The sequence below is a fragment of the Haemaphysalis longicornis genome, unplaced genomic scaffold (assembly GCF_048455015.1).
Source record: "Haemaphysalis longicornis isolate Haplotype H1 unplaced genomic scaffold, Haemaphysalis longicornis Haplotype H1 scaffold_53, whole genome shotgun sequence".
NCBI classification, from domain to species: domain Eukaryota; kingdom Metazoa; phylum Arthropoda; class Arachnida; order Ixodida; family Ixodidae; genus Haemaphysalis; species Haemaphysalis longicornis.
In genome coordinates this window covers 7,045-79,133 of record NW_027526389.1, presented here as the reverse complement: position 1 = coordinate 79,133, position 72,089 = coordinate 7,045, and the positions used below count along the sequence as shown (strand labels likewise).

The window sequence follows — 72,089 nt, the reverse complement described above, 5'->3', positions numbered from 1 at the left end:
CTGATAGCAGTTTTAACGCAAACTTTACTCAAATAGACTGTGTAATTAAGAGAGCTGAGAATGGTCATGCGGCGGCACCCTAGCTACTTTTCGGCACTGAGCCAACGACCTACTGTGGGCACTTTATTGCGATTGGCTGATGCCGACAAATTCCAACGCAAACAAAACAGAAATTATAAGCTTGCAGAACGAGCTTTTAAGAATTAAATTTAGTGCGCATTATTTTTATAGAAGAATATTGGGCTAAGCAATGTTATTTACGAACGAACACGCGAACATGAGCGTAAGTGTGTACGGCGCCCACTATGCCTGCTGAAGCTGCGCAGCCGTCGAGAACGTTGGCGTTGTCTGCCAGGACACCGCGCAACTGGCATAAGCGACACGGCCACTTACGTGACCCTCCCTGTCGAGTCGTACACAATATTTTATTTTATGACACGATTACCTTCAACCGTAACAATAGGCCAGGTACAAGTCCAGTTTTAACAAACGTGTTCGGAAAGGGGTCGCTCAGCGGCGGTACGGTTGCGCCATCTATGAATGCAGACGGTAACAAAGCTAATAAAAAATACGTTTTTGCAGTGGGCAGCACTTAAGTGCAACTAAGATTGATTCCAGCCTCATCTGAAAGCCGCCGAGGAATGGGAAACTCATTGTGTGTCTGCCAGGTTGAAACTGACCATAAAGTTTTCATACACAAAGTTAGTGAGAAGTGTGACTTATCAACCAATTTCATTTCATTTTTATACCCTTAAAAGCCCGAAGGCATCACAAAGGAGAAAGGGTCATGAATCAGTGTTTACAGAAATGCAAATGAACCTACATATGGTTGAAAACACAAAAAAACACGCAATAACACAAAAGCACTAAAGCACCAGAGTTCGAAACATTGGCTAAGGCAGCAACATCGCACAATAAGTGTTACATAAATTTACAGAGTTAACTGTGATACGCTGATGCGGTCGAAGCAGCACACAGTTATTAAGTTGAACAATACATCTTGCACAACATATGTGTTGCAGCAGTAGAACTTCAAAGTTAATCTTGAGTGAGAATATTTTTTTCTAGTTTATCTCTAAAACGTTTGCCGTTTGCTATCAGCGCACGTGGCGATGTCGTCGGGCAACGAGTTCCATAGTGTTACAGCGTTAGGAAAAAAGGATGATCTAAGTGCTGGTGTACTGCCGGTAATGGGGGATATTGGAAAACTGTGATTTAAACAGGATGAAATTCTGTAAGGTGGCCTCCGTAAAGAGTGCCTAGATTGTGGCCAGGGAAAGAATTTGTGGATGAGCCATAAGCGGCCAATGACGCGGCGTGGAGGAAGAGTCTGGAGGGAGAGGTATAGCTTGAGCGCGGTGACACCGGTGACACTGATATGGCTGAAATACTGCGAGGTCATAAAACGTGCGGCGCGATTTTAAATGGCTTAAATCTGGAGGGTTAGATATGTTTGTGATAGATGAGGCGTATTCCACATGGCAGAGGCGTATTCCAGTTTCGGTCGCACGAAGGTTACGTAAGCAAGTTTTTTTTAATTTCAGGAGAAGCAAGTTTTAGATTCCGCCAAAGGTACCCGAGCGTGCGAGAGGCTTCGGAGCAAATGGTATCGAGATGCGTTGCCCAAGTTAGAGATGAGGTCAAGAGCACGCCGACGTATTTGTATGAAGTGAGTGAGCTGATTGGAACAGAGTTGATGTGATACGTGGGCTGAGATGTGACATGTTTTCGTGTGAATGACAGTGATTTACACATTAAGTTTAATGGCTTGTGCCATTTGTTACACCAGAGGGAGATGTTGTCTAAGTCAGCTTGCAGAGTGTTATGACCGTTAGGGGCGGCAATAGTTGTGTACAAAACGCAATTGTCTGCAAAAAGTCGGAGTTTTGATGGGATGTTTAAAGGCAAGTCATTTATATAAATTAGGAAAAGTGGGGGCGATAGACTTGCCCACTGTGGGGCCCCAGGTCTTACGTTAGTTACATCGGACTCATGATGATTAGCAGAAGTGAATTGTGTGCGTCCCCTCAAAAAGTGTTCTATCCATGAGAGTAAGTTAAAAGGAATGTTTAAGGTAGATAGTTTAGCGAGTAAATTGTTATGGCTAACACGGTCGAATGCCTTTGAGAAGTTTAAAAAGACAGCGCCTACTTGAAGGTTATTGCCCATTTGTTGTAGTAAGTCGTTGGCGAATTCCGCAAGCTGTGTTTGACTTGAGTAGTGTTTGCGAAAGCCATGCTGGTGCGGGTAAAAATAATTAACAGATTCCAGATAAGCCATTAGATTATAAGTTAAGATGTGCTCAAATAGCTTGGAAGGAATACTCGTTAGGAAAATAGGGCGGCAGTTGGTTGCTAGTGAGTGATTACCAGCTTTGAAGATATGCACAATCTGGGCAATTTTCCAATCGTCTGGTACGACTCCTGATTGCAATGACTGTGTAAATATTATATAGAGGATTAGGCTTGAGAAGTATGCGGTGTTTTTTAACAGTTTGCTGTTAATCTTGTCCCAGCCTGCCGATGATGACAGCTTCAGATTACGAATTAAGCTGGTTATTCCCTCACGGCTGATCAGTATATCTGGGAAAGTGTCGCATGAAGGAGGTTCTGGTTGTGGGATGGTGTCGGAGCTAGACGTAAACACGGAGGTAAAATAATTGTTCAGGACGGTTGCACATTAATTGCTGTGTATGGGTTCACCATCAGCACTTGTTAGTTGGAGTTGTTCGCACATAGACTTGGGTGATAGAATGCGCCAAAATTTCTTAGTATTTGTTTTAAGAATTGATAGCAGATCAGAAGAAAAATTTTTGCTTCTGTAAGTGATGTGATGTACTGTTTGACGCCCGTGTAGTAATTTTCCCATGTGACCGGGTTTTTTTGGATTCGCTATTCTGTAGACACGTTTTTTTCCGGTTTAGAATGGATTTCAGTTGCCTATATACTGAACCACTGATTGTTCGAGTCGCCGGTTACGGTTAGCGTTGGTATGAATTTGTTCTGTAATTTAAGAAGATTGTTTTTATACAACTCCAAATTTGCGTTCACGGAGCGGGCTAAATATGAGGCACAAAAGTCGCCGTAAAACCTACCAAGCTCATCATTAATGGCATCATAGTTCCCTTTGTTAAAATTCGTTATTACTTTTTTTGTTGGGAGTTTCTTTCCTGATGGCAGTGCTATGCCTATATGGAGTAAATCTTGGTCACTAAAACCGGACAATGATGTCCCGCTTGTAACGTCGTCGGGCGCGTTGTTAGCAGCAAATCTAGCGTATTATTACCTGTAGTCGGACAGGTTATTACTTGTTGAAGGTTGAAATCAAGTGACAGGTTGACAATATGGTTAGCTTCGTTCGAAGGGGATCTGTTCGGCACGGAGAGCTGAGGCCAATTAAGGTGAGGAAAATTAGTCTCCAAAAAGGAAGATAGGAGCATCGGGATATATCTTACAGATATCCGTTAGGGAGTAGCTTAGCAGGTCACAAAATGTCGGTTCACTGCATGTCAGGTGTTCTGAAAGGTACGCCGATAATGGTTTTTACTCCGTGGGAATGAATTCGTACCCAGGTTAGTTCAATTGTGTCGTCGTGACATATAAGGGACGAGTCTATGGTTTTTTTACAGCCGTCAGAATGCCTCCCCCTCTACGACCGATTCGGTCGCGGCGACAGAGTGAAGTCTGGATTATGCAGAACGATTTTGTGGTCAAGAATGTCGTCATGTAGCCACGTTTCGGTTAGGATGACTATGTCTGCATTAGTGTCACGTGTGAAACTGTCTAGATGGTCGCGCTTTGTTATTAGGCTACGTATATTAGTGAATGCAATGCTAAAGTTCAAGTATGACAAATGCCGAGGGGTGCCGTTAGGGTTGGGGCGGGGCGAATCACGTCATTTACTGTTTCCAGTCGGATTACTGGTTGAATCGTCGATTTATGTTTGATTTTCCAGTGGTCTCGCACATTCTAGGACGGAATCGGAAGCGGCATTGTAATAATAGCATTTTTTTCCAACATGCAGCCTGTCAAGACGAAGTTTAAATGCACATTGCGGGGGCCTAATGAATTTGAGAAGCTTTGAGCGAGCAAGACGGGTGGCAGAGACAAAGTCCTCTCCTATCGCAAAGTTTCTGTTTTTTAGTTTGGGGCCGGAATACAGTATTTCCTTTTTGGTCTCAAAGTTCGTGAATTTAGCTATTACTGGCCGCTTGGTTTCAAGGGAAGGTAATCCGATGCTGCGCTCATTCGATACTGTTCGAAAAGATTTCAAGGACAGTTTTTCTTTGCAGAACGCCAAAATGTTATCTTCCAAGGCTTTCCACGTTTCCTTGTCATTATCGTCGATTCCAATGAAAAGTACATTGTTTCTGCGCAGTCGGTTGCTCAAATCAACACTTGCAGACTCGAGAGCTGCAAAGTCTTTTTTTAAATTGCTTGATTTTACAGGGATGGGTGCGGCATTAAGATGTTTGTCAAAGGCCTCTGGCTTAGGCACCCTGCAAGACAGCGTTGATATTATACCTTCCTGCGTTTCATGGGCTTCCTTCAGTTTTTGGAATTCTTCGTGGGTGGCACTCTGTTGTTCCTGAAGCTCCTTAATCGCGTTTAAAATGGCTGTGATTTCCTTAGTGGGGCCGGGGTTTAGCTCTACGTCTCCACTAAGTAGCAACAGTGGCTGGCTGAGTAAAATTAACGAGATCATGCGATAACAGTACAGTCGATGCAGTTGAAGTACAGGGCGATGGGGCACGACACCGCAATAATACAGCGATTACTATAGCGATATTCTTTAGTACGGTTGAGGTAACTATCCTGGAATGTTAGAAGGGGGAACATAGTGCGACTGACGATGTCGTGCCACGAGTTGTAGGTGTTGTCGCACAGATTATTTACGCCGTGCTGAGGCCACGTGACTTCAGACGTTGTTGACGACGGCTGTTGCCAGGTGAAGGTTCCAGTGCGAGGCAGATGTGGGGGTTCTGGGTGCTCCGCTTCAACGAGATAAAGGCTTTTGATGTCGCAGGGTCCAGTCAGCGAAACAATCATTACAATCGAGCACCATATGTTTCTACACTAAATGTACTGCGCCAGTAAAATACAGTTTTGTGTGGCGCATTCGCTACGCTTCGCTGTCAAACCCTGTTCACAATGTGGATTGCGGGTAATTTTTGTCTGTTCGTGAACCACAGAGCATTCGCACGAAAGTTGGCTTTGCTGGAAAGCTTTCAAGCCATAGGTCGAGGGTGTAGTAGTACACTCCTTCGCTTTGCAAACATGGGATACGTGTGCTATTCTCATAAAATGGTATCTTCAACACTCGGTGAAAAGCTCTTGATTTTTGCAAACACGTCACCTCTTGTACGCAGTGCGCCACCGTCGCTCGTCGTGCATCATCATCCCGATATGCAACACACTCGGTGGAGAATGGCAGGGACGTATGTATCCTCATCCGAAGAAACATCACATCAATTCAACATACACTGTCGACAAATACACATGACTACATTCTCACTCAGCTAGTCCCATAGAAAACTAAGGATAAGAGTATATCAAATCAAATCGTTTATTTTCCTTTGTTTTACAAAAGGAGGGCACAACCGCAAAAAGCCACTGTTACAAGCGGCTTGACGAGGCGGCTGCCCCGGTTTCTGGCAACAGCAGATATCACGATCGTATGCGATATGATTTCATTACACATCTTGTGGATTAAGAAAAAAAAAGACACACACACACACACACACACGCACGAGAAATAAAAGGAAGACATAATAATCAAATCAAATCACAGTCATGGCCATATACTTAGCGGAAACGGGAATGTTAATAAGTATACAATTGCTATAATATGGGTATAAGAAGCACTATATACAATAACTTTTTTTTTAACAAGTGGAATCATTTTTTTTTCAAACAAAGGCTGTATACATAAAACATCGGAAAACAGTGACCAATAGGTACTTTATACAATTGCTAATTTCTCAAAAAAAGAGAAAAACTGACACACAAGGCTTTTTCAGGAAACAAAGAGTGTTTTTAGTTTTTTCGGAGAAAGGCGGTATATATCAATGGAAATGGTGTCGTATCTATTTAGCAACACCGGGAGGTTATACGTTAATGACTGGAGACTGTAATTGTTGCGGGGTGTCGGCGTGTACCATAAGGACGGAAAACGCGTTTGGTACGTCACAGCGTTTTTTGTTAGGTTAGATATGTCACTAAAGAATGAGTTGCGGCTTTTAACAGCTACACGAAAGGAGTTTAGCAATCTGAAGTTGTAAAGACTTAGTACATTAACGACACGGAATTGAGTGAAAAGCTCTTTTGTGTGGTAGTGATAGGGGACATTTGCAATAATTCTTAAGGCCTTTTCTGTAGGATCAATAACCTGGTCATATTTGTTTGTGTTGTGGTACCCCATACTAAATGGGAGTAGGAGAAGTGCGGCAAGATAAGGGAATTATACAACAAAAGTTTAATGCGTTCCGGAAGTGTATATCGATTTCTATTAATTACGCCCACAGTTCTGCACAATTTCCGATGCACTTCGTTGATATGTTGATCCCAGGTTAAGTTGCAATGGAAGTGGACTCCCAACACCTTCATAGTTGTTACCAATTCTATGTTGTTTGTATCGATAGTAAGTGTTAGTGGTGAAACATTTTTGTTTTTTTGCCTAAAAAGAATACCCTTTGTTTTGTCTGTATTTATTAGTAGAGAATTTTGGCTGGCCCAGGTTGCAAGACGGGGAAGAATATCATTACTAGTTTCCTGTACATCCTCAGTTGTCGTACCAGTTATTAACAAGGTTGTGTCATCTGCATAGCAGACAAGCGAAGCGTTTGGGTGACACAAAGCGTTTGGAAGGTCGTTGATGTATATGCAGAAAAGAAGTGGTCCTAGAATGCTCCCCTGGGGAACACCTGAGCCGATGCGTTTAAGTTCGGACGAAAATTCTCCCAGACAGACATATTGTTTTCGATATTTCAAGTAGGAGGACATAAGAGTGTGAGCAACCCCCCGTACGCCATACGACCGAAGTTTATCCAGCAATGTTTGTCGGTTTAAGGAATCAAAAGCCTTTGAAAAATCTATGTATATACCTAATGTCAGTTTGTTTTGCGAAAAGTTGTGCAGGATTATTTCTTTCTGTTTCAGTAAAGCCGTTTCTGTGGAGCAGTGCTTGCGAAATCCATGTTGGAAACAATGTAGCGATAGGTTTTTACTAAGGAAATCGGATAACCTGGCGTGTATAAGCTTTTCAATTACTTTAGAGAATACCGGTAAGATAGATATTGGACGATAGTTCCTAGGTAAAATTTTTATCCCCACCTTTAAATATAAGGACCACCTTCGCCATCTGCGTTTTTTTAGGAAACAAGCCTGATGAAAAAATCATGTTAAAAATTTGGGTTAGACAAGGTGCAACGACGTCCGCAACATGCTTCACCGGTTTAATTTGCATGTCGTCTATGTCACACGCGCTGCTGTTTTTTCAAGTTCATAATGGTAGATATAACTTCCTGTTCACTTGTAGGACATAAAAATAGTGAGTTTGGGTTGGGTTGTAGCAATGATGAATCATGTTGCGCGCGAGATTCCGAGAACTGACCAACAAAGTGATCATTAAAGAAATTGGCCAAACGGTTTCCTCTCATCATTTCCCCATTATGAAAAATGGTTTCAATCGGCATTATTGGTTGGGAACGGTTAAGAACAGTGTTAACTGCCTTCCATGTAAGGTCAGGCCGGTCAGAATTTTGGGAAAATACGGCATTTGTCCTTAATATCTACTGCCACCCGAAAAACATGGCTCCAGGCTTAGCCGACATTCCCCGGCAAGCAAAGCGTTTAGCAGGCTCAAACCAAGTGTTCATAGTTGGGGACTTTAATGCAGCACATCAAGCATGGGACTACAAATATCAACACAAACGTAGTAGGGAGCTTCAGAAATGATGGACGAAGAGAACTTTACCCTTGTTACCGATTTCAGCGTACCAACGCGAATTGGTACCAGCGTAACAGGATACATGGCCGGACCTCACTTTCACAAGTATTTCCCCACACACTTGATGGCGGAATCGCGAGGATAACTTGGGAAGCAATCACATGATCAGTGAGATGACAGTCCAGGGGCACCACTATAGAAGACAGCTGGGAGAAGCGAAGCTAAGAAACTGGGATGCAGTGCGAAAAAAACAAAGCTTGGACCCACACGCCCCTATAGTTGATATACAAAAATGTGCACAAGACCTTGCTAGCGATGTGATCCAGCAGAGAAAATAATCGAAACGTCCGACCAAATCCCAGCAGTAGATAACCACCGGAGCAAGGCGCAGCTTACTCCGAAGATGGAAGTGACAGCAACACAACAGAAAACCCAGAATCCGCATAGCCAATCTAAACGTGGAGGCAGCTAACTATGCTGCGCATCTCAGTCGGCAAAACCGGTTCCATCTGTGTGACAGTCTAAATGGAAGGCTTACCACCTCAAAAACTTGGAATTTACTCGGGTACCTCATAGAACTTACCGAAAGCACGGGGGGGGGGAGAAACAAGCAAGTTCATGCAAACCATCTTCCACCAATACCCAGGCTCTAAAAAGGACCTCATGGAAACTCTTAAAACGAAGTACTTTCCTGAAGAACACCACCCGTAATACACGGGTCCACCCAATCCAACCCTCGACTAGCCAATAACCAATGCTGAGTTGCGGCCGGCCCTGGTCAACGTCAGTCGAAATAAATCACCAAGCATGGATAAAGTTACCAAAAAAGCACTCGCAAATCTAGCAGAAAGCTCTATCTTGCCCCTCACAGATTTTATGAATGAGTGCTGAACCTCTGGTACTGTCCCAATCACATAGAAGGTGGCTCAGGTGGGACTGCTACCCAAGCCGGGCAAGGCGCTAAGCGTCGAAAGCCTTCGACTGATTTCCCTAACATCAGGCAAAGGGAAAGTAATTTCACACACCGTATTAATCCGACTACAAACGTACCTAGAAACATCGTAAAAATTTCCACACACAATGTTCGGTTTCCGCCCGCACATCTCGATGCACGACATCCTCCTGCAACTAAAGAATGACATATTCGAGGCTGCCAGCAAGGCCATTCCTAAAGGTATACTTGCCCTCGACCTGCAAGGAGCATTTGACAATGTGCTTCACTCTTCTATTCGCAAGAACCTCGGCGATCTTGTTATCGTTCCGACATGATTTCGTGTGGAAGCAGGGGAACTCCACAAGGAGTGGTCTAGTCCCCCATATTGTTCAGCATAGTCCTGATTAATCTCCCCAAAAGCTGTCTGAAATCCCGGATATTCGTCAAGGAATATATGCCCACGACATCACAATACGCATCAACAAAGGATCGGCAGGAACAATGCAAGCCCGCTTGCAACAAGCCGCCAGCGTAGTTCAGGCCTATGCAAAAGGTTGCGGAGTAACCTGCACCGCAAAAAAATCCGGGCTCTTACAAGTGCAAAAGAGGCGACGGGACACAGTCATGGACATAAAGATATCACTGGGCGGACATAGTATGTTTCCTTCTTCAACAATTAAGATATTGGGCATCACCTATCAAGAAAATTGTAAAAATAACCGGCTAATCCAAAAATTCACCCGCATTTCCCCGAAGGGGAGCATGGGGAAGTGCGAATGCACGGGTGATGCAAAGGAACTCTTCTTGGCCAATCGCCCTAAGTGGGTATGTGGTGGGGTCGCTTTCGCACTTAAAAACTCTTCTTGGCCAATCGCCCTAAGTGGACGTGGTGGACGGCGGTGGACGCGTGATTCACTCCACATTACACCCGCAGCGTCAGGTCCTGATCATGCTTGCTGCCTAACCACAGGGAAATATTTCCTCCAGGAAAACCATGATACTTCATCATAAATAGCCTTCCTCTCGGACTACTTCAGCCATTTCGGTACGAACAATGTGGGCCACACCAAGTTTGTATTTGGAGATTTTCTTGGTCAATCGCCCTAAGTGGGTATGTGGTGGGGTCGCTTTCGCACTTAAAAACTCTTCTTGGCCAATCGCCCTAAGTGGGTATGTGGTGCGGACGGACGGACGGACGGCGGCGGACGCGTGTTTCAGGGTCGCTTAAGAAGTGCATTCGCACTTAAAAGCTCCAATCCATGCTGTGAAGGTGGTTGGAAAGCAAAGCTTTAAACCACACTCCCAACAATTGCCCAAGCGACGTCACTTGAATTCACACACGTGGCTCTACAAAGATGGACACCAGACATTCTGCCAGCCATGACCTGGAATTCGCGGTGGCGGTATCCCGAACGCAGCTGAGTCGGGCACGGTCGGGCAAGAGCGACGGACGCCGCCGCTGTTGCCCGGCCGTGCGTCGGCCGAAAGAAAACAGAGAGGATCGTCTTTCCAGGGGTGAGACAGCGGAACCTAGCCATCCTGATGTGCTAGCTCGGTGCTACATTACCGCGCGACTCAAGCGCAGACTTCGAAACAATTTTAGCATGTGAGCTTAGTGATTCCCATTTATACCGATTTAAACTAGTTAGTTTAGTAACTTTGAGAATTGCGAGAAAGCTGATGGAACTTTTGTAATCGCTATATATCAGATTCAGTTGCTCCTTCCACATTTTGTAATACCTCTTAAAACACAACCGAATTGGAATTCACCAAATTCAAAAACTTAGTCCTATTGGTGGGAAGAAGTGAAAAAAAAGGTAGCGCTTCTCTAGCGGCCAGATGCCTGTCTGTAGTCTCTACATTTTGTTTTCTCGCCCTGCAAACCAACCCTTAACGTATCTTTGCCTCACGCTCACTGAATTCCATCGGGTCCGGGTTGCCCAGAAGGTGGTGCCGAAAAAGTTAATCAAGCCGTGCGAATAAAGCGCGAAATGGACGCGAAGCTGCGCCAAAACAGGCCCTAAACAACTGTCGCTAAAGCAGACGACGAAGCCGTCCCACCGACCCGCCCGCTGTTGCGAGCAGTCACCTGCGTGCGGGGAACACTGGGTAATAGCAGCCTATCGCCGCGCCATTTACACTGTCCTCCGCTCCGGGAGTGAAAAGCGCCCTCCTCATCCCCAGCCGCTTTGGGAGTGTCTAGTCCTGCGCGCCACGAAAGACCTGTTGTCAGGTAGAGGTAGAAAGTTTTGCTTTAAAACTAGAAGCAACCACAGCGCGAATAGTTAGGATGATCCGAAGGATTGCGAATCAGAACCACAGCATGAAGGACGAAGACGTGTTACGTTTGGTCGAAGCGTTCATTGTTTCTCGAATAACCTATGTCGCCCCCTACACAATCTTTGAGGTGCAATAAAAGCAGAAGATAAACCCAATTATCCGCAAACTGTACAAACAAGCCCTAGCTTTGTCCACAAGTACATCAACTGCTCGACTGCAAGCACTTGGACTGCATAACACTCTAGAAGAACTCTCTGAAGCCCACTTAACCGCTCAGAGAACCCGCCTAGCCATTACCCCCTGGACGCCACGTACTCTTACGCCTAGGCTACGCACTCCCACAAACCATCGAAAGGATGTCCGACATACCACTGGACAATCGGTCAATGCTGCGAGTATCCCCACTTCCACGGAACATAAACCCTCAACACTATGAAGGGAGAAGACAAGCTAGAGCTCCCCCCCCCCCCAATCTACCCCCAATCTACCACCACAGTGTATACTGATGCAGCGGACTACGCGTGCGCGAACACCAAAACAGCACCCCGCAGGTGGCACCTTGTGTACTCAAGGTGTTTTGGTGAGTAGCGCAACCACGGTTCCGAGCTCCACATGGGTGCCTACTGCCGTAGGCACTTGGTGTCTTGCAACACCATGGACCCAAGCACATGTGGGTTGAACCCACCCACGTCCCGGCTTTGCGTGGCTTTGCCGTGTCCGGGGAAAAGGAAACATGGTGGCTGAGCCAAACTTGAGGTTGTTTTGGACCATTACGGCCCCCCAGCAGCGGCAACACGCCACTTCGGCCCCCGCTTCTCGCAGACGGTACCCCCGGTGTGACCAGCCCGGGGTTGGAATCAGCTAGTCGCGTTTTCCTCTCTTCCTCTCCACTCTTTCACTTTCCTATCTCCTCTCCTACCCCTGTCCTGTCATCTCCTTCCTTTCTCATTTCTACATTTTTGCTGGCGGCAAGGGTTAATTCTGTGCAAGGATATCAACCTTGGTACCAAGTATAGGGTTATAGCGGCAGGGTAACGGTTAGCGTGCACTTTAACGTCACGTTCCCTTTTTGGGCTCGGTGGTGGGCGACCGGCTCTGCCGCTGAATTGATTCCATGCCCATATGGCTTTTTCTATATCCCCCCAAAAAACTGATCGGCCTTCTAAAAGGGGCCGCACCGAGGTAAAAAAACTGAAACCAGTCTCCCAAAGTGAAATTTTCACAAAATACCTTGTTATCCACTCCGAAGACGAAAATGCACCACTTGCTAAAAAATCTGTCTTCCTCGTTGCAAAGTGCCTTGAAAGCGTTGCCGGCCGGGATTTGCTGGTAGAGGTGCAACGAAAGAACCAAAGTCAGAGCCTACTAAAACAGAACACCCTGGCTGAACTCAAAGTAACGGTCACACCACATCGTATCCTGAATACAACGCAAGGCGTGATCAGAGGGAACTGCCTCACGAGACAGATCAGGATTTGCTTGAAGGACTGAGGGACCAGGGCGTCACAGCTGTGCTGCGGATCACCATGCGTAGCACAGGTGGGGAAATTCGAACTAAGCATGTTGTTCTGACCTTCAACCGCCCAACGCTTCCAGAATCCGTCCATGCTGCCTTTATATCCTGTCCAGTACGCCCTGACATACCTAGTCCTCGAAGGTGTTTCAAGTGCCAGACGTATGGCCACGGAACTCAGTCTTGTTGTGGCCGACCCACCTGTGCTCACTGCGCACGTGCTGACCACACCAGTAGTGACTGACAAAAAAAACAAGTGTAATGTCCAAAAGGTAACCACACGCTGCGTACTCACGTGTATGTCCCGCATTCAAAAAGGAAAAAGGAATAATTCAACTCAAAGTCCCTGAAAATCTAACCTTTGCACAAGCACGCCTGAAGCATGCCCTGCTTTCAGGCAGAAGTTACGCAGACGCTGCTCGCCGGGGGGTGGAGCGTCGTCAGGTGTGATGCGGGCCCCCAGTGCCGCCTGGTCCCGCCACAGCCCCCCGCTCAGCAGCAAAAAGTTGCTCCCGTGGCTTCTGCTGCTACACCCTCCTCTAGTGCTGTGCCTAAGGTCCCCAGCGCGAGCTCCAGTGCTGCGCCTAAGGCCTCCAGCACGAGCTCAAGCACGAGCTCAGTATAGATGAGTGATGATCTGTCTCCATCCCGGGCATCTGCAAAACAGCAGAAGGCTGCACCTGTGGTCACTGCTGTTGCAGCAATGTCCAGTGCTGTGGCTGCGGCCTCCTGCACAAACAGTGTCGCCACTGACACTTCTCCTTCGCAAACCTCGGATGAGGTCATGGATGCCTCTGCAAGTACACCTGCTCCTGAAACACAACAGGAGCGCCGCAGTTCCGCTGGTCGTGCTAAATCAAACAAATCGAAGTCGCCCAAGGTCACTACACCGGGAAATAACTCGGCGACCTAGGTAAACTATTCAAAGGGCCCCAGAAACACATCTCCTTCTCTAATAACTTTTTTAATGGAAAAACAACATCTTACGATCTGTATTTCTCTTCTTTTAGTATTTATGGCTGCTGAAAGTATTATCCACTGGAATTGCAGGGGCTGTTAAACAACCTACTCTCAAATCACAAACCAAAAATACTGTGCCTCCAAGAAACACATCTACGCTCATCTCAGGCAAACTTTCTAACACAATACACTATATTCTGTAAAGACAGACTACACCAGCCGTCTGGTCGGGTGGGAATTATAGTACAAAAATCGGTTGCTTGTCAACACCTGCAGCTAAAAACCTCACTTGAAGCAGTTGCCGTTATTGCCATAATTTTTATAGACTAATAACAGTGTGTTCTCTTTATATTGCACCGGACTATCGCCTATCCAGCGTCGAATTTGAAGACTTCATCAATGAGCTGCCTGAACCCTACCTGATAACTGGGGATTTTAATGCCCACAACCCTATCTGGGAATCTGCGCGAGCTGACGAACGAGGGCGGCTTATTGAAAAGTTCATCACATCATCCGGCAGTTGCATCTTTAATAAGAAACATCCTACATACTACAACATGGCTCACAACACATATTCTGCAATAGACCTGGCAATCGGCTCCGCAATTTTACTGCCCACCTGTGAGTGGAAATTAATTAACAACCCCTATGGCAGCGACCATTTCCCCGTGAGACTACTAGCTATAAGCAATGAATCCCAAGACACCGACTCACTTCGAACTTTTAAACAACATGCAGCTGACTGGAAAACATTCAAAGAACTTTCCAGGCAAACCCATTCGCTAATAAGTTATTTAGATGTTGAAGCAGCCAGCTCACTTATTAAAGCTCATATTCTTGACTGTGCTCAAAAACGCATTCCAGATACCACTCCTAAAACAATTCCCAAACCTAGACCATGGTGGAATGAGGAGTGCAAGCGTGCACGTTCCGAACAGAATAAAGCATGGACACTCTTACGCCGCTATCCTTTGGCAGACAACCTGCTCAAATCTAAACGGACAAAAGCCAAAGGAAAGCGGACACGGCGCTTAGCAAAAAACGAAAATTGGACAAGGTTTATATCGTTTATCAACTCTTACACAGACTCTCGCAAAGTATAGACTAGAATAAAGAAACTAAAAGGCTACAAGACCAACCCTACTCACCTTGTAAGTAGTGTGGGTAACACAATAAAAGACCAAGCAGACGCTTTCAGCAAACATTTTGAACACGTATTCAGTTTCACCCATTACACACAAACATTTTTACACCATCAGAAAGCAGCTGAGCGCCAGCCCCTTTGTGTGAACAAACGGTCAAATGAAGAATACAATGTCCCATTTACGATGCCTGAACTTATTACTACACTGTCCACATAAGGTAAGTCCGCTCCTGGAGCTGACAGAAATAGCTATGAGATGATCAGGCACTTACACGATGACACACTTTACACAATACTCTCTCTTTAACAAAATATGCCAGAAAGGCCGCTTTCCAAGAGCATAGAAAGAGGCAATCGTTGTACCTCTTCTAAAAGAAGGAAAATAACCCTGTTTTGCTGCTAGTTTCAGGCCTATTGCCCTGACCAGCAGTTTATGTAAGCTCTTTGAAAAAATGATAAACCGGAGACTGTTTTACTTTGTGGAGTTTCACGGTGTTCTAGACAAAAATCAGGCAGGGTTTAGGTCTGGTAGATCAACTACAGATAATCTGGTTGCGTGGGAATCATATGTTAAAGACGCTTTTGTCCATAACCAGCACTGCTTCCTTGTGTTCTTTGACATGGAGGAAGCCTACGGTAGAACGTCGCGATATGGTATTTTATTGGACTTGCAGTCGTTTGGCCTTAGTGCCAATATACTCAATGTTATTAAAGAGTATTTGTCTGATCGCACATTTCGTGTGCATGTGGGGACTACCCTGTCTAGAACATTTGTTCAAGAAAATGCGGTACCCCAGGGAGTAGTGCTGAGCTGTGCACTGTTCATTGTTAAAATGAGTTCTCTTAAAACTGTGCTTCGTCGAGCTGTTTCATACTCTGCCTACGTTGAAGATATCCAAGTCAGCTTTAAATCCTGTAATCTATCGATGTGTGAACGTCAAATCCAATTAAGTGTCAACAGGCTGGTTACATGGGCTGAAAAAATGGATTTCAGTTTTACGCTGATAAAAGTGCTGTGGTTGTCTTCTCTAGGATACACCGTGTTCAACTTCTTCCTTGCATCACGTTAGAAGGTCAGCCCATACCAGTGAGAAAGAACACAGGTTTCTAGCTATTTTGCTCGACCACAAGCTCACATTCATGTCACATATTAAATTACTAAAAGGAAAATGCCCGAAAACAATGAACATTTTAAAGGTACTGTCTCATCAGACCTGGGGAACGGATACAAAATATCTGCTGGGACTTATTAATAGTGTTTTTAATTCACGAATAGAGTACGCCAGCATTTTATACCAGTCTGCAACCAAAACAGCTCTCAAAATCTTAGACCCAGTATACAATTTGGGGCTTCGCTTGGCCACCGGTGCATATCGAACAAGTCCTATTCCATCCCTTCATGTCGAATCAAATCAGTGGTCTCTAGGGTACCAGCGCCCCTACACTGCTCTGATGTAGGCCGCAAAGATCACTTCTCTGAAGGAACACCCTCTGAATACCATAATGAAAAATAAGACAACTGATCATCTCTTTAAAAACCAACCATCCATAGCTCCGCATTTTCCGCTGGCAGTGTCACACCTCGTCAGCGGGTTCCAAGTTGCTCTTACTGATGTCGACTGTACCTTAAATTATGATTTTGTCGCTCCGTGGGACACTTTCCCGATTCACTGTGACATGTCCTTTAGACAAATACAAAAGAAAAATGTCCCAAACTTTGTCATCACTCAGCATTTGCTGTTCATCTGTGACAAATACAAGGCAGCTGAATTTTACAAAGATGCGTAAATAACTACCACAGCCGTATCCTGTGCTGCAAATGGCCCCCTACTTAATATGTCCAAACAAATGAACACGAACACAAGTATATTCACTGCAGAGGCGTATGGTATTCTACTTGCTTTAAACCACATCCTTAAAAAAATTAAGGACTCAGTTATATACACGGACTCTGTGAGTGTCGTCTCAAATCTTTCAGTTTTCGCCCTCGCGATCCTCCGCTCTTGGTTGACTTCGGGATGCATGTGCTTCGGGCTCGGCGGCACCTGCAACTAGCAGAGCAGCCTACGCGGCAGTGACGCCCGGCCCCCGTCCCCGTGCAACCCCCTTTCGCGGTATCCTAACCTCTGCAAAATCTGGCGCCCTGTCCTCGGCTGCGCTAGCCTCCCATCTGCGCCGTATGCTGTGCCTCGGCTATTTCATCGAGCGTGTTGTGCCTTAGCGTGACACTTTTTAGCATCAGCCACAACGAGATTATGCTACGTTTGCTTCTCCCATGGCTGTTCCAGGCAGAGCACGCACTGCCGTCGAAAACAATAAAGGCCACGCTTCTTTTTTTATCATTTTCTCTGGTCATCGACATACCTCACGCTAATACGCAGCCTTCTCAGGGTAACTATGCCGGCGTGCCGGGGCATTGTTGTGTGAAAAAAATGTAATTTGCTTCCCCAATGCCGCAATGCCGCGGCATCTTCGCTGTTATCAGGTTTCCGAGGAACGAAATGCGGATACGTCACCCAAAAAGAATGAAGAAAAAAACTGCGGCAGTCGCCTTTGCTGAAGGGGGTAAGCGAATTGTATGCAACAGCCAAGGGGTTAGGGAGGGCAGCATAATCTCATCTTCGCGAATGAAAAAAAGTGCCACAGAACGGCGCTCTGGTCTTGCTTGCTCGATGCTCCCGCGATAACCTTCAAATTGATCCTGACGACGTTGGAGTCCTCCAGGGCACAGGTCGCCGAGGGTGTGGTGCACAAACTGGCAGAAGCCTCTGTCCCGTCACGACGTCCAAACGTAGCTAACTTGCTTCAGTGCGGATTCTCTTTTTATAATTGCTCCGGCGGGGAGAGAGAGGGCACAACACACAACGCGCCAGCCGCTGTCGAGCGCACAACTTCCTTTTTTCTCCCTTCTGGAATCATCGGCCCGCCTTAGCACTGGCAAAGCTACGCTGGCTCCCTCAAAAGAACTCGAAGCTTCAGTGAAAGCTGAGCGGCGGAGCTTTTATTTTGGTATTTTCTTGCCGGCAAGCCGGCGAGTGGTCGCGTTACCGCCGCTTCGTTCGAGAGAGTTCCAGTATTTTCTCGGGGCGAATAGAACCGAACTGAAGGAACCGGACGACTGTAACAAGAATTAGGTGCTGTACCATAATATGAAAAAGCTATACGGTACTTTTGGCCGTTGTGCGCGCGAGTTTGTGACACTGTGCGTTTTTCATCCCCCTCGTATGCATCTTACTGTGGGTTTAAGGTGTCAGTGTAACACATCAACCCACACACGAAACACTCGATTAAGGAGGACAGCCGACTAACCGCATTAGCATTGTAATTCGAGATTTAAATGTCCCACCAGCACAAATGGCATTTCATCGGTAGCGTCATGACACCTAGCTGTGCGCGCGTGCCCCTTTTTCTACCAGCAAACAGGGCACGCATGAACCGGCAACCGGTGATGGCGCGTTCTTAGGCGTGAAAGACACTGGCAAAAATGTTGTTTGGAAGGCCTTCCAACGTGAAAAAAATATGGGCTCAAGCCGGCGTTCCAACTGGGTTAGTTTCCCTTTTACCTGGAGGGATTCGCAACTACTTGGCGAAGTGAATTTGAGAGAAACGGTGACAGCCGGTTTCAGTTGTTTTAGGGGGCAGCCCTTTCGCAGCCGTTACCTGTGCTTCGCGGGAGCGGCATCTGTTTATGTCCGCGTAATCGAGTGAGCGAACGAGCAGCAACGAAAGAAAACGGAGAGGAGCGTCTAGTGAAGGGTGAAGTGGAGTACGACACGTGTGGCTACGGCGTCTTCTCTCTCACTGCCTTTCCCTCACATATGTCTCATGCGTTGCCACTAAGGAGCGCCCTCCCCCTGACACTCCCCAAAGGCTGTTCCATTCTATTGAACAGGAGTTTCGAACGGCGTCTTCTCTCTCACTGCCTTTCCCTCACATATGTCTCATGCGTTGCCACTGAGGAGCGCCCTCCCCCTGATACTCCCCAAAGGCCGTTCCATTCTATTGAACAGGAGTTTCGAACACCCGCACATGCTCGCTGCTCCATTGTGCGGGGCTAATCCGAACCACGTGACATTTTCGCGGGAGTTTCAAACACGATTTTCAACATGCTGGCCGGCGGCGGCTGCACACTGCGAGGTAGCAGCAGAGTAGCGCACGCTGCCGTACGTTCGCTGATCACGCAAACGCTTCGTGAGACGCAGCAGAAATGCGCCGTGACCGAGAAGACTGCAGCTCGCGCTGCGCACAAATTTCAGATTATGGAGTGTATTAATGATCAGTGCATTTTTTCGCGCTCATCCGTGCTTGACTTTATTTCTTGCGAACATGGGATACCGCACTACCGCCGTTAGCTGCCGACTGCGCAACTTGCCAAAGAGGTAACGGGGGAGGCAAGGGGGAAAATAGTTGTGAAAGAGGTGTCAGTGGTGGTGAGAAGGAGCCCCGGAGGAGCGCCGAGTAAATTGATGTCACGGGAATGAAAACTGAGGGTGGGGGTTAGACATATATTGCTTTGCAGTAAAAACGATAACAATACAAGCACACCGATAAAAAACTTTACAAATAGGAAGTTGCCAAATGCACGCAAGGGCAAGCAGAAAGCGCAAGCGCTAAGTACACACGCTCCGGAGAACAATCCGCCTCTTTCATTGCGGTGTGCTGCCACCTAGCGTGCCTAGCGGAAGTTGAAGCCGTAGGGTTTGCCGGCGTTTCCTCCGGCTGCGTTCTCGTTGTATGCACGGCAATCCCACATTACGGCGAGGAGCAGCCGAAGTTTTTCTTCTGTGTTGGTGTTATAACGCCTTAAGACGACAGCCCCTGGTCATCACATAATACCAGGCGGCTTCTTATCACTGAATGAGGGCTGGCAGAGAAATCTCGGACAGATCCGTGTGCCGTCCGAGTGGCAGCTCGAGCAGCACTTGGAGTCGTCTGGCATGAAGTGCGATCGCCAGTTCAACAAAGGCCGGCAGTTCGCAAAATGCCTTTAAGCGCTGGACACATGTACGATTGGTACACGCGATTCGCATGCGACTGATCGTTACGACTGTCGCCACTAGTCGTACGCGTGAATTTGAGACGGCCCGATGCGCGCATGAGATGCGTCGTCGGCGTCGCTCCGCCCACAGTTTTTGCACCATGGTCAACTACGACGATCGCTGAGCTGAATTTGTAGATTCTGCGCGTTTGTTCGCACGAAATGGATAAAGCAAGCAATCGTGAAGCGTTTTCTGCCTTCGGAAACAGTCCGCGCACACGCCGGCCGCGCCTGCCAGCTCGGCACACTCAGCGGCTCGAACCGGCGCAGACCACGGTAGCAACCGCGCTTGTCGCTGCTCTTCTGAATCAATCTGATCGCTAAAAAGTTCCACATGCGAGAAAGTAGGTGTTAGTGTGGTGAAAAATTGTGCTAGGGATTGTTGTCAGGGCTTATTTTAAAAGCGGCGATCAGATATATCTGCCGCGATGCAAGCCTACGCTGACCAGTCGCCGCGGCGCGCGGTGCGCCGAGCAGCCGAGAGATGGCGATACCTGCGCGGAAGCATCGAAACAGGCTACGCAGATGTCTTGGTCACCGATCGCTCAAACGGCAGTTATAACTTAAATAGAGTTCCACATGCGAGAAAGGGTATGATAGTGTAGTGAAAAGTTGTGTTGCGGATTGTCATTCGCAGTTGCACAGATAGCAGCGATCAAATATCCGCCAGGATGCTAAGCCTACAGTTCCCATCACCCGAGCCGACGCGAGCGACGCAAGCCGCCGTAGCCGATCGCGTGCGGCCGACGGGAAGCGATAGAAGCCGGCACCGTTCCCTTTTCGGCACTCCGAGTTACAGCGGAACGCAGCACAACTGGGCATTGTTCCGCGCACAACGAGCGCACACAAAAAATCAAACGATGTAAATACAACCACGACCCCTTCCCGCTTGTGCGGAAGCTGTGGGGAATGTCGTCTGCTGCCCCTACTGGACTGCTTAGGGACTTGGCCGCTAGGGGATTGCGCATGCGCAGTGGGGTTGTGAAAGAGGCGGATTCAAGGGTTTGATCCTAAACAATCTAACTCTTTAGCCTCGAGGGCTACCGACGGTTTCGAAACGCACCGATCCCCCAAATTCATCAAAGTTGGCCGTCTTCTGTGTTTCCGTCCCTCGTCTTCTGCTGCACTTCGATACTTCGCTCCTCCCTGTGTCGCGTGCTGTTCTATTTTCCATGTTAGTCCTTCCGCGAAAGATGCCTTTAATTTCATTGTTACCAATACGGGAGTGTTACAAAAGGTGAACAAGTTTGATTTTGTTCTCTTTTATTTGTGTAATCACATGACTGCGCCATGACCCCATTTTGTTGAGAGTTCATTTCCAGAGAAGATTACCGGCAGACCCCTCTTTATGCACCTCAGTAAGGCGAAAACCTTACCTGTCTTCTCCAACGCGAAAAGTTACCTCAGTGGTTGTCATCATCGTTTTCGTCGTCGGAGCAAAAAGAATGGTATCAAAATGGGCGCGAAATTAAGCCACCGTGCCATGATGGAAGGATAATTATCGTTATGCATGGGGAGTAGAGCTACCCGTGACGGCCCGTGAAGAAGAGGTGCACGCGGAAGAAAGCTCTGACTGCGAAGAAGCTGCCGCGTGAATGGCGACCAGTGTCCACGTCGAAATAATTCGTGTCATAAAGCAAAAATTAACAAAAGCGATGAAAGAGACGAAAGAACTACGTAGGAGTAAACGAGTCGTCGATATTCCCCAGGCGTTCATCTTCAAAGCACTTAAGCAGACTTTAGTGCAAGAGGAATGTTTGCTTTTCGTGTGACTTTTAAGCCGCGACCAAACCTCCCCCGAATTCCTCAAGTTCCGCGCAGATTTAGCGCTTGCATTTCTCGAAAAGCGCGTTCAATTTTTTCTTCCTTGTAAATGTAGTTCAGTGGAATACAAAGATTTTACACTGGGGCAGAAGCAGGGGCAACAATGAAAAGATGTACAGAGACGGAAAAGGTAAATGTGGTAATATTGCGTCTGATGACTGCGCTGCAGTTCGGCCGCTCCCGCTGCTGCCAAGTGGGAGTTTATAGGTCCTTGCGGTGATTAAAAATAAACATACAAAACCACTCTTTATAGGCCGAATTCCCGCGAAGCTGTCGTTTGAAGTGGTGGTTTTTTTCGCTTGTTCATCCAGTTTGAGCGCGCCTTGCCGGGTCGCCACCTCCGGTTTTTCGTAATGCTCTATAAGTTAGTCCGCATATGTTTTTATGCATCACGTACGGCGTGACAGTTTTTTAGTGCCAGCGCCTTATGCGCGCGCAACCGCCACTGCGCTCACCGCTCCTCCCATGCATTGGCCGCATGAATGAAAAAAAAAACTACAAAGGAGATACCCCGAGTAATGCAATGGGTAGAACTCTAGCAAAAGACTTCGTTTTTAACCGAGCTGCGTCTACAAGGATGTCCAGGACGAGTCAGTGTTGCTTCATTGCTACGTCTAACTTCTGATATATTTTTCGAGTCCATCAGTTCCTTCGGCGTTTGCGTGCTTCAGCTTACCCTATCAGCTGCGATTTGAACGCAAATAATTGTGGAGAAGGCGAGGCGCAGAAGAGGAGTTTTAGGAAGGGTAGCCGGCTCCGTGGTCATCCTTTCATGGCGGGAGGGGCTTCTCAAATGTTTCGTAAGGGTGTCGGCTTAGTATCCTTCTCTCTGTTTCCTTCATGATGTAATGCAACCGTTGCTGCAGCCGGCCAGCCACCTGACGCACATGATGTAATACCGTCCGATGCTAGATCGACGTGCACAGGTGCTGTCACCACAGTATTCCTATTCCTAAACCCTTTCCCGCTGCGGCACTGCTGTCGCCACCCTCTTTGCCCCTCTCCGCTTCCCCGTCTCTGATGCAGCGCTACCGCTAAACTCCCTCTGCCTCTTTCACCGTCCCCAGCCATCATTCTTGTCCTTGACACAGTCGTAAGCCGCCCGGTATACCCCACTCGAAGCGCATGCGTAGGACGCATAGGACGGGCAAAGGTAAACATCTTCGGTGTATTATTCGTATACACTAAGGAGGGACCAATGGCCGGGCAAGGCTGACGCTACAGCCGGCTGACGTCGTGATCCTTTTGAATCACGGTTTTTGGGATGTAGAGAGCCACTGTGACGAATTGCGCACAGAACGGACAGATTGAGGTCACGAAGCCACGAGGCTTACAGTGAAACCCCCGTGTACGCAGAAGGTGCCTTGGGAACATGCTGGAATTTATGCCGTGCTGCCACGTGATGGGAAGTCGCTCGGTTGGTTGTTATGTCCACAGCAACTGATGAAAAATAACTGTTCTGCAGGCCTCACGTTACGTCACGCGGTCATAGGATATTTTTCAGATGAGTCTGTTGCGACGAAAATGGCCATAATGAGGCATTGCGGAGGAGGCAGCGGGAGATAGGCAAAATGAAGCGCCCGCGTGTAGGGAAACCTGCGTGTACAAAATATGCCTCTAGTGAACGCAATGTAATCTGGTCGACGCCGCTGCTGCCCCATTTTTTGAGCTCTGAATTATAACCCTACGCGCGTTGCAAGGCACCGTGCGCTCAGAAACACTGCGAGTTTTTAGTCTGTATGAGCTCTCAATCCATGTGAGTTTCAAGCCGGAGGATTTCCGTGTTTGTGTTGGCTCTGAGTCTGTATGCGTTAGGAGTTAAAATCAGTTGTTTGCCCCAATAAGTTCTGAGCAAGGGTGAGCTATGAGCCAGAATGAGATGAAAGGCAACATTAGTTCTTATCCAACATGACTTCTGAGCCCATAGAAGTTCTGATGATACGTAAACTCGTGGTGAGTTTTGAGCCCCAATGAGTATATATGTGAGCGTGATCCCGTGATGTTGAACTTGGCTGAGCTCCCCCCCTTCCTGTTAGTTTTAGTCTTAGTTAGCTTTGATGAGGTGCTCAGCTAACAGCATTATTTTTGGTGAAAGTGTTTGAAAAATAAAGTTTGTGGGCGATTCTGAGTGTGCGTCGATCTTTGCATCAATCCGGAGCTTCCACTTAAGCTTCCACTCCGTTTACCAGAGCCCTCTTATAAAGATTGCCTGCATAGCTGCTTATGTGAGACGCTAGTTTTTCAAAAGCAATTGATAGCGAGCTTACCTGGAATTTAATGTCTTCGTCCTGCATGAAGTTGGCTGTACAGACTGTGCTTCAAGATGAAGCAAATGCGACTCCAATGAGGCGGCATTAACCCTTTGTTTGTTTGTGCCATAGATACTAAAACGTAGTTCCCAGGCTATTTTGACGTGTGGCGTGCATTAAAATCACGTAGGGCGCAGGCTGATAGGTCAAGAACAAAGATTGTGGAAACACAAGTCTAACAAATGCGGTGTGCCAGAAGACGAACCACCACAGTGTCACTGTTTCCTCTAAGAAGGTGCGCTCTTAAGAAGATATGGGGAGTCGTCTCTCGCAAGGTAACAACCCTTCCGAATATACAAGGCACCGGTGACGAGGGATGACGTCACCGGTGACGTCTGATGCGCTGGTTTCGCCTACAAGTGCGGAAAATACGAGACGGAAGCTTTAATGAAAGACCACAAAGAAAATCTTATATTTTAACAGGCGAGCCACTGTACAGGCATGAGAGTATGAATATTAGCAAGTGGTAACAAAAAAAGTACAAAGGCGATAGTAAAACGTTACAGATGATACCAACAAGGAGCGTAATAAGGAATATTACAAGGTAGCGGAGTTAACTAAGGAAAACAGTTAGATGCATATGTAAGACAAAGTCCCACAATATTCACCGGTCTAGCCGTATGATGCCCGGCTATACGGAGGGCGATTTGGCTTCCCGTGGAGCGATGCTCTGACGATTTAACATAGGCCAAGCCGACCGATGTCAGATACCGTGATTTAAGACCCGGGAGTACGTTGGAGTCCTCCAGGGTGCGGGTCGGCGATGGCGATGCACGCACGGGCAGAAGCTGTTGTTACATCCCGACCTCCCCCCTGAACTGATTTTGTCTCGGCACGGGCGCCCTTCTTATACCCGCGCTAGCGACAAAAACAAAAAAAAAAGAGTGCCCAGCGCAGTCGGCTGCAATGTACGCCTTCTGGAAGGTTCAGCGGGGTTCGATGGTGGGAAGATTACGCGGCTCATCATGGTCACGAAGCAGTGGCCGTTTATATTTTTGTTATTTACTGTGCGTGGTGACGTACGTGAATTCGATACGTTTCCGGTTCACGCCAACAGCCGAGCAATGGTTCATAGGCGCTGTGTTCGATAAACTTCTCAGAGGTTGGACAAGGGAATAGAAAAGGAAACTTCCATGGACGGAGCGTCTGTATTACATTATTAAAAACCACTGTACGACAATTATTGCGTGCTGCATAATGATGCTGAGATTTTTTACAATAATAGCAGACGGTGTACGCACCAGTTTGTGACACACGCACACCAAGATATATCGATAAGAGCAAAGACTATGCTGCTACCGCGCAGAAGTAAACGGAGCACTGGAGAGGTGGGCGAATTGCATCGCTGCGCCACGTAGGAGCGCCGGCAGGAACCAAGGAGTGGCGTTCTGCAGGTGCGTTCGCACTACCCCCGCCGCTCTATCAGATATGTCTAATCGCGCATCAGGCCGGGTGTTAGAGCTTCGAAAGGGCAAAGCTAGACTATACGGTGGGGCTGGTTACGTTGCCGGTCGCAGTCGGCAGCAGTGACTGAATCCGCCGCATCTGGGTTTGCGCAATCTGCGCACGCTCGGAAACGTGGCTTGTTGCGCTCCGTAAAGTGCAGTTATGAAAGTCTTGTCCACAGTGGCGCAGTACTGCTTATTTTCCCAGTTTCTCGCCATGCGCCTGTGCGATGCAAGACATCATAACCACATAGCAAAATATGCCTTGAGAATATATAAAGCACGCCAGCAGTTGTAATGTCTTGCATCGGATAGGCATGCCGCGAGAAACCGGATAGGCAGGCAATACTATGCCGCCCGTGAACAAGACTTTTTCCACTTTACGGAGCGCAACAAGCCATGTTTCCAAGCGTGCACAGTTTGTGCAAACCCGGAAGTGGTGGATTCAGTCACTGCTGCTGATTGCGAGGGGCCACGTAACCAGCCTCACCGTATACTCTAGCTCTGCCCTTTCGAAACTCTAACACCCGGCCTGACACGCCAGCATAGGGGCGATTAGGCATGTTGGAAATCACGGCGAGGAGGAAGAAGAAGAGACCGTGCACTCGAACGGAGCGTCACTACTATCATCATCATTGTACATAGGGTTCCATCCTGTCCCATTAAAGTGGCGGCTCCCGTTCGTGGTCCCGGCTCGGTCCTTTCCGCGACAAGGTGCCGAAACCCGGGAAAAGCGGCTTTCACAGACGTGAGACACCCTAACGAGCGCCGGCCCCATCGACCTTCGAGAAGAAGTTTCCGCCGGTGCATTTGTGTCCTCGTCTGGAGCCGCGCCAGGGGAACTCAACGGTGGAAGGTCCGTGCGGGCTACCAACCAACGACAACGTGAGCCGTGGGGCGAGGACCGTTGCACCTGACGCAGAACGAGCGTGAAGCACAAGGAAACGACCCGAGGTGAACGAGCTTCAAGCACATGCATTCAGGATGAAGACACCACATTCATACGTTGTAACGACGGTGTACTTCTTCGTTGCCATACCAAGGAACTCCTACCTCCCAACGATTTTGTGGTCTGACTAAGGCCGAGGAGAACAATGGAGGAGCTTATCAGCCAACGACTCCAGCTACGTGACGAAGTCTCCACAATTATTAGGCAAGTTGAGAAACATCTTTCATACGGTTCACTTTCGCTAGTAATGCTTTCTAGCTGGAATAGGACACTGCTAGAGAAAGAACAAGCCCTAAAGAAACTGGACGGTGAAGTCGAAGACCTCATTGCCATAGACAAGATTGCCGAGGAGATCGAAAGTGCTGAAACATGGGACAATACCATCGTAACGATGAAGTGGAAAGTACAAGGGGTTATCAGCGATTTACGGCAGTCTTTAAAAAGCTCAGTGCGGCAACGAATCAAACGCAACGTGGACCATGATAACCATCTGAACACGTCGGAAGCAACGCGGTTGAAATCCTGGATGCACCGGAAGAAAGCAAGTAACCGGAAGCAAAGGTGGAAGAAAAAGGCTGTCTAGGTTCTAGTACGTTAGCCTTTCACCAGGAACTGCAGTGCTATGTTTCGCCAGGAGCCGTTAGCAAGACGTTAATGTTTTTCCTACATCTGTTTTGTGGCCGGGAATATGTTGCGAATTGTATAGGAAGTAGATGAGGCTCCTGGAACATACCGCACCAGTATCATCATCATTGTACATAGTCAGCCATCGCCATTAAAAGGGTCGTTCAATCAGGGGTCCCACGGCTTCGTTTCCTGGCGGCGCACCCGCAACGAGGTGTCCGATCCGAACCGGTGGCGGAGCAAGTGCACTGGGGCTGCACCGGACTGCTTTCAACACTGCACCGGCTCGTTTTTGAATTACCCATGTACTTTGGAACGATAACGCTGTCGTTTAGTCGTTTAGTACCTTCATCTTTTCGTGGTCGGGAGGATGTTGGAAATCACGGCGAGGAGGAAGAAGAAGAGACCGTGCACTCGAACGGAGCGTGCACTACTATCATCATCATTGTACATAGGGTTCCATCCTGTCCCATTAAAGTGGCGGCTCCCGTTCGTGGTCCCGGCTCGGTCCTTTCCGCGACAAGGCATACCTGATAGGGCGGTGGGGGTAGTGGGAACGCACCTGCAAGAGACCCGTCCTTGGTTCCTGTCGGCCCGAAATACCCGAAAATCATCGAGGCGCAGAAAACGTTGCACGGCAGAGAAAACATGATGTTAGTAAATAAACCAGCAGAAACAAGGACGTGGTTTTAATGCGTGGTTCAAATGCAGTCATAACCCTTAAGACAAGGAAATGAACACCACTTAAAATCTGTTCTACTGAAACATTATAAATGGACGCTTTCACACATTGCAGTCTTACACCACCAATTAGATGTAAATTAAACGTTTTGCGGCCATTTTTTAAAGACACAAGCGGCGTTATGCCGCAACGTAGAAAATACAGCTCGATAGCATGGTACTCTTAGGTGACAAAGCATGGCGGTGAAGTAGGCCTGCACCGAAAGGCGCAGTGTCGTGCGCTTTCTGCCATACAAAAAAAGCTTTGACTATGTCTACGTGCACGTTTTAAGTTGTGCCTACTACTAGAACGAAGGTAGCGCGGGTTGATGAGATAGCAGTCTATGGTACTAATATTTTTGCTTTGCAATTTCTCAATGTAAGGCAGCTGAGAAACATTAGTCAGTGATACCTCTAGAAGACACTGGAACCCTCAGCTAAAACAGCTCCAGACGAGTGATGTCTGTGACTCGGGCTACGTGCTGCTACTTTATCGTCCGAATAGTTTTCTTACTCACTGCTACATATTTTACTAGGGGGCTTCGGGCTATGAATAAGCACGAACTGGTCATGTCGCTCCTTCCTATTTTAGCCCTGTTTGTCTTTATCTTGTTATCATTTAGTTATTTATCGATGTGGCTAATGATCCTGCTCAATTTTTAGTCCCTTCAGAACAATTGAGGAAGAGGTGAAGGAGTAAACTTTATTTACACCAAAAGTAGATATTATATGGACTACGGCGATGAGAGGCCTCAGTCCCTAAGTCCCTGGGAGTTGCTGCTTCACGGGCCCTTTGGAAATGCGGAAGTTGAACGCCGTAGTCAGGGTTGGCTAATATGCCTTCCCACTGCTAAATGGCTGGTGGAGGGGTTGGGGGCAAGAGAAGTGTGGGAGCCCGCCACATTATGTGGCAGAGTATGCAGGGTTGGGGACAGTACTTGCGGTTGGTGCAGTAGGAGGTGGGATGAATGGCATGGAGGAAGGTGCCTGTGGGTACGCATTCATGTGAAGCAGGTACCAAGTAATGACGTATTTGGTCAGCTTGTCTTGAGGTGGAGGTAGAATGCGGCGTTTGAGGCGGCAGTTGTCGGTATGTCTTCCTACGTCTGAGGCACGGTGTGGTGTTCTTTAGACGGTGACAGCGACGTGATAACGGTGAATGCCCCGGTAGATATGCGTGTGGGCAGCAGAACCAGCCGCCTCATTCCCCTCCAGATACGCATGTCCCGGGGTCCAGAGAATGAAGAGGTCAGGGAGATTGTGGATGAATTTATTGATGCAGAATACAAAGGGAGCAACGAGTTAGGCAGCTTGACAGGCAGCTTGAGAATCTGCGACAACAGTGAGATAGTGTAGAGTTGTTGTGGCTTATTTATTTATTTATTTCATAGTACCCCTAAAGGCCCTCAATGGAGGGTATTGCATAGGGGGGGGAGGCATACACACATTGAAAAAACACATATGTTAACAGCAGTATTAGAAAACTGAAAAAATAAAAAGGTAAAAATAAAAAAGAAAATAATATACAAAGCAACGAAAAAAATAATTCCGTGTAACAAAACACGTCAGAAGTGCAATGTGTTTTAGGAAAAACCATTTGAACAAATAAGTGGGTTGCGCTTTCGCAAGAAGGCAGTTACAGATGACAAGCAAATTACTCTGCAATGGAAGAGCACACAAGGAAAACTGCAGGTAAGTACAGGAAAGTGACGAAAGGGCAAAAAAAAGAGAAGAGCGCGGGTGCACAACAAACAATTCGTTTCAAGGGACAATGCAATTCAGCGCATCACAAATGACAACGCAACTTTTGAAATTTAGTGATGTATGCTTATGAGTGCTTGGGTAGCTATATGAGAGTAAATTGTTCCAGTCAGTTATGGTGTGGGGCAGCAATGACTGTGCATACAAGTACGAGTGACATAGTGGGCGCTCAACTTTTTTCGGATAAATGTCTGATGGAAGCTGAAAGAAATCGCTGTGGTACAGGCGAGCATATGCGCAACGAACACATAACTTATCCACTTGAGCACGCTGTTTAATGCTGCGACACTTGTAAATGTTGAATGATCGCAAAAGACGAAGTGAACAGCGCGGTTCAGTAATGACTGCAGGTTATTTGTAATATAGGTTTGATGAGGATCCCACATCGCCGAGGTGTATTCTATTTTTAAACGAATAAGGGGAACGTATGCAAGTCTTTTTACATTAGATAGGGCTTGTTTTAGATTACGCCTGAGTAAGTCTAAGAAGCGGTTTGCTGAGGCAAGGATGACGTTCATATGGTGGTGCCATGTTAAATCATTTCTGAAACGAAGACCAAGATACCGGTACGAGTTGGTTAACTCTATTGCAATATGATTTACGGTATAAAAAGTTGCACAATGGGGGGGGGGGGGGGGTTCCAGATGAAAACGACATTTGCTTTGTTTTGGATACAATGATGGGCATCATCTATCTTAAGCACCAAGTGTCAAAAGCATCTAGTACAGATTGCAGTCTACAACGGTGGGTATCAGAAGAAATGGTACGGCAAATTACAAAGTCATCAACAAATAGGCGACCACTGTATCATACACATGAGGGAAGCTCGTTAATGTATACTAGAAAAAGTAGTGGGCCTAATACGCTACCCTGAGGGACCCCTGCGGTTACTTGAGCGATAGCAGATGAGTGATTGTTGACAAATGTAAACTGGAATCTAGAAGTAACAAAATCTTTAGCCCAAGCCAGATGTAGATTAAGTTTAGATTGCTGGAAAGTCGTCTATGGCGAGAAACACGATCGAAGGCTTTAGAGAAATCTAAGACTGCATCGACTTGCAGCCCGGAGTCTACTGAAGTATATAAATCGTTAGTAAATCCGGCCAATTGGGTCTCGCACGACTAACCTTTAGCGAAACTGTGTTGTAATTTTAAAATAGTGTTATGATCTTGCAGGTATGTAATAACATAAGAATGTGTGATATGCTCGATAATTGTACAAATAGTGCTGGTCAGAGAGCTGGGTTCGTAGTTTAGTGGTGAGAAATGATCAGCGGATTTGAAGAAGTGTGCCATTTTTGCTATTCGCCAATTATACGTGACTGAACCCTCAGATAAGGACTGACGGAAAAGTGCTGCCAGTATTGGAGCAATGCTTAAAGAAGTATTTTAGTAACGTATTGTTAATGCCCACATGATAACATGCTGATTAAATACTTTTATTGAGCTAAGATAAAATCCCCCCCCCCCTCATAAATGACGATTTCAGGCATGATGCCAGCCAGGAAGCAATTGTGAAGAGTAATGAAGCAGCAGCTTCGCAAGTAAACACGGAAGCAAATGAGTTGTTTAGTATCTGCGCGCATTCAGTTTCTGAAACACTTTGGCTGTTTTTATCTACAATCATTATGTATTTCAGGGCAGCTTTTAGGATTGATTGCACGCCAGAATTTCTGGGGGTTGGTAGTTATCGTGGATGTTAAGTCATAGCTGTAGAAATTGCGACGAGTAGATTTAAAAAGGGATTGGTACTGCCTGTCACAGTCTTTATAGTTCAGCCAAGAAACCGAGTCTGTTTTTATGTGCTTACCTGAAAATGCGGTTTTTCTTATTGTTTAAGCGGCGAAGCACGTGAGTGTGAGGGCTATGGGGTTTTTTGTGTGGTTGTGGATTCATTGACGATTACTGTGCGGAAGTCAGTTCATTTTTTTTTATGGTCTACAGTGGTGACCGCGAAAGCTGGTTTACTGTGATACTTGGCTGCGTCAACGTATCGAATGTGACCGTGAAAGCTGGTCTACTGTGATAGTCAGCTGCGTTGACGTATCGGATATCTTGGAGGTTAACTTTTAGCATCTTGCGAAGATTTGAATGCATGCTTGTTCTTTTTTATGAGTCGGGTCATAATTTGGGGGTTAGGGGTAGAAGAGATATAAGTTTGAAGTTCCAGTTGGATGCGTCGGTGGTGGGTGTAGGTGTCCGGAAGTTGGTAGCAAAGGCAATGGAGGAGATGACAGCCCGTGGGTGTGTGAGATCTTGAGCCGTTCGGAAGTACCTTTAGCATTTGTTTTTTGTTTATTTCGTTGTTGTCACCTCCTGCCACCGTTCGATCGCGCCACGTTAACCACTTTTTACAAGCCTGATAAACTTCTGTGATGCTTCCCAATTCATAGGGCAGCAAAACAGCCATGTCAAGGTTTCGTTGTAAACAACAGGAACTGCACAGTAACCAGGAATAAAAGGTTCAGCTCAGAGATTTATTTTTTTTTTCAGTTACATTTACACAACTACTGTTATAAAATACATTTATTGGGTCCCGAGTGCCGCAACTGCGGTTAAACATTCTCTCGCATGCTGTTGGCATAGTATTGTTAGCAAGATCACTGATGAAAACAAGGCACCCCCAACCTGAAAAAGTAATAAAACTAGAATATGTATACAAGGTAAGCATCGTAAATATATGCATGCAAAAGGGGCATTTAATGACTATTGGCTGAACAATCATCAACAATTAATTACCTTGGGAAACTTCCAGAAACCTCAAATTTTCACAATAATTGAACTATGTATATGCAAAGTGCAAGTTGCCTTGAGTACAAAACTTAAGCCAACCGCACAAGAAGGCCACAGGAAGAAAAAAGAAAAGAGAACAAGGAGACGCAAAGTACTCGACACCGAGATTATTATCTCGGTCTGCAGCCCTAGCGCTCAAGAGAATCGAACAAGTTTTTGCAAGGCGTCGGCCAATCGGAACCTGCCAGCGCTGAGGCGATCGAGGAGTAGGCGATCCCGGGATGGACAAAGAAAAGGGAGGCCGTGTTGAGCGTGACCGAGACGCATGGCGGGCGAGCGCCCGGAACTGTGCACGTACCACTGGTCAATCAACAACGGCAACTGCTATGCCTTCCTATCGACAACCAATTCGTCTCCCGCGGCCTCGGAAGAGGACAGCTGCGCGTCCTAGAGAGCTGCATTCGGAACTGTGGTGGGAGCTGAGAACATGCCGTACCACCGTGGACCCGGGCGGGTGACCTGGCCGCGCATCACCGCATGTCACGGGGGGTATCTCTCGGGACCAGAAATACCTCAGGGAGAACCGGTGCCAGTGACAAACACATACTGTAAATTTTACCTTTACTTGTACTCGGTCATTTTTGCCAAAGCATAGCACAGCTTTACCATTTTTGGTCTTTTATCTGCGACTGTTATGTTTATAGCTTGTTCTTTTGGGTGACATAAATGTACAGTCTCGTTCAGGTGTTTCTTCTCCTCAGTTGTTATTGTTTAATTACCGACAAAATCTTGGAATTTGTGAAAATATGAATTAACGTAGTATTCTTTCTTGCGCCAGAAGAACATCAGAGCTCCGTAAGTACTACAAAGTTTCCAAACTACCTTAGTGGCGGAAATCATGTGATAATTTTCTTACAACGTGAAACCAATGTTTCGCTGTTATATAAACAGAACCAGCTGTTTTCTATTATAGAAACAGTTTCTCTGGGTAACACACAATCTTACCTTCAAACAAATTTCTATTGCCAATATTTATGCTCACAATAAGTCATTAATTTCCATGATTTTTCTCGATATCGCCGTGTTTGCAAGTACTTTCAAGTGTGTGCGAATACAATCAGTATAATTTTGAAAGGCCTGTGGTTTTTTTTTTTTTTTTTTTGTTGTTCATATAAAATTTATTTCTGCAAACTTTTATCAGCTGTGTTGTTCGTCATGCTGGATTGGAAATTATTGGTTTGATTTGTACAGAAAATAATCTTAAGTAATATGTTTGCCGTAGGGAGGTTTTAACGCAGTTGCAGAAACAATTTAGACCTACCTGCCATTCCCGGGGGGACACGAAAAACTGAACAGTTTTGATAATCTGAGTAGATAAGTGTAACGTTTACTCCACCTGCCAATCCTGGAAGAATAAGAAAACATAGGTTAACATATGCCTCCTGCCCACTTTAAATTCATGAATACGCAAGGAGAATTCAACTGTTTACAAAGACATGTTGTCGGAATATAAGCGATAAAAAGGGAGTAAAAATGCCGAGAAAAGCGGGCTCTAATGTTCGCTATGAAGCTGGCTTCACAGCAAATCTGGGGGTATAAAATGCAAGCAGTTTCCCCATGCACTGCACCTACTGGTTTTACGAAATAGACGTAAATAAAGTTTAAAAATCCTAAATCGCATTTGACAACTTCTCCCTCCGCTGCTAAAGAATTGAAATGAGAATAAAAAGCGGGCCGTAGTATACGGCTCCGGATTAATTTCTGCGCCCTGGGGATTTTTAACAAGCACCCAAATCTCCACACACGGACGTTTTAGGTTTTCGCCTACACCTGAAAAGCGGCCACCGCGACTAGAAATGAACACGAGTCATTGAGGTCATAAGCACAGCCCCTTAAAGGGCCCTGCGATGGGGGTTTTGGGGGGTTCGATGGTATCGGAGCACAACGGCTATTTCTTGAACTAATCGTGACGTAATAGTATTTTGTGTGTGTGTGTGCGTTTACACGGTCGCACATATTTGTTTTATACCGGAGTGTAAAGTACTTACACACCGGGCCAAACCGGGCTTGACGCTCCTCAGTTCTCGGCGGAAGCATACAGTGAGCGCAGGAGCAACGACGCTTGCAGCATGATCGCTCAGCGCTCCGTGTCTGGTGTAAGAGTATCATCAGTTTTCTTTGCATTTGCTTTCTTGGACGCTGTATCCGAAAGGATTCTTTGCACCATCTGTGTTTCGAGCGTAGCCTCGACGCTGTTTCAGTTATGAGGTGGTAACGAATGGCGCGCCAAGGGAGCGCTGCGCCGACGACGAAGGCGGAGCTCCGCACGCAGCGCTTGGACGACGCCGGGCACTGCTCGTGATCACGAGGCGCACGCTCAAGTGCGCTCACGCGGGCTGAATAAACCAGTTCAAGCCCAAACGCTGTCGCAGCTGATTCTCTGCGCCGGTCGCGACAAGGGCAAGAGCATGCGCATCCCGTAACGACAACTCCCGCCAAAGAGTTTCATTTCATTGCTTCCCATCAAGTCATGATCGCAGGAAATTTGTGGTTTGCTGCACCGGCCTTCTGAATGAACGTGTTGCCTAGTGTCCTTTGCACGCTTTACCGTTTACCGTGTTAAATTAAGCAAGAGTAGCCGTTTGCCGCTGAAAACGAAACGATTGCACTCTGCAGTTTCTGCATTCCGGCTCTGCCAAGTAGCGCCATCTGGCGAATTTGTCTCAAAGCAAATGACACAAAAGTTTGTGGCCCAGAACTGTTCGCTTACGCTTGAAATAGCTTGAATCTTGGACGTTTTAGATTGAACTCTCACAATACAATAATTTTCTTTTAAAAGAGCCGTATACTTCTGCTGTAGAGCTTAAAAAAATAGAAAACATGACGTTGACACCGCCATCTAGTGGGAACAATTAGGACCAAGTATCGCATTAACTAGAATTCACGCCTCCGCGAAATATTTCGATATAAAATGAGTAATATATAGTAATGATTCCGCAGTTACCTATATTACCTTGCCCAACACGATTTTAAAAGCATAAAAGAACTATGCTAGTTTATAAAGGCATCTGAACCATTGGAAGCGTGGGAGGCTGGAGTAGGGGCAGAGATTTTGCTCGCTCATTGTGAAAAAAAATTGTCATTTATCGTGCTCCTGATCATCATTTAGCAAGAATGTAGTAAACAACATCAACTAAGATTGCTTGTATGAAGTGCCGAGCGCAGTGCATTTGCTGTGCCGTAAAGTTCCGGAAGAACGCCCACTCAAACTTAAGTACAGTGATATCAAGTGAAAAATACGAGATGGGTGAACTTTCGGGTCAGGTGCGAACAACTACGAAAAGGTGGCCGCACCGCCAACCAAACTGCGGAGATATCAAGAAAAAATTCAAGATTGGCGAACTTCCGGGTCAAGCGCGGAAAGGACGAATAAGTGACCGCATCTACACATGAAGAGATGATTCGGGTTTGTTTTGTTCACTCATCGGCGCTAAAGCCATCGATTTCACGGGGTGGGTGCGTCTTTCACTGAATTGAATATTCACCCGTAAAAGGAGGTGGGTGATGTTTCGGGGGAGGGCGTTCTCTGGGAACTTTACGGTAATCTAATCGAGACGCGAGCGTACATTTCGCCTGCGCAGGGAGCTCGCTGTTACAGTCGCTAGAAATTCTAGCCGTTGTATCGTTATGTCGCGACGGTAAAAATAAGTTACCGTTCACGGAAACTCTCACGCTTGCAAGGTCGACTTCCGCAATCACCAGTACCTCCTGCTCAAAGTCCGTAAGGACTGAAAAGGTAACTTTAAAAAAAAGGGCGTCGTCGTCTCATGTGCGACCCACTCGCTGAAGTAACCATGGTAACGACGACGCTGTAAACCAACGACCGCCGCCGTCAAAAATCGCGGACATTCCGGCGGCCAACCATGAAATGAGTGCTTCGCCTCGGACGAGGTCGGACTATGTCGTCATCGCAAGCCGCCGAGCCAACAAATAGTTCTTTCTCGTCGGGGTAATAACTTTTGTTAGCGTGAGCGAATATGCTTACTATTTTCGGACTTCTTTCTACAAGAACTATAGAGTAGTTTTCAGACACAAACAAAAACACTTTGAAATCCATCTCAGGGCCCCTTTAAGCATTAGGCCACAGCAGCGGGGCTGCTCCTCGTACCAAAGTCGTCATCGAGAGAGCTCATTTTTGGTTCCCTTCGAAAAGCACTTTCTACGCCTATAAAAGCAAGTGACCGACACATTGACTGCCTGACTGACTTCTTTTTTAACGCCCTGCCAAAGACGCTAGAAGTGGAAACATCCAATTCGGCAGCACATTCCTATCATGACGTAAGTGCTGGGTGGGCGGGATTTTTGGAAATTAAACTTTCGTGAGACGAAAAGGTGTCAGTTGTGTTTTCTAAAATTTCTGATTATCTCCTTTGCCCCTGCGCATATCAAAGTGTTTTTTAAACATATGTAGCCAGTAAGATTCTCTGAAAATAGCCAGGGGTTTCGCTATGTGCAGCACTCATCATATGAATCTGCATTTCGGAACCAATTGGGTGTTTGTAAAGATTCCCCCAAAATGTTTCACTGATGGATACATCCAGTTGATTTTCGCTGATAAATGGTACTAACAAAACAACGCGACATTATTTTGTAGTATTTGGTCCTGTGGTGCCTCTAAGGATGGGGAACCCGAGCTACTGCAGTGCCTCCTCCTGCCCGCGGTGGTAGACCGGTCGCGTGGCAGTCCCTGCTGCTCGAACAGGTCCCTCCTGGAAGCCCGCTCCATCGCTCAACATTTCTCCAACTCCCTCTTCCGAAGCAGGCAGGGTGCCTTGAACCGCTTGGGGCAACCCTTGGCCGCTGCACAGGTTGCATTTGGGCTCGCACGTGATGCCGCACCGGTGGCAGACGTTCACAGTTGGCTGTGGGCAGGCCGGGGCTCGATGACCGCACTCGGGGCATTGGGTGCAAACGGGGAAATTTTTCTTGTACAAGGAGCAGGGGTGTTCCGCCCTGTACTATGCGACGTAGTATGGTACCCTGGTTCCGGCGAAGGTGAGAATGATGATAGAAGATTGGCAAAGTCGGCGACAAGCGTAGACTTCGAACTCAGTTTGGTCAATGCTGGCTAGAATCTGTGCTTCGGGGAAACCCGCCGGCACACTTCGAATACCTTGGGGGAATACCTTGCACATACCCCTTGGCGGAATCGTCCGGCGCCAGTCCGTAGAAAGTTACAACATTGATGAAATTCCCAATCTTGATTTGGGAGATGTGGCTCAAGGCTTTGGCTGCTTCTGCCGATAGTGTGCTTGTAGTAGTGATGTTCTCCGTGGTGTGGAGGCACACCCTAATGAAGGCCTGGCGCCACGTGCACTCTAAGAAATCGGGGGAGTAGTTGAAGTGTCCAACAGTCATTGTACTCTTGTAAGCGTTGGCGGACTCCCCTCGAAAGCTGCGGGGAGTTGGATCCAGGTGTTCGCTCCCCATGCGGAGGAGAGCAAAACTGACCGCGTACTCTTCTCGTGCGCGGCGGAGTGCAGCCCCAGTTCTGCTCCCGCACCAGTGAAGAGTAAACCTGCGCATCGTCTCCCATCTCCAGTACGAAGAGTAAAATTGCAATTTCATTCTTGTCCAGTGCGGGAGTAAGCATGGAGATGCACACCTGCCATCTGCGCACGCCAACTCATCAGCGATGTTTTATTTGCATACGAATATATTATATAAAGTAGTTGTGTAAAAAGCACCCGATTACTTCTGCCGCGCATTCTAAACGTGAAAGAATATGAATTCGTACAACGATTGCTCGCAGCGTTCAGTGGCGGCTGGCGGAAAACCGAAGGCGTTCAGTGGCGGCAGGTGGCAAACCGAAGGAACCAATCTACTGGCCGCTCCAGACGGCCCCTTTGGAAGAGTTTGATAGACGTACGCTTGATCCGCAACTAGCCGAGCTAAAAAAACGGATGGTAAATCTGAGATCGATTGAGGAAAATGGTGTTGCAAGAAGTGAATTCCGCGCTCTTCTGATAGCTCAAGCCGCAACCGCAACACGGACCCGACCCAACAAGCGTGGCTATAGTGTCGCCGAGATAGGCATGCACATACGATAGCTTTTATTAGGTTAAATAAAGGAAATCCGGCTACATAACTGGTGCTAACAACACTATGGGGCCCGTCTGCAAGATCGGCGTGTGAGGAACAGACGATATCACTGCGAGGGCATCTCAAATACACCGTCTATGTTTTCACCGTAACCTGTCTCGTCGGCTGATGAGCGACGATAAAAGCGTACACACCGATCGGTTGCTGGAACTCAAGCGCCTTTATTAAGCGAAGAGAAATGATGAACCCCCCCCCCCCCCCCCCCCGGTCCCCAATGGCGCGGCGGCGCAGGCGTGGAACACGATACGTAACGCGTCATACATCCGGCGGGTCAGGTAACGCGAACCGCCCGAGCAAGCGTGAGAAAGGCACCTTCAGCGAGCCGCGCAGTGCGCGCGTTCTGCAAAAACCTACACAGGCGGTGAACCCGCCAAGACCGGACGGACGACTTGCTGACCGCGCCAGACCGTGATGTCCCGCCAGCCCAGAATACGGGGCTGCGCTTTGTAAACAATGTGCTACGAACGAAGTGGGCTTTCAAGCAGACGCTTTGTGCAACATGGGAAGTTGGACCTGCCCTTATCGTCATACTTGCTTCAACACAGTACGACGCGTGTTGGCTAACTGCTGCACGCCTGTGCGTCAGCGCGACATCATGAACACGCGAGCAAGTCGTATATACGTGCATTCGTGCGTGCGTGCGTGGAACTAGTTTTTTTTTTGTACGAACATCACAGCGCCGACAGCGCTTAGGCCGATTCCGGGACTATGTGCACTGTGTAGCGGTGCGCGCGCCATGGCCGGACTGTATTCGCGGCCGCCGCACGCTTCGCGCCTTGAACTTTGGATCTTTCGCTGCTATGACGACCTTAGATTTATCTACCGGACGAAGAAACGCTGGCGGGAAGTAGAGGTAAGCCATTAGTTAACCTCGTATTCTTGTCTTGTGTATTTAACGAAGTTGAGTTGCTCTCTTAACTTCGGTCCGTGGAAGCGGTTAGCCCTAACATTTTTGTGACTTATTTTGATCGTTGCTTAGATTTGAAGGGTGGCTTTTGTACCCGTGTGTAAACAGCGTCGATTCTTGCACCGTTTCAATTCCTTTGATTCGTGAAGTGTTGGTATCCTAGCCGAATGTTTTCGCAGCTAAGAAGCACGGTCGCGCGAGTAGTCGCAGCGCTACTCTGTACTCGTAGCTCGGCGGTTAGGGTTAGAGTGGCTGCCATGCAGTAGCTGTGGCTGCCTGCGCGGCTCCAAAGAATTGCGTACAATAGGCTGAGTGTTAGGAGCGCGTCTAGCGCGTGGCAGTCACTAAAATTACATTAATTTTAGTGACCGCCGCGCGTACAGCAGCACACTGAAATGCTGTCCAGACAGGTTTTTTGCGTTTTGATTGGGGGCAGGATGGACAGAAATGGGACTTTCCCGGGCGTACGCCCAGCACTGTTAATGGGTAACTACACGCGTCTAAGGCGATGAGCGACGCGAGGAACCTCACTCAGAGGGTACGGCAAAAAGGTATTGTGGGCGACACAGACAAGCGAAACTTTTTTACACAGGCCGCTGACGGCGACGACTGCGGCAGCGACGGGCCGTCGCCGTCGCGAGCTTATTTCCGGCCAGAAGCAGCATACAAGCCAGCGACAGCAACGACGACAAAGGGCATTGGCAGCAATGCATGACCTTTTTTCGTTTGTCGCTGTCGCCCAAACTGTTTGTTCTACCCATTACATTACTTTTTTCGCGTCTGTTGTAGCCGTCGCTGCATGTGGTTTAATGTTCGCGCGTTCTGATCGTTCAATAACGAGCCTATTGCTTCTCATCAAATGTTGCGATCTGCAGCGTGCATGCAACGAAGCGTACTCGAGAATGAAGAAAATAGTAGCTATAAGACCCATTAGCAACTTTTCCACGCTGGACTTGTGAACGTATAATGGGCGGTACGTAACCGGCTGACGAAAAAATCCAATGCAAATTATTCAGGGATTATAACCCTACAAAAAGAGTTATCTTAAATTTTGTGCAATGTTTTTATACCGGGAACGATAGCGGGGTAAACAATGGAAGCTACGGACACGTAAGCACTAATGGGTTTGGGGCGCAGTGAGTAGGCAGACAGCTGTAGGGCGCGCTGTTTGACATGACATTGGCCAAGTGGCACAATGAGCGTGGTTGCATCCAAGGTCACCGTACATTCGCATCTAGACTGGTGACTGCGCCAAGCAGTATTGCTTTCTAATAAGAGTTCAGTTCGTGCTCTCGGCGCGAAAACTAATCTATCACCAAATAAACTTCATTTAACGTTGCCAAACTAGTTAATTTTTTTTTCATTGTGGAACTTATCTTTGCTGTCCCCCTCTCACTGCCTATGTAGGAACCACGGGAAGACGCTACATGCCCGAATATTTTTTTTGAGAGCGAGAGCGAGAGAGAGAGAAAGAGATCCCCGAGGCGTCAGCAGGAGTGGCCGTTGCATTCAAGACACTTCTCCTTACGGCCTTGGACATCGTGGATGGGTTCCCATTGCTGCTGTCTGTGTTTTGGCTGTTCAGTGTGTAATACGCTTCAAAGGCGAAGCGCACCTTCTTGCTTCTGTACACGTTACTTCGGCTCAAGCACTGTGCCCTAGTCGGTACTGTTCTGAAGGCCGCCACCAACATTATGAAGCAGTCAGCTCGAACGTGTTTGTTTTTAATACCAAGTTATGCCTTTTTTTTATATCTCACTAGCGCATCCTCATTTGAGAACCACCCACCTAAAAAGCCCAATGGGAATGTTTCATGCGGTTTCGTGCGGTTTCCTATTGTCCCACCAACAAATATCTGTTGCAAAGTTCCTGTGTCAATGCAATGGCTTTGTATCTTTGTGTTGATTGTACCTTGTAATGCGTTAATAGTAATCCACGCTAAATTGTTTTAGTCGCAGGTTTTTCTTTCGCAAGATTTATTTGTAAATGTTTTTAATGTGTCCTGAATAAGAGCTGGCTTTCCAGTCCATGTGAAGCACTCACTCATGTACTAAGGCCGTTTTGTTTTATGTTAATACTGTTAACTATTCACCCGCTGCTGTATGTCTTAATTTAATATTTCTATTTCAGTGTTTTCAATTGCTTTGAGCCCACCCAACAATGCCGTATACTGGGGCTCATACTGAGGACCGACGGTAAAGCGGATGTAGCACTTGCCAAGATCAGAACGACCACGGAACAGGTACTGGGTATGCTGAGACGGGTAGCCAACAGGAATCGAGGCATAAAAAAAGACGACGCAATCCGCCTTGTCCAGGCTTTTGTCATCTCCCGAATCACCTATGCAGCACCGTACCTGAAACTAACGAAGGCACAGAGGGAAGGACTAGACATACTTATAAGAAAAGCAACGAAGCAAGCCCTGGGACTCCCCATTTACACGTCCACCAAACGGTTGCATGAAATGGGAGTCCACAACACCGTGGACGAGCTTGTGGAAGCCCACCTGTCCAACCAGAGGATGCAGCTGCACCGAACACGGCAGAAGGGTCATCCAGAAGATAGGACGGAAGATCGAGCTGATGCCAACACCGGGCCTCATGCCAGAACACTGGCGAGCAAAAATCACGTCGAAGCCCCTTTTACGTAATATGACGCCGGGAGAGGACGAGGAAAGAAAAAACGCGCGAACAGCAGCTTTAGAGAGGAGATTCGGCGACAACCCTCACGTTTTGTACGCGGACGCATCCCTACTAAAGGGAAGCGACCGAGCAGCAGTGGCCGTAACGTCTCGAAACAGACTAATTACCACGGCATCCACGAGGACACGGGACTCAACCACAGCGGAAGAAGTGGCCATGGCACTAGCGCTGCTTCAACCCGGCGTCGAGGTCGTGGTCACTGACAGCAAGAAGGCCTACAGCAGCTACCGGAAGGGCACGACCTCCTCCTTGGCAGCAAACATTATGAACAAGAGAGAGCCACCAGAAGGGGTAGTCGAGGTCGTATGGACACCCGCTCACTCCTCATTAATCGGCAACACAATTGCCGACTACTACGCCCGAGAGAGAGCACGCCGGGCACAAGAGGAGGCGAGTGGAGGAGAAGACCACCCGACTCCCGTCACTAGCTTCAAATAGGTAACAGAAATGTACAGGGAGGACAGGCGCGCACTGCCGGTACCCCATCGTACACTAACACGGAAAGAGCAGACAGTATTGGGAAGAATTAAAGCGGGGTCGCTGTCCCACCCAACATTGCTACACACCATGTTCCCACAACAATATGAAGACACATGCCCCTTCTGTCGCCAAGAAAAGGGCACCTTGCGACACGTGATTGCAGAGTGTATGTCACTCAAAGCCCCCATCCCACAAATCCCACACCCAACCAACACCCCCCTACCTCCTTCCCCCAAAGAGCGATGGGAGATTCTACGGTCCAGCCCCGCCGCAACGACCACGCGGCCCTAGTGGCCCGGGGCCTGGAGGTGCTGGCCGTTTATGGGCCCTGTGAATAAAGGACCACACCGTCGGAGGCCGCCTCAACGGTGACTTCAATGGCTCAAATAAAGTTGTATCTATCTATCTATCTATCTATCTATCTATCTATCTATCTATCTATCTATCTATCTATCTATCTATCTATCTATCTATCTATCTATCTATCTATCTATCTATCTATCTATCTATCTATCTATCTATCTATCTATCTATCTATCTATCTATCTATCTATCTAGGAACCCTTTTTATGCTGTGTTTATTTAATTCCAAATAAATTGCTTTTTGTGTGACATTGCAGAATGAACTGATTGTTGTGGTATTTTCTTGAAAAATAAAATCTGGGCGTGTTTTTTCTTCTTTTTCATGTTTCCAAATAGCTTGTCCTGTGTTGTTTGTTTGTAACTGCCTATAGTACCATCGTGTGGAAGTGTGTGTGTGTGGGGGGGGGGGGGGGGTAGTAGCAGGCGGAGCGAAAACGCGCTGCCTCGCGGGGAATAGCAGAACGCTCTTGAGGCTTAACGAGATGGTTTCCAAGATAGAGTAGTAGTGCCCTTCTGCAGTATCCGGGAACGCCGCAGCCAATAGATCTTATTCACGCCTAAAGGGAGTGATGGAACGCTGCCTTGGAGATGGAATTGCAATTCCCACACAGGGTTCAAGTACTCCGCTTCGAAAGCAGCAAGTAAATCCCACGAGGAGTGTTTCGCCTCTCGTTTGGCAGCCACGCGCTACTCCTCGGAAGAGTAGCCCAATGCTTCCAAAGGGAGTGAAATATGAGACAAACGTTTTTACTCCTAGACAGAGTGTCCAGCGCTCCTCGACTTCTTAGAGTGTGAAGTTAATTGCGCTGCGCAAAAATATCGACATTTCGGCATTTTCCACGCTCCCGACGTTGAGGCCATCTTGTTGGCGAAGCATTCGCTTAAAGTCATCTCTAGGGGATGGGTTGGGCCGGGGAGTGGTTTTACGCATGAACGGGAGAGCCTGAGTTGCGAGCGGAAAGGCTGCTTAATCAGCCCCACTGTCTACCCTTGCCCTGCCGTCGCCGCTGGGCTTTGGTGACGACGGCGATCCAACCTGCCTTTGTGTCTAATGATTCTGAGAATTCAGCTTCTCTGGAGTCTTGCAGCATCGCAGTGTCTTCGGTCGCGCTGGCGTTGAGGCTAGGGGAGGCTGAAACACGTTCCGCATCGTCGGCAGACGAGGTCTGCATATGGTCGTTCTCGTAATAGGCCTACTTGCTGGGGTTACGTCTAGCTCACTCGCCCGAGAGGAGTGGTCGAAGTTCTATCAAAATAACACCCGCATGGTCCAAATTGTCTCCACAGGTGCACTACATCGAGCTGAATCTGTTAGCAACACCGAAATTTACCCGGTGTCCGTTATTTCGCTCACTTGGATAGAAAATTGGCCGCGTATCCTTTCGTAGCAAATGTCGTCAAAAGACGATAGTCTTTGTACACATTTGCCAAGGAAATGCCCCTCTTTGTTTTCCCGCTCACCTCTCATGCTGTTTCTGTTCCGTTGCGCTCATCCCAAGGTAAACACACTACAGGTTTTCTCAAGGCGATTTTAATTTATGGCGTTCCAGTGCTACAGGAGGGGTTCCTCGATGCCAGCGCTGCAGTATGGCGGAGCCGCGCGTGAATCGAGGCGGCCGACTTCAAAGTCTATAGAACCGCGTTGCCGTGCTCCACGTGCGTTCCAAGCAGAACGTGAAACCTAGCTAGTAGAACCTTTCTTTGCGGTTGCCACGTGATTTCGCATATGCCGCCTGGAGGTGACGCGGGCAACAGAACAGCAGGCGGCGGTTTTCTGCAGTAGATGTAAAATATCATTTGCTATCGAAAAACCAAGCATCCAGGAATTTTTTAATAAGTAAACACTGCAAATATCTCTTGTGTACTAATTTTCTGTCTTATATTTGCGTAATGTCATGTTCTTGTTCAAAATATTTGACAATTATGAACCTATAAATCGGGCTTAGACGTTTACATTTGGCTGTGAGTATATAAGACTATTGCGCAGTAAGCAATTTACTTTGGCCGGGTGGCTGAATCGATTTACAAACAGACAGACAGGCTCCCGTTCGGGGTGCCGAAACGTCATTGTTTTAGTTGTTTTATTTTCTCTGGTGGTCGGCGTATTCTTTATTATGTACTTCAGACAGACAGACATACAGACATACAGACAGATCAAAATTTATGGGTTTAAGTAGCCCACGAAAGACTATCGTCTTTAAAACTGCGGAGCCAATACGATGCGCAAATGCTCTATGCGGCTCGTCGTCGTAATAGTTGTTTCATGAAGTCACGGTACTAAAACAACGGGAAACTCGTTTACGCCTCGCGCTAGAACGCAACGCATACTAAAAAATTAAAGCCGTTCCACTCAATATGAAAGCTGTCGAAAGTGCAGAGCAGTGATTCGCCATAATGGGTGGTGGCGCTGTTATCCCCTCACTGCTACCACCCATCACGCTCTTCGCCGCCCTGTCTCACACCTCTCTTGATAAATACGCCATTAAAATTTCCCGCCTACCGCAGTGCTCCTGCGCCCCGAGCCTGGTTGCTTTAATATCGTACGGTGGAGTTTTTTTGCGTCATTTCGAACGCGCAATTTTTTTCTTGCGAGGCTACAGCCTTTCAGTGTCGTTTCGAACGCGCCATTTTGTTCTTTTGCGGCCGCTTTTTTCGATAACTATCGTAGAAACCAACCAAACGATCGGTCCTAACTAAACGAACGCGGGGATTGCCGGATATATACAGATTTTGCCTGAAATGTACCTGCAGTTTTCTTTGCGGTAAACAACCGGGAGATGTAACGACAAGCGCCAGCGTTTCAGCAGGTTCGAACAGTTATGAATATTTAAACCGTGTGGTTTTCGAAGCCTTAGCGTGACTCCCTGACGACGGTACCCTAGCTCTACTTGGGTCCGTTATCGCACTGCACCGCCTGTTTCTGGTTGTCGCTTGGCATCGACCGTTAGCGAGCTACGACGACAAGGCGAGCCCATAAAGGGCTCTGCACTTAAAAACACCACAACACTCGTTTACGGCTCGCACTCCAGGACCACTTCGTAACGCGTACTAAAAACACCGGGACACTCGATTATCACAGAAGATCACTGTAGCGTAAATCAAGATCACCATCAAGACTTCGTTGAGGTAGTCTCGCGAGCCCAACGTCGCCGACAGCGCAGTGCCGTCGCGGCCAACACTGCCACAACCACGACTCCACAACAAGCCAATCAAGCCTTGCCGCCCGCAAGTAAACCACTCCTCCTGCCGAAGGACGATTTCAAACTAGTGTTGCGTCCCCAGGGCGGGCTGGCGCTCGGCAACATTGAGTACGCTGAGCTGTCCCTGGCGCTACTGAACGCCATCAAGGTCACGTGGCGTCAAGCAAATCTGCGCCTCAGAGTTGATGTAGCACAAAACACGGCCACTGTCAGTACTCCATCCTCCGAGGCCGCACGAGCTCTGGGTCAAGTCCAATACGTAACACTTCATAACAAGCAGTACCCCGTCCACCTTTACGGCCTGGCACCCGACGACTCTGTTAAAGGCGTCATGAGCGGTGTCCCAGCTAGACTGTCTGAAGCAGACATTCTCAACAACATAGATCAGACTACGGATGAAGTGTACACAGCTAGAAGAATTGGCACGTCATCTACTGTGGTTCTGGCTTTCGCGGGACCCAAGGTACCTTACACAGTCCGACTTTACGGCGCAGAATATCCATGTTTTATCTACAAGAAAAAAATCCCCGTGTGTGCTACATGTCATACCGTAGGCCACAGGTCCACGGCTTGCCCGAACCCTTCCACTCCAGTCTGCCATGAATGTGGGATCAAGCAGCCTCAACTAAACCACACGTGCTCGCCCACCTGCAACCTCTGCGGTGGTTCCCACCTTTCGGGAGCACCAGGCTGCTCAAAGCGTTATGTCGAACCATTTATTCTCCGGCAAAGACGGCTCAGACAAGCCCGGGCAAGCGCTCCTGAAACAGCCCGAGTCTTCTTACCGGTTCTTAGGAGTGGACGGGACCGTTCAGCGACTCCTTCGTCAAGAAACCGCAGCCATTCTCGAAGCAAACTACCAACGCAGTACCAGGATCCGGAGCTGTCACCCGACATCCAGTTCACCCAGCCAAAACAAGTAAGCTGGGCCCAACTGGTCTCTCCCACAGCTCAAACTAATTCCCTTCCTCCCCCGCCTCCACAAAAGTCCCAGAATACAACTTCTTGCATTGAATGTAAGCATCTTACCCGAATTCTGGAACAACAAAATGCTTTAATAGCATCACTCCATGCTCGTCTCCATGCACTAGAGCATAACCAATCTACAGTCGGCGAAAAACGCAAAAAACGTAACCGCCCGCTCAGACACCCGAACTGCCTAATTCAACGCCGCAGAAACAGACCCAGCCGCCGTCGCCTTCACCGCAGATCGAAGAAATATTTACTAACCTAGCTAAGCAGCTTGCTTCCATTAACCAAGACCTCCAGAATATTCGGCACGAAAACCAGAAACTACAACAAGATATTCAGTCTCTCCGCACGGAGTATCACACATTGAGGCAGGAAGTAATCTCTGTGAACACTTCACCCACTCTTCCTGACCACAGCAATGACCTCGGCCCCGTCCGACAAGACAGAACTTCAAAAGGCTCCTTAAGGAACCACACCCGTGCCGTCCCATACGCCCGAAACACAGACAACACCATCTCTGCCTCGTTAGCTGATGAACCGGAAGCAACCTAATTCCACTTCTACGACGCTCCTCCAATGGAATTGTAGAGGCCTCAAAAAAAAGCTGCATCCCTTACTCAATTCCTCACCACCCTTGATTCGAAACCAGCGGTCATTGCCCTCCAGGAAACGAATAGTCATATGAAACTCCCTGGATACATCGCCTACGGTTCCTATCTATTGCCGCCCAACCCAGAATGTTCCCGACATTTTATCAACAATGCGCGACGCTATTAATATAGCTGGAACCTAACCGCTCCTTATTGGTGATTTTAACGCTGCTCATCCTCAATGGGGTTATACTTACAAAACAAAACGAGGCGCTCTCCTAGCGCAAGCGATTGATGATTTTCACCTCCTGCTTCTAAACCATCCCGGCTCAACAACACGAATGGGAACCAGCACAGCCAGGGACACTTCCCCAGACCTGTCTTTATTACTGGGCCCCCTGGATGTGTTATGGTCGTCCACTGGCGAGAACCTTGGATCCGACCATGATATAATCGAACTAACAATTCGTAATCTCAATTACAACGTCAAGACAGGAGTCGCCCGTCTCACTAACTGGGATGCGTTCCGCAAGGGCAATTCCTCTCGCCCTATAGACCCCAACCAACCTTTATCCGACTGGATCGATGACATTATTGAAACAGTCAGGGTAAACACAAAATAAATAATCACTTCCTTCCAGGCCCCCAGCGTGGATGCTAAACTTTTCCATCTCTGGGAGGCCCGTAGGGGCCTCACAAAGCGATGGAAACGGCAAAGACGGAACCGCTAGCTCCGGTTCAGAATCGCAGCGCTTAATAAAGAAGCCAATGAATACGCCATTCACCTATGCAAACAGAATTGGCTTCAATTATGTGACAGCCTCCAGGGTACCTCTACCACTCGAACAACATGGTATTTACTTAGGAACCTGATTGACCCGCTCTCAAGCAAGAGCGAGACCCAACGCAATATGGCCCGGACCCTAAGCTCCTTCAAACGGATCTCCCCAAGATCTCATCCAAAAACTCACGGCGAAATATTTGAACACCTTTCGCCACTTCAACCCACCTCCTTACACGGGATCGACAAACAGTGACTTAGATAAGGAATTTCTACTATACGAAATGGAAGCAGCTTCGTTCGAATGCAATAAAAATAGCGTCCCGGGACCAGACCAAGCCATTTACTGGCTTCTTGCCAACCTGGACGGCGGCTCGCTGGATCACCTTCTATACCACATCAACTCGCACTGGAGCCCAGGTCACTTCCCTCCCCAGTGGAAGACGGCTGAAATACGATTCATCCCCAAGCCAAATAAGTCCCCTCATCTTGATAACCTAAGACCGATGTCTCTGACCTCCTGTGTGGGAACGTTATTGGGAAGGATGATACTGAAGCGCCTCCAACCCTTCCTTGAAGAAAAAGGCCTTATACCCGACACCCTGTATGGCTTCAGGAAGCATCTCAGCACCCAAGGTATTCTCCTTCGAATTAAAGAAGTCCTTGCTCCAACGACTCGTTGCTCCCCTCGGGCCATTCTTGCCTTGGACTTAAAAGGGGAATTTGATCATGTTTGGCATTCCTCCATTTTATCCCACCTCAATCAAACAGGCTGCGGCCACCTTACGTACTCATACATTGCAGATTTTCTTACTCATCGGCAAGCTATTATTCGAGTAGGTGATGTTAAATCCCAGCCTATTGTTTTGGGGGACCAGGACATACCTCAAGGTTCAGTTCTTTCTCCACTCCTTTTCAATTTCGCCTTCCTGGATTTGCCCCAGAAACTTGACGTCATCCCTCCCATACATCCCGCGCTTTACGCAGACGACATCACCATATGGACAGACACAGACTCCATGGGAACCATCCAAGACTACCTTGAACAGGCTACCGACGTCGTTCAGAACTATGCCTCCTCCGTGTGACTTCAATGCTCCCCCCAAAAATCTGAGCTTGTCATAATCCGTAAACATCCACCTGCTCTACAGAAAGAACCAGTCTGCATCCACCTCGACGGCCATGCTATACACCCGGCTCCTCCCTTAAGATTTTAGGCCTCACCATCCAGGCCAATACACGCAACAATGAAACTTTATCTAAGCTCTCCAAGGCTTTTAACCAAGTCTCCCAAATGCTTCGACGCGTTTCTAACCACCGCCGTGGCATGAAGGAAAAAGACATGGTCCGACGGTCCAGTCTCTCCTTATTTCACGTGCCACGTATGTCGGTACCTTATCCTCACCAAAAGTGACACGGACACCATTGACCGGCTTATACGGAAAGCATTCAAGCAAGTGCTTAATCTTCCTATGAACACCTCCACGGCCCTTCTTTACAACTGGGCCTCCACAACACGGTGTCAGAACTTATTTAAGGTCATTTATCTAGTCAACGTCTCCGTCTCCCCCAAACACCTGCGGGCTTAGCCCTCCTGAAGTCTTCACGTCCCATGCCAATCCACTGCCTCTCAGCCCCTCCCTCTTAACTGGAGAAGTGTTATTCGGGTTCGCCCCTTGCCAAAAATATGCACCTGGACCTACAACCCGGCCGCCGAAAAGCGCGAAGTCAAGTGCACGAGACCATCTATGGAAAGCGTGCAGATATCTCTTACACGGACGCTAGCACCTACCCCAACGGACAGCATCAAGTAGCCAAAGTCACCACCAAGACCGCCTTTGTAGCTTGTGCAACAATCGAGACGTCGTCAACATCGATTGCCGAAGAGTTCGCCATCGCATTAGCCCTCATTCATACGAAGAACCCCGTAATCATCACAGATTCTCAAGCAGCCTGCAGAAGCTTTCTAGCCGGAAGGGTGTACCGCTCAACTTTAAAACTAGTCTCTGCATCAACCCTGCCGGAAAGCACCCTCATTTGGACTCCTGGCCATTCCTCACTGACGGGCAATAACTTTACTTACCAGCATGCCTGCGCCCTGTCCCTCCGGGCTACTGAGGATACCGAACCGTCCGTCCCTCTACTGACTTTCCAAGACATCACTCAATATTACCGGTTGGAACGACGGCCCTTCCCTCCTCGCCATCCTAAACTCTCAAAAGAATTCCCACTTCGCCGACTACAGAGCAATACCTTCCCTCACCCTGTCCGCCCCCATCGCATGTTTCCAACGCAGTTCCCAGCCGAATGCAAGTACTGCTTACAACCCGGTACTCTTCCAAACATCATATTAGACTGCAAGCACAACTCCAACCTCCACCTTTTCCATCTCCCCTTCCCACCCCTGAGCTGTGGGAGAACCTGGTGACCAGTAGTGATCTGGACGTCCAGACACTTTTGGTTTCCAGAGCGAAGGCTGCCGGCTCATCGCATGGATTCCTGGAATAAGGAATCACTGCCACTTCACCGGCTCAATAAAATGTTTTTCACTCACTCACTCACTCACTCGCTTACGCCTCGCGCTAAAGGGCTTCGTGCTTCAAAGACAAGATAGTGTTACAGTGAGGTTGCATACCCCTATCTTCCAACGGTTTCTTCTCCGTTGGCAAAACCGCTAAGGCGGCAACAATACATTTATACACTGCATGCTTCGTCTCTCTCCAGGTTTTCGGTTTGTGGAGATAGCCGGGGATTTCAAACTGTTCAAAATATCTGCTATACGCGACCTCATGCGCGCACGCTCGCACACACGCATGCACGTGCACAATCGCGCGCACACGCACGCGCACACGCACGCACGCACACACACGCACACACACACTCTCTCACACAGACACACTCACGCGCTCGCACACGCACGCACAGGAGTTCAGCTCGTGAAGGCGAAGTGTTCGGACGTGTCTCCCGCGGCTCCGCTCTCTGTCCTGCTTTCTCGAAGCTTTACTCAACCTGCCCGAGTTGCGAACCCAACCACAACCCTGCTACGAGTGCGGCAAGCCTTTTGGGGGCTCCTGTTGCTGGATTCTACCCAGCATGGAGCCAGCAGCTCGAATCGGACATCGGCGCTTCAGCAGCTACACCTGCTCACGCAGCCTCCAGCTACTGGTCCAGTCCAGGGACCACATTCTCGCGGAACAGGAACGTGCAGCGGGCTTGTTGAGGGCCTATCACCGTGGAGGATCCCTACTGGTGGCTGGCTTCCAGACACCCGCCACCTGCCACGTACTTGCCTCGGCGCCCCAGCACTCGCCGGCTGTTCAGCGTACCCTCGGAGGTACGACTGCCTCCGTGAACGCCTCGACTACTCACGCGTCCATTTCGAGCCCTTATCATACCCAGGAAGAGGATTCTGCAGAAGAAATGGATCTGACTCAGCTACGCAAGCGCACGAGGGATAGCAGCAGCAAGGCTGGGGAAGACATGTGTGCGACGGGTGATGACGTCAGAGACATCGACATTTCTAACTGGCCAGTACCACCTCACTGGCCAGTACCGCATCAAGGCACGTCCCAAGGGCACGCGCAAGTTGCAGACAAGCCAGGCCACGGGGCCCGGGTCAACTGTGGTATCCCCGCACGAGACTCTCGCCTCTCAGGAAGTGTTTCCTCCTCTCCTGCCAGTTGAAACTGTTGCGGGCACGAGCCAGCGGAGCCAGCTCGCAAAGAGCGTGCTTCTCTCAGCCACCACTGACAGCCCCGGCGCGGCTCATCAGCGTATCCCCTTCGAGTCGTCTGCGGCGGCGCTACTCCAGGCACCTGCTTCGTGTGGCGCTGCAGACAGAAGCGTTCAAAGCTCGTCGTCGGCTAGCTTCGTTCCCACTGCCACTTCTGCGTTGCCCAGCACTGCGGCCTCTATGGAAGTATCTAAAGTGGCTGAATCAGTGAACAATGGCAGAGAAAAACAGAACTACTCACGCAACCGTCGGCAATGCGCCCGGGCTCTACCTTTTCAGAGGGCTCACAACATAGTTGGGACTGCACTCTTTCGACCAACAGACAGACGTTCAAGCTTCCCAGCCTGCTCAAGAACGGCCATCGCTCGGGAACTGTCAAGCATACCAGGTGTAGTAGAGGTCCGTGTTAACAACAGCCGAAACATTGTTGCGGCCGACGCTGCCACTGCCGATCGCTTGGCCATACTTTTAGCGACCGCATATATCTTTGGTATACCGGTGACCGCAAGGCCACCTGCAGACCCGAACGTGAGACGCGGGTTCGTGTACGGTGTTGATCCAGAACTACGAGTGTCCCAGATCTTTAAAGGAGTGGAGTCCTCCGTACCTGTGGCTGCAGTAGAAAAGAGGGCAGATCAATCCATACTGCTGCATATCCAGGGCCCAACCCCACCTCCTACTATATACCTCTTCAGGCTCCGCCTAGAAGTGAGACCGTGCCGGCCCCACCCTGTGCAATGCCGCCGTTGTGGACGCCTGGATTACGTAACTTCGTGCTGCCGAGGCTCGTCGAGGTGCTCTAGGTGCGGCGGTGGTGGCCATGAGCGCGCGTCCTGTTCAGTTGCTTCCCCCCACTGTACTAACTGTGGCGGGAAACACGCTGTGGACAACCCGCGGTGCCCTCGTTGGCAGCAGGAGCGTCAAGTGGCAACGGCACTACTGCAGTCAACTGAAGAGGAGCGTAGGCTGGCAGTGCGTGCAAAGCTTCGGGCAGAGGAAGCTGCAAAACAGCCCATGATTGCACCAGCAAGTAACAGGCAAAGAAGAAGCTATGCTGATGCCGCCAAGCAACGAAGGTTCCTTAAACAGCAGTCTATGAATGCCCAAAAGCATGGCACCCAGCCGGCAAAGAGCACCACTAATGCAGGCCAAGGCGTGGCTTCAACGGATCTGCGCGGAACCACTGAACCGCGTGACAGGCGCGACGCAGCGATACAGGCTCTTCTGACTGCTGTTCAAGCCATTGCGTCCACCCTACATCCAGACGCTCCGTGTTATCACATTGCTATGGCAACCTTAGCAGCCCAGCAAGCTCTTTTCAACATTCCAGCTCTACCTGCTACACCCACCAGTGCTGCTCCAAGGTCCTTCTCAGTCAGTACATCATGGCCAGGGACCGCATTAGGCGGTGGAGTCCCCGCATTCTCCAGTGGAATGTACGTTCCCTAAGCCGCCGCCACGTCGACCTTATGTACCGCCTCATTGGAGAACAATTCGATGTGGTTGCATTGCAGGAGGCGTACACCCGCCCAGGGACCTATCGTCTTCCATGGTATGTGGCCTATCACAGTGCCACCGCGTGCACGATCAGTGTATGCGTCCGTGAACACTGTAATAACCCAACTCACCCGGCTGGAAAGTCACGCGTAGTGCTATATGTACGGGCTGCGCTGGCTTACTGTGCTGTTGACATTTCAGGTGTTACCTGTGCTAACATGGAATGTGCTGCAATCACAGTTCGCCAAGCGCATACGGACACTTCTATTGCGTGTGTTTATGTGAGACCAGGAAAGGCATGGGACGCTACATTACTCATTTTCTTGAGGTGCAAGTTGGGGCATGACTGTGTGATCTTGGGAGACTTTAATGCCCACCACCATGCCTGGGGCAGCCCATCCTCTACACGCCGCGACAAGGAACTGCTGGAAGCCATCAACACAGCTGGACTGCTGCTTTTGAACACCGGATTATCCTCCTTTGTGCGTCCTGGTATGCGCCGCCCAACATGTCTCGACCTCTCTCGGAGTGTTGCAATTACTCATGGTCTACCGCAGCTGACACATGAGGATCCGATCACTACCTTATCTTGCTCACTCCAGATGAGGCCATGCAGTCTAATGCTCGCACTGTTATGGTCGTCATGTGGCCACTGTTCAGGAAACTGACCAAAAAGATGGATCAGAGTGAAGATTTCCTTGGTCAACTCGCCGGGTGTGCCACCGCAGCTTCGGTCCCTTACCGGGTGAACTTTGCACAGCCCGTACCGGATATGAACCTTCTTAACCTTCGGGCAGCCCGTCGACGTGGGCAGCGACAAGACATGCGCACAAACTCTGCTGCCCACTGGAGAATGTACAACAGACTGGATGCTGCCTGCCTTCGTCACTCCAAGCAACGCCGACGATCTAGTTGGGAGTCCATCTGCCAGTTGTTAGGAACCCAACTACAACCTAGACAGGCCTGGAGATTCCTGCATGGACTACTACAGCCGCCGACGCTGCGACAGCCAGTGCATGCCGCTGCCATTCGAGAGGGTATTACTAAGGAACTCGTGGAACTGCTTGCAGATAGGTTCGCTCCACCACCCTCAGCATCCATGCAGCAGCCTCAACGCCACGCCCTGAAAGAAAAGCTGCCATTAGGACAGTATGGTTCCCAGATTTCAGCGCTCTGCCACGATGACCTTTCAATGTACGAGCTTAGGAATTCCCTGCAGAGGACTAAGCGTCGTATCACTCCTGGCGCTGATGGCATCACCTACCAAATGATGCAGAACTTGGACAGCCCGGAGCAAGAACACCTTCTAAGCGCCTTCCATATCGTCTGGCACTCAGGGGTACTGCCAATTTTCTTGCTCCATGCCCTTGTTGTCCCCCTCCTGAAACGTGAAAAACCACCAACCGCAGCCAGCTCATACAGACCTGTGTCCTTAACATCAGCTGCGGGGGGCTGTTTGAGATGATCATTCTATCTCGCCTAGAGTGGATCGTCCGAGCCCTTGGAGCTATGGCCGAGCAGCAGACCGGATTTTGGCAACTCTACTGCACTGCCGACAGCATCGCTGATGTTGTATCCGCACTGGAAGAGGCCCAACACATCGACGAGTATCATTTCTGGTTTTGGTGGATATTGAGTCTGCCTTTCACCGCCTGCAACACCCAACCATTGAGGCTGCGCTGGACCGCATTCATGTCATTGGAAGATTGCGGAACTACATCCGGGCTTTCTTTTCGGGTCGCCAGCTCAAAGTTCGTATGGGCAACGTCCTCAGCAGTCCAAGAGATGTCAATGCCGGAGTGCCCCAAGGTGCAGTGCTTAGTCCGCTGCTCTTCAACCTCGTGCTGTCATGCCGGCCTGACAGCATTCTAACAGACCTAGAAGGAAGCCTATGCATTTCCGTTTATGCTGACGATGTTGCACTGTTCAGAGCGTCAGAGCAGCCAAATCAGGAAATCTCTGCAAAGAGCGCTGGTTGTGATTTCGGAGCACATCATGACAATCAGACTGCGGCTTTCTACTACCAAATCAGAAGCTATGATAGTCCACCCCAACCCCAGAGCACGGTATCGAATTCCCCTCTTGGAAGTTCACGGCCCACACCTCCGGTGGAAGAAAAAGGTCAGATATCTAGGACTTACTATTGACCATCGCCTGACCTGGGGCCCGGCAATCAAACAGCTACTCGGCCAGTCCACTCGTGTCCTGAAAGCCATCCGTCAACTCTCGGCCAAGGGGTGTGGGTGCTCACACACTTGAGCACTACGAATTTACGATGCTATGGTGTGCTCCGCAGTCCTCTACGCTATGACCCGTGTCACCGTCAAGCCAGCACGGTGGAGGAAACTCGAGACTGAGCACGAAAATGCACTTCGGACCACTCTAGGTTTGCCTCGATCGTCTCAATGCGCGGGCACTCTTGCTGAAGCCGGTGCCTGGCCCCTCGCACTCCGCGCCCTACAGCGAGCTCTCAATCACGTCGGGCGGCTCCATAGGGCTCCAGACGGAGGCGCTCTCCTAGCACAGCTACAAGAACGACGACACTTTCGAATGGGTATGATTGTCCATACCTTCAGTGAAGTTAATGTATGTTATTGATGTGTGTTACCTTGTTGTGGTGCAAGTTTTGCGAGTAGGGGTCTGCGTACGTCCTTCCTGTATCTCGAACCGCTTTGCTACGCGACGCGACAGCAGAGGGCATTGTTCACCTCCCACCACTTTCACTCGAACGGGGGCTGCTTGAGAGGAAAATTTCCCAGGAGCTGTGCCCGGTGCTTAAAGCCGGCGGCAGCGGCGATGCTTTGCTGACTCTCCCTCTCTTGTTGTCGGCGGAGGACGGTGCCGGGGCATGGGTTAGAGAGACACGCCGAGTGCTTCTGTCGTTAGCGGGATGAGACGTCGCCGTGTTGATCTATGCTCGACGCCGTTTGACAGCGGACGGGGCGCGCGTTTGTGCCGGCTAATCTGAGAAGCCGGCATTGTCTAGTAGTACTTAGCCCTCAGTAAGCCAGGCGCCGGCGATGGCGGCGTGGTAACGTTCAGTGGCCGCCAAGGCGTCGACTCTTCCCCTCCCGTGAGAACGTCTTTCCTCGACCTAAAGGGGCAGTTGGGTGAGGAAATGACGGGATCCAGGCAGGACCAATGGGGAAGAGGAATAGTCGGGGCGAAGGGAGAGTACCTGTGTTCTTGGCTGTGATTGGGCAGCAGATGAATTTGTGATTTGTGTATGCTGTTTTTGATGTTCACCGGGGAAAACTTGGGCGACGGCGGTGGGACAACGTGAGGGACGGTTGTGTTGGTGCACGCCGGGGTGAACGCCGTCGTCTCACGCATTGTGTACATCCCTGACTCTCCGCACATTAAAGTCTACAGCCAGTGGAACAGGCTTCGTTGTCTGCGACTGCATCACCGATTCTCGGATCATCGAGGGGGCGCTAATTCAAGAACAACGGAATTACCACCAATCCGTCTATCTACTTTTAACTCCTTCGAAACAGTGATCGGCCAGCTTCCGACGGATCACATCATGCCTCCTCAACCCCACTTGACGAGAGAGATCACCATCAGTGCAACTCTACCGCACGTGACATCAAAAAGGATAACTCCACTTTGTGAATTTAGGCACGAAGCAGCGGCCTGATTGGAGAGCCTTGAGGGGCACGTGCTGATATTCACCGATGGGTCCATGCGTCCAGACAAGGGGACGACGGCTGCAGCATCCATCGCGCCTGCCTTCGCTTCAGCCAGGCAATGCCGCCTGACAGTGGCAAGCAGCTCTACAACAGCGGAAATCGCGGGCCTTGACTTGGTTGCGGACATCATTAACCTCACCAACAAGAAAGTAGCCATCCTCTCAGATTTGAAGGCTGCTCTCCTGAGGCTCGACCGGGCCCACCTCAGCTGTCTCGCTGTACAAAGTCTTGCCAGCAAACTGCACAGCCTCAGCATCAGAGGCCTTAGCATTCATCTGCAGTGGCTACCTGCTCACGTAGGCAGCAAGGGAAATGAGGAGGCTGATCGCCTGGCAAAAGAAGCGCATCATCCTTCCACTTCAACGAGTGAGGCAATGAGGCCTCTGGAAGTCGCGCGGTACTTTATCCGAAGGGACCTCCAAGCCATGCATCCTGACTTCTGAGTTGCATTCGGCAAGCCACCGCACGCGCTTCCTTCGAGGGGACGGACCCGAGCTGACCGTGCTCTCCTTCTTAGTCTGCGAAACGGCTGTCACCGCTGCGCGGAAAGAAGTCACAGCCTTGGCATCGCCAGTTCACCCGCCTGCCGACACTGTCTTGCAATAGAGACACTCACGCATGCACTGGGTGAGTGCCCACATCATTCGCAGGCTCGATCTGCGCTTAGAGCGTCGTATGCGAAACTGGGACTGCCTTCATGCACCTCTTCAAACCTGTTGTTCCCGGATTGTCACAAATCAAATCGCAAAAAGCGTTCCGATCCCTGCTGGACTTTTTAAAGGACACGAGACTCTCGGAGCAGCTATGATGCCGCCAGTTCTGTCAATGCTGCGCGGCTTGAGAACCGTTATCTTATTCTCCCTTCCTATCTTTTTTTCTGCTTACCCTCTTTCCTGTCTATCCTCCTCCTAGACTCAGTCTTGATTGAGGTGCCCTCAACCTGAAAGGCAGTTATCGGCTGAGTAGACTTTCGTTTCTCTTCTAATAAAGCAACTCTCTGATTGATTTGATTTTTTATTTGATTGTGGGGTTTAACGCGCCGACGCAACGCAGGCGATGAGGCGCGCCGTAGTGGAGGGCTCCGGATTAATTTTGACCACCTGGGGATCTTTAACGTGCGCCGAAATCTCGTACACACGGGCGTTTTTGCTTTTCGCCTCCATCAGAAAAGCGGCCGCCGCGGCCGGGAATCGAACCCGCGACCTCGTGCTCAGCAGCGCAACGCCTTAGCCACTGAGCCACCGCGGTGGGTCAAAGCAACTCTCTTTCTCAGGCACGCACACGCACGCACCGCATGCACGCACACGTGCACGGATGCACACACGGTAAGAAATCAAGCACACTTCCGTCTAACGACGACGATAGTTGAATGCGAAGCGCTCTCGAGATGGATTCTTTATTTGCCCAGTCACACACTTCCAATCCAACACTTTGTTAGGGCAATCCCATAATCTATTGAGAGCAACCCCACCGCGGCTGGGTTGCTCTTAGTGTGGCTAACCGAACCTTCATGCCCAGAAAAAAAGGCAGTGTTCAGTAAACAGACCAAGCGAAGGAGGTTCCCACGCGAGTTGTACGTCGTTTGATGGTTGTCAGTGAGCCGGGGTTGTGTCTTCTGCTGAAACAATCTTTTTTTGTTCTCAAAAGCGCTTAAAGGCCGCAAACAAAACGAACGTCCCCGGGAGATCCGAACCAGCGACTCTGAGAATATGAAACGGAAATTTTACCTATAGTCAATATCGACAGAAGGCACGTTGGTGCAAAATACAGCATGTCAAGACAGGCTCTGAATGCGTACGCCTGGCTGCTTCTCTTCTTTGTTGTATCTGAGAGGTCATAGTGGTGCTACCGTCTGTTTCTCACTCGCCAATTTGCAGACGGGTCCGCCAGTTGCTGTTAATACAACCTATGTAGTCGGGTCGCCTTTATTTATTCTACGAAAAGCCATCTAACATGCCTATCTCGGCAACGCAAGCCCGGTAGCTGGTTCGGACCCGTTCTTCACTTGCGGCTTGATCTATCAGAATCTAGCGGACTTCACTTGTTGCAACACCATTTTTCTCGATCAAGCTCAGATTTACAATCCGTTTTTTGAGCCCGAGATAGCGCAAGCCAAGCATTTCCCTATCAAACTCTTTTAAAGCGGCCATTCGCAGCGGTCTGTACGCGCCATGGAGAAGAAATAAGAAGCCCTGATTGATTCCTTGGATTTGCCGCTTTGTCGCCGCTCCGCCGCCACCTGACTTTGATGACCCAGCTACGTCGCCTGCTGACGACCTTTTTTCCGCCGCCGCGCGTATACATATAGGGCGCGCGCCGCCGGACGTTGTTCTTTGTGTTTCGTCGCATATTCGATCGTTCCATGTAGTCGTCCTTTAAACGTCATAATCAGTGCGAGAATATGTTGACGTAAATTCTTTAATTTCTCAGTGAATCAAGAATAGTTTGCTGCCACACAAGCGCTGCGGCCACTATAAAATCCCCGGAATCTTTCGAACAATCCAAACATGTATTAGATGCGAAGCATCTCATGGTCGGGGTTATCTCCCTCTTTTGTTGCCCCGTCCACCGTCCACCGTCCCTTGCCGCGCCGTCCCTCCCTTGTTGCGCCGTCCACATCCCCACTGCGCATGCTCGTCCTGCTGAACGCCCGGTCCATTCTATGGCTCCTGGAGCGACAGTGTCGCAGGTGTCTTCCTTGGCCGGAACGAGACGAGCACGCTTCCCCTTTAAGGGCTCCTGGAGTGACAGTGTTGCCGGTGTCTTCCTGGGCCGGCACAAGACGAGCACGCTTTACGCGCCTTCGACGTTTCATCGTCGTCGGCAGCGGCGTGCGTCGGCGAGTCTTGGCGGGCCGTGATTACAAGCAGCCCACAACCATCCGGGGAACGTGCATCGACCTCATCTTCAGCAACTTCAAGGTTCATTCACTACAACAGCCCTGACTTTACATTTCAGAGACCATAAGGCGGTCATAATCAAAGCGGAACGCCAATCACAGCTCGACGTCACCTACGTTGAACATTATGGTGATAATGCTTAAATAAAGATAAACTCATACCACGTACAACGTCTCTCTCTCTCTCTCTCTTTTTGCCTCCCCACTGTAACACCCCCCACCCCCTCCAATATAATTACACCGTCTTCCCGTAGGGGAACCCTGAGTAGTATGCCAAACAGCCATGGGGCCAACGCAATTTCCCATTTCGTAGTTCCGATAAGTGAAAAGTGTGGTTGTTACCATGGAAAGCAAGCGGTTAATATAACGGTAGCTACGTACCTCAACCTCACGGAAACGACGAACTGAAAACTTATCGGCACTTGAATCAACCCCATGCCTGCTTCCCATACTACTCATGGTTTACCAACGGGAAGATGGGGAAATTTTATTGTGTCCATGGCCCTTTACCAATGCCTGCACATAACTATTCATTTCTGGATGTATTGCACACTGCATATTACCGTAGTGCTGTCCCACCCAACAAGTATAACTTCACCTTCAATAGATCTACAATCTAAGAGGACCTTGCCACTGTGTAAACACAAATTATGCTGAAAACAGTGCGGGAAGCATCGTTTCCCTTACAGTATTAGAAATTGCACACCTGTAGTCTCCCGCAGAGTGACAGCGTTTGGCCGCGTACGAAGCTTCTCCTCACTGGGCTCATCACCATCTGTAGAATAAAACGTTCCATACTTCTGGATGTGCCACGAATATCTGAAAAAAAAAACAGTCATAACTCTCGTGTTACTATGAAGAACGAATAGAATTTAGCAATTAAAGTGACAATAGAGAAATACGCCCGCATCTGGGAACGGGAAACTAAAGTAGGATTCAGGGGCTTATTCTTAATTATGATGAGAAACAGAGGTGCCGTGAGGTTTTTCGAAGTTTATTCTTCATATTGAAGCTATTAGTTACCATAGTTCTTACTTTAAAGCAGAAAAAAAATTGCCCGCGTATCTGCTGCTTTTGTTGCAAATGTCGTCAAAATACGTTAGTCTTTGTAGACATTTCCCGAGGAAATGCCCCCCTTTGCTTTCCCGCTCCCCTCTCATGCTGTTCCTGTACCGCCGCGCTAATCCCAATGTAAACACACTAAAGGTTTGCTCAAGGCGATTCGAATTTACCGCGTTTCACTGCTACTGCGTTCTACTGGTTCTACAGGTCGACAAATTTTTTGGTTAATGCTGAAGGTGGTAGGTGTCTCGCTAGCCCAATTTATGTTTGGAATGTTAAAATACCCAATAAAAATAAAGGCAGGTTAGGACAACGAGAAGACACTGCATGTGTTACGTCATTAAGTTCGTTTATGATGTCAGAAGTATAATCAGGGGGTCGATAGCAAGCACCCACAATATTTTCTGATCATTAAGTACAATGATGGCCCATAAAACTTCCAAGATTGTTTGGGATGTGAATACAGTCACATTTGAAATCTTTCGCAATGGCCAAAAGGACACCGCTTCCTTGGGGGTTCGTTCTGCCGCAGCGATCAATTGAGAAGTTATGCGTGGTTTTAAAAAGTTTGTTGTTTTGCATGCAGCCAACTTGCGAATTATACGATTAAACCGACTTTAACCGTACTATGGTGAAAGCTAAGGAATCGCGTTTGTTGATAAGACTCCGAGTGTTGGTGCATAGCTTCCTGTATTTTTTCAAGGCCAAACACCTCATACGCTTCACAATGGGAGTGAGAAGGATGCCCGTTTCGGCTCACGTCGTAAGGTGTGGCCTTGATATTAACCGGGATAACCCGATCGTATCTGAAGTCGAAAGTGGCATGTGATTGATTGCTTACGCAATCAACGTTTGAGATTGCTGATGTAGCGGAGCTGTGGTTATTAATAAAAGAACTCAGCGTGGCGGCGGAGCATGTTTTGCAAGCGTGTATCTTTCCACCACGCGCCGCTCCGAAATTAACCGGTCACGTGACTAAATCACTGGGAAGGCTAGCAATTAGGAGAGGGTGGCCAGAGTAGAAGAAAAGGGCTTGGTTGGCCGCTCGGGACTGATGCGTTTGGCATTGAAAAAAAATTCCCCGCATTTCCCCGAGGGGAAGAATGTGAAAGTGCGAATGCACGAGTTGAATTTGCGCGGTTCGGTAATGTTCGCGAAAGAGAGATCACACACACACACACACAACTACAAAGAAAGAAAGATGCATTTATTCACAGACACCTATTTGTGTTGTCGTTGTACTTGATTGCTAGAGCGGATCTCAGCTTTGAAATTTCGTGTCAGTACTCCTTTAAGCGGGTGCATTAGCCCTTCTCACGCCCGATTCCTGGCCAATCCCCTACGTGGGTATGTGCCATGTCAGCAGGAACAACAACAAGAATGAGCCATAGGGACGCGGCCAGGCAGCGCGCGCCCATCTCCCCCCGTTGCTAGGGAAGACGAGGAGCGCGCGCACCCGCAGCTGTTGCTATGCGGACTACGGCGGCGGACGATTCAGGCTCGCTTAAGAAGTGCATTCGCACTTAATACAGGAGGTGATAGTTGGGGAAGAGACCTGATACGCAAGAAACGTGGCGGCCAGTGCCCCTCACGCCTCCTTGTGCGCTACTGGAGGTACAGTGCTTTCATGGTGGTTTAACGGTGTCACTCTTACAGCTAATGCACTCACGGTATCGGTTACTGGGTTGTAGATGTAATGTTCTTTGTTCATTACAGTATTGTTGCACCGAATCTGGAAATGGTCATTGCGACTCTTTGCAAATTCGTATAATTTCTTTCTTGAGTGACGGGTACTTGATGAGCAGTCTTCACTTAATGAGAGGTCTTTTTCCGCCAGCTTTTTCCGCACGGACTGCAGTTTGTTTCTAGCCTTAAAATTTGTAAATAGAACAATAGGGTGGCAATTACTGGAATGGCATTGCCCCAACCGATGCGCACGTTCAACTGAAGACTCGCGTGGCAGGTCGAAAACTCCGCGAGTGAGTGAGTGAGTGAAAAAGACTTTATTAAATGCCTCCAACAGACATAGTTTTGCCACTACGCCCGGACGGAGCTACTCGTTGGTCCTTTTGCCACTCTACTAGCCAGTCACCGGCGCTACTCTCTGCGGTGGTGGTCGCCCTGTTCCCCGTAAGGAGGATGACGTCCCGCAGCTTTCCCTCCGGTGCTGCCGTTCGCGAGCCGACAGGATCTGCTGGACAGCTCAAAGTTGGTCCTCCTTGCTGTAACTTCACGTGACGTCTTGATTCCACGGCGGGGGGTCGGTACTGGTTGAAGCCTTTACTGGTCTCACCTCACAGTCCAACAATAAATGGGAAGCAGTCGCTCTGGCGTTGTTGCACAACACACAAGTGTCGTCTGGGTACAGTTCTGGCGATATGTGCCGAATTATGACCGGGGTCAGTAATGAATTGGTCTACAGTTGTATGAATATTGATGCTTGCTCCCTAGTTATCTCGGGGTGTGGTGGTGCCATCACCCTTCTATTGTTTCTGTAGTACTTGATTACACTTTGAAAGGTATCCATCCACCACTCTGCAGATGAATCCATTACTGTCGCGCGGCCTGCTAATTCTCGCGCTACAGTATTAGCCGTCTCGCTGTGGTTCGCCATTGTCTCCGACACATCGTTCCCTGCATTGGCGGGGAACCACTTCACTGTTATCCTTCGTTTGTTAACGTTCACTGCGGTGTGCACCCGCACTGCTCCACTGCACATTCGACCTTTGGGAAAGTTATGCACTGCACCCATTGAGTCACCACACAGCACTGTTGTTGTTTCCGGGTCGGCGATGGCCATGGCAATGGCCAGCTCCTCGCTATTCTGTGCTTCACGTGTTGCGATGCTGGCTGCTGTTATTGTTTCCCCTGTCTTTGTATCAATGACCACAGCTGTGAAGCATCTACGGTCACTGTACTCGGCGGCATCCAATAATCTGATGCCGGACACGTTCGAATGTTGTTGAAGCATGACTTTTGCCCTAGCCACTCTTCTTTCCCGGTTGTGAGTAGGGTCCATGTTGCGGGGGACAGGATGGACCCTGGTTGCATTCCCGATGCCAGCCGGAATATCTTCTTGCTTTTTGAGGTGCCCAGTGTTTGATACCGTTTTCAGTCCTAGTTTGGCAAGGATGGAACTGCCAGTCTTGGATCCCTTGAGGTGTTCGATTTGTGCTACTCTCTAGGCTTCACTGATTTCTTCTAGCGTGTTGTGAATACCAAGCTCTAGGAGCTTCTCGGTGTTTGCCAGATTGATACACCGATAGCTGCTTTGTATGTCTCGTATGGCAGCGTTCAGACGTTACGATCATGTATTAGCCATTCGTGGAAGCCCGTGGCGTAAGCAATGTAGCTGATTGTGCAGGATTGGATCAGCTGCACAGGCTGTCCTCCTGCATACCAGATCACCTATTTGCCACTCGCTTAATGAGCTGCGTAGCTGCCGCGACTTTACTAATGAGACGGGTGACTGTCTCTTTCTTTCCACAGTTCCTCTCAATCAGGAAGCCAAGTACTCTGATCTTTGTGACCTCCTGGATCATTTTCCCGTTGTTAGCTCGTAGCTTGATGTTGCTCTCTTGCTTGAGCTATGTTTTCGGTGGAATAACCAGTAGTTCTCATTTACTCGGGGAGCAGACCAGGCCCGTGCCTTGCAGATGATCTTCTGTGGATTCTACCGCTTGTTGCAGGGAGAATACGATGTGTCTGTCGCATCCGCCTGGCACCCAAGGTGTAATACCATCCGCGTATATCGTATGTCTCACTTCTGGTACTGTTACCAGTCGTCTTGCGACGCCAATCATTACAAGGTTGAAAAGTAACGGTGAAATCACCGACCCTTGGCTCGGTGATACCCATCTCACGTGGCCATTGCAACTGACGCTTCGAAAAAAGACGAAAAGGTTGGGATGGCTATTTTCTCTCCGACATTGAACTGGTCTTTTTCATTCCGATCACCTGATTTCATCCCCATTTTTATGCAAAATTTCTTGCTCTACTCGTTGCAATCCTGAAACTTGATTCGGCGAATTCTTCCGTGATGTTACTCATCGACTCCTTGTCCGTGTGCATGGCTCTCTCCTCAGAAACTTTACATCGTATTGTTAAAACTTTTTATTCCTGCGTTCCCATTCACCTGCGAGAGATTCGGCTCGTTTGGCTGCCCGGCCACTGTGTGTGAACCCTCAATGAAACCCCTGACATATTAGCTAAAACAGCTTTGGCTTTCCCTATTGTTGAGGTTTTCCCCCCCGTTTTCTTGCGTGTTGTTGGCACGTTATCACCAATACCTGTTGAATCAAGATGCCTCCGATCATGGTCTGAATACTTCTCCTGAACTTGAACACCTCAGGTACCGCTGGAAGAGACGTTTGTGCCAAACTCGCTTGTGCGAAGTATTGCTGACTTCTTTTGGTTCTGGTGTGACGCCACTTAATCGGTATTTATATAGGGCAAATCTGATAACCTCCCCCTTGGGCCAAGAAATTGAATCTGAAGAGCATTTCTTTATTTTTTGCCGCCGATTTTCTAACCATCAGAGAATGCTGCTGGAGATTCCTCTGCTACGTATTGGACTGCCTTTGACAGTACCGGTGCTTTTGTAGTTTGGGGGGACTAGGCTGGGACGATGCCATAGGGTCGTGTGCAACGCCATCCACTCCTTCATTTCGGAGACAGCTCGTCTGCAATGTTAAAAACATTCTAATTAGGCTGACTTCTACTATAGTTTTCCTACTCTTCTATCTGTTGTTTTTTTTTGTGTTCGTTCTGTCTCTCTCATTAACCTAGAACAAATTCTTTCTTCTGCTCCATTATTTTGCCTCGCATGATTGATTGCAATGAAAACATAACTCTTCTAGGCCAATCCCCTTAAGTGGGTATGCGCCATTTTTCGGGCCACCACCACCACCTTCTCCACGCACGATCTCCGGGAGATTGGCCGTAAGTTCTCGATGCCGAGTGGCTTGCCTGGCTTTGGGCATAGAATGATCTTTGCTGTTTTCCATTGTTTTGGTAGCTTGCCTTTTCGAGCACTTGTTGAACAGGGCCCTAAGGCTGGCTATCGCCGGTTCGCTGAGGTGTTTGAGCACCTTGTTTGTTACCCGGTCCGGGCCGGCTGCTGAGCGGCAGTTCAATTCCTGAACCCCCGTGCGAACCTCCCAGTCTTCAATGTCCCTGTCTAGCTGGTCGTTGGCCGGTCCCCAGTAGTTGGGGTGAATTTGCTCGGGGGTTGGCCGGTAGATATTTGTTCCCAATCTGCTTGTGCATCTCTTTCTGCCCTAGCTCTCTCATTGCCTTGTTCAACACTTTGCTTAAGTTGTCACGTTGGCGAGACTTCGTTTTGGTCTCGTCCAGCACGTGATGCAGTAACACCCACGTTTTACCCTCATGTAGTTGACCGTCTGCTGCATTGCAGAGCTCTGTCCACTGTTGTCGGCAGAGCGCAGTGCAGCGCTTTTGTTAAGCACGGTTGAGGTCGGCGATCTTCTGCCTTACCTTTCTGTTGTTACGTTGCTGTTTCCACCTCTTGTGAATGGATAGCTCGCTTCTATCATGTGTGCTATGCGGATGTCGATTTTCTCAATATGCGGTACCATCTCAATTTCCTTAGTTGCGGCCTTGGCAGTTTCCAATATCTTAATTGTCCATGCGTCTATGTTCTGGATTTCTTCTTCTTTCCCCCGTAATAGTGTGGAAGAGAGATCCCAATAGAGATAGAGAGAGCCGTAATAGAGATCCCAGAGAGAGATAGAGAGAGCCGTAATAGAGATCCCAATCCGTCAGCTTGTGTATTCTCTTCTCGAGCAGCTTCTCTTCGGCAGGGACCTTTATTTCTAGTATGTAATGGCGCTGCGGAGATCGAGGCCTGTATTCGACCATGTTGGAGTCTGCCATTGCTGGTTACCCTGACGAAAGTAAGGTCTAGCGTTTTGTCTCGATCTTATGTAGCCGGTTCACGTTGGTTGTGCGGGGTCCGTGATTAGGATGAGGCTTTCTTCCTGGGTGGCCTCCTGGAGGTCTCTTCCCTACATCGCACCCTCGTCGTATCCCCACTCCCTGTGATGAGCATTGAAGTCACCGCAAACAATGAGGTTGGCGTTGTGTCCTGCTATTTTGCTGACCTTACTCATGAGCGTTTTGAACCGCTGTCTGTGGTTGCTCGGGCTACTGTACACGTGGACGATGTAGATACTCCGTTTCTATTTCTTTCCGACGACCACCTCTGTGATGGCGTGCTCGGCCGACAATTTCTTCAGTCCCTTCCTTTCTTCATAGCATATTCCTTTCCTTATCAAAGTGAATATTCCCCTTCATGAGCCGTCGGAGGACAAGGGTGCACCTTGTATCCCGGTAACCGTACGTCCTCGTTTAGGGTCTCCTGTAGTACTATTATGCCTGGCTTTCTGGTTGACTGCATGATTTGGACCTGGAGTATTGCCTTCGTGCTATTGAAACCGTGGCAGTTCCACTGCCAGATGACCAGGGTCTTGTCATCTACTGTGCTTGGGGTGTTCCTCTCCATGGTGACATGCTAAGACGTACCTTATCTCTTAAACTTTTAAAACTGGCCTCAGTCTTTTGTCATGCTTTTTTCTTGGATGTTTAGATCCCCTTCCTTTCTAGGGGGAGATGATGAGGTGTCGCCTAGCTGTGGCAATTTATGTGTTAAGTGTGGCATTATGCACGTCTACAGGCGATGTTGATATAACGTTGACATGTACTTGTGAGGATCTATGTTGTGTTTACAGAAAGGGGCTCGGAGATCGCTCCCGTTAATTACATTGTCTACGCTCATTACGCGGTATAATCGACGCCGCAGTTGACCGGAAAGAGTTGTTTGCAGTACATCTACTTGGATGGAGCCTTTCTGATGTGCAAGAAAATATGCCCTTTGTTAAACCCGCCATAGGCTCTCGCTCGTTTATCCCTCGGATCTAGTCGAGACCGCATGAGACGCATCTGTATGTCCCTTTAATGAGCCTAAAAAACAATTGGTAGACTACACATCAGTGCTCAGCCATTAGTATTCACCCAAGGGTAAACCCTTAATAATCACCTGTGATGGCTTGCCGTTAACAGACCGATGACCCACGAGTGGGTAGCCATACTCAGCCTTACAAGCTTGCTGCAGCAGGGCTGGTGGTAGGAAGTGTGGAGCGACGGTTTTCCTGCGAAGCGCCATGCAGTCCTCTCATTGCACCTGCCGGTCCTTGATTCGACGACTCAAATGAGCATTGTTGAGCATATTGAGCTAAACTGGTTCTTTGAAGATCTTTGGCTTTAGTACTGCAATTTTTTTTTAACTTGTAGCCTAGGGGAAAAGATTCCTAGCGTGCAACTCGCAATCCTAACGCGGAAAGGGCTGATGCGGCACTATTAAGGGCGAAACTATTTAATAAATCGTAATCTCTCGTTTCCGCCGTTAAAAATGCCAAGGAATGGCCAAGCGCCGCATGTGAGTGCGGGTCTCTCCGCGACCGCCCGGCCGTCAACAAAAACAAGAAAATGCTGAGCGTTAGCGTGTGCGTGCCTCGCGCCGACCGCGGAGCATCCCTTGGAAACTTTTGTCAATCCAAGCATACCAACTTGAGTAGCTTGGACGAGATTGACAAAAAAAATCCAGCGTTCACCGTAATCGTGGTTATACCTGCTCGGAACGAGAAAGACTCCAGCGTTCGAAGTAATCGGGTGGCTGAGGCCTCTGTAATGAGTGGCAACACTGTAATGAATGGCAACACTGGCAATGAGTGGCGGAGGCCTCTGTCAGGCCACGTTCGCCTTTAGTCTCAGCCTCCCTTTGGTTTTTGCCAAGAAATAAAAAATCAAATCAAATCAAATCAAATAATCGTGGCAACACTTGATCGTAACCAGAAAGACACGTCTCAACGTACACCCCTTCAAGGTGATGTCCAATGATTAACACTTCCAAAAAAAATAAAAGAGGCTGACGCAGCAATAATTATGCAGTAAAGGTCGTTTCGGCAGTGAAGAGAAAGCAAATCGGCTGCGATACTTGAACCTTCGTAGTGGTCGTGAAGGTTGCGTACAGCTTCGCTACTATCGAGTCCTACGCGTCAGTGTGAGCTTCCTATCATTTTTTTACCTTGGTGAAAAGTAAAAAAACAAATCGCAGCCCTAAAGGAAACAGGGCAAGAATAACTAGCACCGTAGGTCCAAAATTACAACACTATTCACAATGCCAGATATCGAGTGAAGTAAAGACGAAACAATGTGCGATGGGAGGACCAGACGGCGCCACGCATGAACACACCACTGCCCGCTTCCTAGCCCCAACTACGCTGAGCAGCTTGTAAAACGTTGTATAATGCGTTACCAGCATAGCCGTGGCTCCTGCTCTGACAAGTACTACATCGGCCGAGCTCTCTGGAGCCGCTGCTGTGATTCGGAATGTGCGTCCACTGTGGATTTGGTTGCAAATAATTTTAAATTATTGCATTATAGGTGAACTATAGTTGATGAAGCCAAATTAGGGATTCGAAGGTTTACTTTACAGGGATGGTTAAAACGTTGTTGCCTTTCTAGGCCATTTGAAGCCAGAGCATAACTGTCTACTTGTGTTATTGAGTATTTCATCACCTTTTTCTGACTTGCGCTAATCTGCAGAACGGTGCCGGCTATCTATGAGTAAAAAAATCCATCATTAAAGAAGAAATTCCAACATGCCTATTTACCGATCCGTTCAAATTAAATAATATTTAAGGCGCCTCGCATAAAGTACAGTGTGCGTCATGTGTGGTACACAGTTTTGCACCTTACGCTGGGATGTCTTCTCAATGGTGAGGAACGGTGCTACGTACGGTTTGCTGCTGTTCTCAAAGTACACGGTGAAGTTGACGTGCGATTCTGTGATATTATCCATCTTCATCCTCGCGCAATCTCCTGGGACTTTGTGTAGTAGAACATGGCCATTGAACCCGTAAAACCACCTTCTTGCACTCGTGTTAAAATCCTGAAAACATGTTGTTTCCAACCGTCAGAAAACACTTTTAGGTGCTTAAATGAGCGATAGTAGTCCTATGCGTGGGAATAACCCGGCAAGTGTGACCGTCGTCTGCTCACCTGTTCGAAGCGCGATGCAATCCGTTCAGAACCGTGACCGCAACAATACTGGCACAAGTTGAACGTCTAATTTATAGTTTTTGTGCCTTCCCTTTCTCTCCCCTATCTGCTACTTACTTATTTAGGTGGTAGTCTGGGTATAGGTTGCGAGAGATTCCTGACGTTACATAAAAACTGGTCCACTAACATGTCTAAAAATAGATAAGAACAAAACTCCGCCCTTGCATTTATTATGCATATTATGCATATGCTCAACACGTAATGGTCGATGAACAGCTTTTTTTTACAAAATTCATCATAGGAATGCATTAGTATAGTTAAAAGTGCAAAATACACACACAGTGCAAGACGCAATATATTCGCAAAGGAGGCACAAAAAGAAAATACTGATATAATATTGGTGCGCGGTCCTGTACCATGAGGGCCATACCCAATACAGAAGCAAAAACAGTCAGGGAAAAAGAGAAAACATCAGCCTTTGTAGCCTTTGTTGGACAGATAAGCTGTACACCACACGAGATGAATTTTTCTGGCCACCGCTACGTCGCCGTTTCTACGCCGTCGTTGCGCTCAGTTTCACGGTCGGCTCTTCAGCCCGCGGTGCTGGATCGGCTGGACCTTGACGCTTGTGATGGGCGTCGGGGCCCCGTTTTGCTTCCCGGACAGTTAAATATAAGTCCGTCAAAGCAATGACGGACTCTGGTTCAATCGATTCGACAGCGACGGTTACCTTCCGCGGCACGTGCCACTCTCGTTCCTACGGTCGCCCTCCAGCCGCTATAGGCGGCGTCTGCCCTTGAACCAACGCGTGGACATGCTGCGAGGATGTTCTCCTTTTCCTTTATGGCCAACTGCGTCGCAAACCCGTGGCCATGGAGCATTTCGAGGCGAGAGACTTCTACGTTCTCTTAGAGACACTGCCAAAAATGTGACCTACGGTAGGTTAGAGTTCATCTATTGATCACACTCTCTTGGCATCTTTTACCACTTTCTTTTGGTACGAGTGGCTTCCACAGAGAAGAAAAAAACGTTGGAGGTCAGGGGAAAGGCGACTCCTTAAACCTAAATTATTATACAGCGCGTGCGTACCTCTTGCTTTTCGTATCACTTTCTTTTGGGGCAGCTCTTTCCTGTGGCACTGAAGGGCTCCAACAAGAACACGAAATAAGAATACTTGGAGGTGCATGTCATTTCGGCATTCAGAATAGGATACAATAGCAATAATGAATTGTTTAAGCGCTGTAGCTTATCTTGCATAACACCGCAGACACGGATCATGACCGCCACCTTACTCCTATCGTTTTTTTTTATTTATTTAATCGGGTTAGGGTACTGGTTTGATATCAAAGCCTGGTTTAATAGGTAATTGTCAAGTTGTTTGTTATTACAGCGAAGATATTTATAACTTATTTATTCGTGAGTTAAGCTGTAGTCTTTGAACATTGGTTTGGTTTCTTCCTTCCTGGGGGGAGGCGGAATGTACCACCAATCCACCAATGATCAGCTGGTTGGTTTAGAATCATACATAAAGATGCCTTTATACACAAGCAGTACTGCATAACCGTATTTTTTGATACCGAGAAAGCTGATGATACGGAGTGGCGTTACGGCATTCTTGCAGACCTAAAATCCTATGGTGTAATTGGTAACATGTTAAACAGTCGTGATAGTTACTTGTCCGAACGAACATTTCGAGTCAGAGTCGGGTCGGAACTTTCAAAAGTTCACATTCAAGAAAATTGAGTACCTCAAGGCGGAGTTTTTGAGCAGCACGTTGTTTATTTTCAA

At 48.5% G+C, this 72,089-nt stretch overlaps 1 long non-coding RNA gene across 1 annotated transcript; it reads right to left on the bottom strand.

The window, feature by feature from the left end:
* Nucleotides 1-31,903: 31,903 nt before the first annotated feature.
* On the bottom strand, nucleotides 31,904-70,242 carry LOC144140871 (uncharacterized). The gene is made up of 4 exons (XR_013316373.1): nucleotides 70,040-70,242; nucleotides 60,865-60,977; nucleotides 33,502-33,585; nucleotides 31,904-32,075 (listed from the first exon to the last, which is right to left on the bottom strand). It is a non-coding gene; the product is annotated as an uncharacterized LOC144140871 (long non-coding RNA).
* Nucleotides 70,243-72,089: the final 1,847 nt, after the last annotated feature.